The following is a 72089-nucleotide window of genomic DNA, read 5'->3' as shown; positions in this document are numbered from 1 at the left end:
GTTTATGGCAAAGCTTGTCACTTACCAGCTGAGCTGGAGTATAAAGCCATGTGGGCACTTAAGAAGCTAAACTATGATCTCAATGTTGCTAGGGGACAAATAATTTTGGAGATTAATGAACTTGAGAAGCTATGAAACAATGCTTATGAGTGCTCGAATTTACAAGGAAAGAATAAGAGATGGCATGATCAACATATCCTACCAAAACAGTTTCATGTTGGACAACTTGTGCTCTTATTTAATTCTTGACTTAAGCTTTTTTCAAGGAAACTCAAATCACGTTGGTCAAGCCACTTTGAAGTCGTGGAAGCTTATCCTCATGGGGCAACACTCTTAAAGAATCTAAGAGATGGAGCTACATTTAAAGTCAATGGGTAGTGTTTAAAACATTATTTCTAAAAGCAACACCTTGATATCACCTCCATCATATTAAACAAGCCGTCTTTATTTTAAATCTCTTTTATTATGAATAAGTCAATTTCGACATTAGTTAGATATTTAGTTTTTATATTTTAATTAAATTTTGATTTACTTTTATTTTTCTTGTTAACCAGGCTAAATGCTGAAGATTCCTTGTTGGAATGTTTTTTCCTGAATATTGCGTGTGCTATATCCGCTTCCATAGCATATGACAGCTGGACGGGTAAATTTAGGTAAAAATTAATTTATGTGAGTTGTCATCCACTTTTACCCCCTCTATATCCACCGTCCACCTTACTTTATCTTCACCCTCCAATTTTTATCTTTATCCTCATATTTTAATTTTAAATTTTAAACCCCATTTTCCCTTTTAGATACCACCTTTAATATTCCCAACCCTAAACCATTTACTCACACTTATTTCATTTTACCTGCTCCATACATTTTGGTTGTTTCTTTTCATCTTCCCCACACCTTACATTTTCAAAGCTCCAATCTTTTTTTTCTTTTCATACGAATAGATTCAATTGCATCGAAAAAGAAGATGATCGTCAAAAGATCTAGCCATCATCCACTGATTTCAACATTACCAACTTCGCAACCAAAAGCCACTTTCGAGCCCATGATATTTATAGAGGCTGCACAAAAACAACAATACTCTGAATTTGCTAATCTAGAGTTCGTTAACAAGGAAGGCTTTGACCTCTCAACCACCGAGGACTTAACGACATTCACTTATATTACGTCCATTATTGATGCGATAAAATGGGAAACCTTCTGCTCTCATCCCGGTGAAATCAACCACTATTAGGTTTAGGAATTCTACAGTAATCTGTTGCATGAGGAAAAGCCGCTGGTCTTTGTCAGAGAAAAGTTGGTACATTCGTGAGCTACTCAAATCAATGAGTTATTGGGCCTCGAAGATGGCGAATATGAGCACACCAAGTTCGTGAACAACTTAACCACCAAATACTTACAACAAGTTTCCAAAGATGTTTGTTTGTCAAGAAAAACATGGATGAAGTCTTCCTCTAGAGGCTACACCATGAGACGTTTGGACCTTAACCGAGAAATAAGAGTATGCTTTATTTTTCTCTGAACCTGTTTAATTCCTACTATGCATTTTTATACCATAACTATAGACAGGATTTTATTGTTGCATTTCATCTTTCAATGTTGAAATATCAATGTTGGTAAAATTATTTCTATTAAGATTTTTTCTTGTAGCCAAAAGGCTAGTGATTATCTTTATTTTCCTTCACTAATCACTGCACTGCGCCAAAATGCACGAGTGGTTAAATTACCTTTTAAACAGGTATATGAGAACTGGAATTCTATTACCTCCACTATGATCAAGCACAAATTACTGATGGATGGACTTGACCCTGAGTCATCCGTATGAAAGCTGAGTAACCCACACCATGCTCCTGGCCAAACTATTGATCCACAATCGGTGAATACATCGTTTGATCGGCCAGAGGCTATGGCTTATATGGCGGCACAACAGACCAACATCATGCCCATGTTAAGTCACACGATTCAAATTTAGTCTCAGCTACATTCAGCCCAAGTATAGTACTCGCAGTATGCTTGAGCCATGGATGTTATTCTAAAGAAGTTATCCGCCACCTTGATCAACGATGGCAAGTTTGTCATTCTGGAGTTTCCCATTAGTGTTCTTGCCAAATTAGCTAAACCACATGTATTTGATTCCTTGAATAGTTTTGATAGTGTTAAGGAGGTCCCAAAAGCCCATACTGATGTTGGAGCAGACACAGTGGAAGGTAAAACCAAGCCTGAAGAGGGAACTGAAGAAGCTGCAAGAGAAGTTATAAAGGAAGTGGAAGTTGACAAAGAGGTTATCTCAACTTCCTCAACTTATGTCATTGTTACTAGTCTGATAATGATGACTCCATAGAGACCACCAAAGTTGGTAGCTATAACAAAGAGAAAGAAGGACCGACTAGCTAGGAGCAGACGGTTGTGTGATAATTATTGTACCTAAACTTTGATATTACTGCACAGGATGCTACAACAGTAACCCAACAATATTTAGGTGCTTTCCAACTTGTTTCCAGTGTGCTAAAGGATGTGAAGCAACTAGATTACAGCAGTCAACTTGGAGAGATCAACATTGATTCCCTGCTGCGATATTTGATGCATACACTTATCCCAAAGGTGGCTATTTTTGTTGGCTACACCAAAATTTCCAGTCAAATTATGAAGGAGATACAACAAGAAATTGCGAGTTATCCTAAGAGCTCACCTTATATTACTTTGGGCGGTGTTAGGGAAAGTTTGGAGAACCTTGATGCAATCACAGTTGAACCAGTGAAGAAGGTTCCCCTTGTCATTCCCGATGCTGTTGTGGTTTAAACCATGTCAACATCCACAGGTATAAAGAGGAAGAGTTCGATGAAGGACAAAGTCACCTCTAAGAAAGTCTGTCCCACTATTGCTAGCCCTGGCAAAAGCCTGTGAAAACTAAACTAGGGGAGTCTCGTTCCCCTTTTCCTTTTGTTGTTTTTATTTTTTTCGTTGTTTTGCATTAAGAACAATTCCCCACTTAGGTTTGGGGGTGTTGTCCATTGGGTTGTTGCATTTTTCTTTTTGTTAACATTTTGTTTGCATTTGCATGATATTAAGCACTATGTTTAGCATTATGTTTGTATATTGTTGCCTATAACATTGTTTAGTTATGCATGAAAAATACCATGGATTAAACTGTTGAAATCAAGAAACTTTTGGTTCATTTTAATGGTGCCCAATGATGAAATAAGTTAGTGAATTAAATACTATGAAGTTACTTAATAACTTATTCGAATTAGGGTACATAGGAAAAGTCTTTACCTTAGGTGTATGTTCTCAATACTTAGAGACTTTTGAAACTTTTGAATTAAACTCACATATATAATAGATGTGTAGCATTTGTAGAACTAGATGTGCCCGAAATTGGCTCTAGGTAAAAAAAGAATAAGGAAAATTCTCGAGCTGGTAGAGGTGCCTTACACCGGCTCTAGTAATAAAATGGAAATAAAAATGTTAAAGGTGTCTTAAAACTGGCTCTAGAATTAGAAAATGAAAAATACTAGAGGTGTCTAACACTGGATCTAGCATAAATTAGGATGTTGTTGCAGCATTGAAATTTTTTAATTGAGTAGTTTCACATTTTGTAGATTAGTCAAGTAATGATTGGATACACCTAGCTTGCACACTTTGACACTGTGTACCTAATTTGAATGAGCTTTTGATGCAATTCCTACTTGAGATTATTTAGATGTTGTTTACATTCATGTAACATAATTTTGAGGGTTGAAAAATAAACTAAATGTTGAATTGGTTTTTCTAGTCTAAATATATGATATTAAGGTTTAGTTAGATTCATATCACGTTTGTGTTGCTTGAGGACAAGCAAACATCTAGGTTTGGAGGTGTGATAACTCCCAAAAGTGTTAGCAACTTAGCACTTTCTACCTATGTTTGGCTTGTTATTAAGTATTTGTAATAGCATTTTAGGTATAGTTTAGTCTTATTTTTTATATAATTTTGCATTGTTTAAAGTTTCATTAACTTAGGCTAATTTCAGGATTTTTCTGCTTAAAAGTGCAGATGTTGCAGCGAATAAGCAAATGCTACAGCAACTGATGACTCACTAGGCTAGGAAAAACCTTTTGGAATCGGGACAATTGGCTGGGATAGCTGTATCCTCTCTAACCAGTTGTTGCTACATGATGAATACCCATTAGAGACAATTTTGACCTCCTCGCCTATAAATAGGACATCCCTTAGCTTATTTCATCATCAATTATTTATTCTATTATCTTCCACACAAAATCTCTTGTCTCTCTTCCATGGCCGCCTAAGCTACAACGAGTGGGGGAGTGCTGTAGTATATGAGAGTCAACCTTGCTGAGTAGCATCGGTAGTAAACAAGATCACTTAACTACTTAGACTTTGTATGAGATGGGGAAGTTTAGCTAGTTAATTTTAATATTTGGAATTTTGAATGTTTCAAACTTAATCGTTTGGGTGGAACCTTTGGTTATATTAATGTTGTTTAATTTGCTACCTTGTGCCTTATACTTTATGAATAATGAAAGAGATTTCATTATTTAATGTATGCAGTTATTTTGTTTAGAAATAAATTGTATGATTTGCATACTAATTTCATGGAGTTGGTATTGTGAGATGGAAATGCATGATGACATGTTTGCTACCAACATTTAGCATTATTTCTATATGATTGAATGTCTAAGTGAGAGCTATTTCATATTAATCCGTTTATAGCAATTGATGCTAAATAAATTGTAGCTAATTTAATTACATGAATTGAGCAAGGAGTCCTATTTATCATCCATTTTATTTATGACTTTGTGATGTTCCTAATGATATAGCATAAACCCGTGCCTTTATTCCATTATATTTCCTCTTTTGTTATTTGCCTTAATTATATGCCAATTCAATCAATACTTGTTTCCTTAACTTAATTGTAAATTTCTGCTCTCTGTGGGTTCCACATCAGAAATCCCAAAAGGATTTCCACCTTATTACTTTGATATGATAGTGTATGTTTGCACTGTGCTATAGTATTTTCTAGAGCATCAGCTTCTACACCACGTGAGATAGTTCCCCAAAAACTATGAGTCTATCAACTACGTAGGGAATGTCAACCAAGGTAACAACAACAACCCACATTTGAACACTTACAATCTAATATGGTGTCGGTATCCTAATTTCTATTGGGGTAATCAATGAGCAATAATTTATACAACTCAAATCAACAAGAAAATCAAACTGAACCCCAAGTTTTCAACAAAATATGACGTGGCAAAATCACAATAAGGTTTCAACATCCCCTTCGAACTCTAATTCTTTGGAAGCCACTTTACAGGAGTTTATGACAACCACTCAAACCTTATTTCAAGACCATGCAACTTCCATTAAGAGACAATGAGTATTGTTCCAAAGTCATAGCTCATCTTTGAGAGATTTGGAGAGGAAAGTAGGTCTAATCGCATAAGATCTATTTGTTCGACCTGAAGGTAGTATCTGTACTGATATTGAAGTCATCAAACCTTATGGTAAAGAGTAGTATAGTAACTCACTTTGAGGAGTGACACTTAAATCAACAAAGAAAATAAGTTTGGGAGGAAGAAAATAGAAGATCCAAACCCTAATTATATGTAGGAATAATTTAAAATGTAAAAAAAAAATCAACTCTTGAGAAGGAGAAAGATGAGGGTTCAACTGGTGGACACACTGATGACATATAAATATTGCCACATCAAAAGTTAGACCCCCACAACCCTTCCCTCAAAGATTAAAGAAACAAAACAAAGACCTTCAATTTAAGAAATTAATGGACATTCTTTAGTAGTTACATATCAATGTCCCATTTCTAGAGGCCATTAATCAAATTCCTATCTATGCTAAATTTCTCAAGGATATTGTCACCAAGAAAATGAAGGTTGAGAAGTATGAAACTTCTGCTACAACAAAAGAGTGTTATTATGTATTAAACAGCTTCCCACCAAAAAGAAAAGATCTTGGCAGCTTTATTATTCCATGTTCTATTGGAGATAACCATGTGGGAAAAGCCTTATGTGATCTTAGGTCGAGTGTAAATTTGATGCCCAAGTATATGTTCATGAAGTTTGGTATGTTAAATACAAGACCAACCACCATAGTTTGACAATTGGTTGATTGATCCCATGTCTGTCCTGAAAGGAGGATCGAAAATGTTGTAGTGAAGGTGGACAAGTTTGTATTCCCAACTAAATTTCTTATCCTATAGTGTGAAGCCAATGATAATGCACCTATCATTTTGGGGTGACCATTCCTTGTAATTGGCCTAATATTGATTGATTGTGAAAAGGATGAGTTCACTATGCTAGTAGATGATCAAAGGGTAACCATCAATGTCTTCAATACCCTCAAATATATGGATGGTTCAAAGGAAATTCAATATCTTCATGTTGTTGATTTTTTATAGAAGCTGAAGTTGCAAAATTTTGTTGTAGTAATTTTTCACAGATTGAGGACTACATGAAGCTAAATGGAGATGATGTTGAGGAGCTCAAGGAATCTCCACTAGATGTGCAACAGTCTGGCTTCTTAATAGCTAGACCATGTACACATTTTAAATCTCTATTTTTGTGAATTTACTCCTCCTAAACCTTCAATTGAGCATTCACCTTCCTTAGAATTAAAACCATTACCATCACACCTTAAGTATGCTTATTTGGCTAGTAACAATACATTGCATGCGATTATTTCTACTAGTCTAAAACCTGAGCAGTAAAGTAGTTTAATACATGTGTTGACTAAACATAAGAAAGCTCTAGGTTGACCATGGTTGATTTCAAGGGCATTAACCCTACAATTTGTATGCACAAAATTATGCTTGATGAAAGACAAAACAATTCTATTGAACCCCAAAGAAGGCTTAACTCGGTTATAAAGAAGGTGGCGATGAAGGAGATCATCAAGTGGCTCGATGCTGGTGTAATCTACCCTATTTCAAATAGTTCGTGGGTCACCCTGGTGCATTGTGTGCCCAATAAGGGAGGCACGACTGTTGTGAGCAATGAGGATAACGAACTACTCCCCACAAGGACTGTCACGAGTTGGAGGATATGTATGGACTATAAAAGCTCAAAAGTTCACTAAAAAGGATCATTTTCCCCTCCCATTCATCAATCAAATACTGGAACGATTGGCAGACAAACCATTCTATTGCTTCCTTGATGGATATTTGATAAATCTCTAAAAGAGTTATCATTTTAGCACTTTATACCTAGTTTTCGCTTGAAATTGAGAAATTTAAAAGATTTAAGGATTATTTTAGTCTTCATTACTTGTATTTTAGCATTATTAAGAGTTTGGTTAACTTAGGCTAATTTCAGGTTTTTCTGCTGAAAAGGGTGTAAAATACTACAGTACTAGAGTGGATGCTACATCAATTGATGACTCACTGTGCTAGGAAGAACCTTCAGGAATGGGAAAGCTTGCTAGGATAACTGTAATCCTCTCCTATTAGATGTTGGAACGTGGAAAACCCTCATTGGAGAGGATTTGACCTTTCTTACCTATAAATAGGGCCATCCTTGTCTTATTTCATAATCAAATTTTCATCCTCTCTTTTTATACACAAACTTATCATTCTCATTTCATGGTAGCTTAAGCTTTCAGATGGGAAATGCTACAACATCTAAGGAATAGTCTTCATCGAGTAGCATCAATAGTCAGCAAGAGATTTCTTCAACTTACTTACACTTCGCCTAAGACAGGGGAGTTTTAGTTAGTTGAACATGTTATTGTGGATGTTAATTACTCTAATCTTAGCCATTTGATTATCTTTGTTTTTATGAATACTTTTAATTTGCTACAATGTGCCTTGAATGGTGATAGAGATTTCATTATTTAGGTATGTTGTTTATTTTGTTTAGAGAAAAACTTAATGATATGCATGTTAGTTTTGTGGAATTTGTATTGTGAGAAGCAAATGCATGTTGAGATATATGTTGCCAAGTGTTTAGCATAATTACTAAGTGATTGTTTGTTTTAGTTAGTACTAATTCTTAATGATTCATTAATGGTAATCAATGCTGAATACATTGTAGTAAATTTAAATACATGAATTTGGTAAAGAAACCCTTTTATCATCATTCTCCAATTGATAGATGATTATGGGTTGTACTCAATGTTGTAGCATGACCGTGCCTTTCTCTCATTTCATTATATCTTTTAATTTTTGTTTTGATCACATGTTATTTAAACAATCAATTATTTTACTGACTCATTTGTAAATAATCATGCTCTCAGTGGGTTCAACATCCGAAGTCTTAATAAGGCTTCCACTTTATTACTTGGTGATGATACGTATACTTACGTGATTTCTATAGCATTTTTATTAGCATCAAGCTTTTGGCGTCGTTATCAGGGAGCAACTGTTTACTTTTGAGTTTCATTTTAGTTACAAAATTTGTTGTTTTCTTTTTGTAGGTTATTTCTTATATTGTATGTTCGATAGCGAGGAACTTTTTCCACTAGATCCCGAGATTGAGAGAACCTTTAGACGTCGTCGATGAGAAACTAATATAAACCAAATTCAAATGGGTGACCATTCAGAAGGTCACAATGCACTACCGCCGTTGCAACATGCTGCTGAAGGAGAAATACCACATGTCATTAGAGTTGAGCAGCATCATTATTTCAGTATGGATGATCACATGATCGTAACTAACTAGTTATGGAGTATGTTGTCCCTACACTAGATGATTAACACCTTGGAATTGTGCAACCAGCCATCCATGCTGCTAACTTTGAGCTGAAGCTGGTGATGTTTCAAATGATATAGTCTGTGAGGTAGTATATCAACTCATTCATTGAGGATCCAAAAGCACACCTACGAGCATTCATGGAGGTCTGTGATTTTTTTGTACAACAAGGAGTTCCTGAAGAGGCTCTAAAGCTAAATTTGTTTCCTTACTTGCTATAGGACAAGCTAGAGCATGGCTCAATTAACTGCCACTGGGTGCTATAGTAACCTGGAATGAGCTTGTACAAAATTTTTGTTTCACTTTAATCCACCTAACATGAATGCAAAGTTGAGGAATGACCTTACCTCTTCAATCAACTTGAAGATAATCTATATGAAGCTTAGGAGTGTTTAAAGGAGTTACTTTGAATGTGCCCTACGCAAATGGAGCACTGATGGACAAGTTATATAATGAATCATATAGTAAAAAATTACAAAGGTCGGGTGGCATGTATGAGGTAAAAAATATTTCTACCCCTTCTTGTGTTTATTTTGGAGATGCACATAATTATGAAGAATGTCCACAAAATCCCGAGTCTATTTATTTTGTGGGAAATTTCAATAGGGGAGATAATGGCAACACATATAGGAATTCATATAATGCCAACTACCGCAACCACCCCAATTTGTCATGGAGGAGCCAAAATGATACCAATTCGAATATTGTAAAAACCAATTTTGGCAACCAACAACAACATTACAATCAACAGTCGATTATGAACACCCTTAGCAACCATCAAAACCATAGCAAAGACAAAATTACCAAGAGAAGAATTCTAATCAAGCCATTAATTTATTCTCTCTTAAAGCTTTAATGAAAGAATACATGGTGAGCCAATCAACATCATTGAGAGCGTTGGAGAACCAAGTTTTCCAGTTGGCCAATGCTTTAAGCAATAGGCAACAAGGAATACTACCCAGTGATACGGAAGCCCCTAAGGCTCATGGCAAGGCTCATTGTAATTAGCATTACAAAGCCATCACAGCCAGAAGTGGAATCCATATTGGGAGACCTACTACTAAAAACACGAAGATATATGATGAGCAACAAACCAAGGATAAGGAGGTAGCACAAGACACATCTATTCTAGATGATACACCAAACGATGCTGGACAAGTAGCAATTCTGGAGCAACACCTGCAGTATCACCTCAACCAGTGACTCATGTCACACCCATTATTCCATAGCCAACTCAGAATCAAAAAACCCCATGACCTATTTCTCCGTTTCCACAATGATTCAAGAAGACCAAGGAGGATAAACAATTTAACGTGTTCATCGATGTAGTTCACTAATTAAAAATCAACATTGTGTTGATAGATATTTTGGACCAAAACCCGAACTACGTCAAATTTATGCGTGAAATACTATCCAATAAAAAAAGGTTGGACGAGTTCAAATTTGTTACACTTACTGAAGGTTGTAGTGCTATGGCCACAAGTAGACTACTAGAAAAACTCAAGGGTTCAGGGAGCTTTACTATCCCCTATAGCATTGGTGACCAGTTTGTTGCTAAAGCCCTATGCGACTTAGGTGCCAACATTAACTTAAATGCCATTGTCTATTTTTCAGGAAATTTGAAAATAGAGACGCAAGACCCACAACCGTGATGTGCAACATGCTAATGGATCTATCATGCATCTAAGTGGAATCGTGGAGAATATGCTAGTTCGAGTGGATAAATTTATGTTCACTACCAACTTCATTATACTCGACTGTGAAGCTGACAAAGAAGTTTCAATCATTCTTGGGATACCCTTCCTTTCTACAGGGCAAGCGCTAATCGATGTTGAAAAGACAGAACTCATTATGCGTTTAAATGATGAATACATTACTTTCAAAGTCTTAAAAAATGTTATATGGAAGATATTGAGTGCAATAAGATTGATACTTTTGTTGTTTTGTGCATGAACATTAGGATGAAAGCTACAAAATGGAAGTTGATACAACAAATGCTATAGCAAATGAATAAATTGAAGACAATGAGGCAGGAAATTTTATGCAACACTTTGAGTCATTGGACCTTCCTGATCGACCTATTCAAGACTGAAGACGTCCATAGAAGAGCCACCTAAACTTGAGCTCAAACCCTTTCCCGAGCATTTGAAATATGTTTTTCTTGGAGAAAACGATACTCTGCCAGTAATTATTGTAGCACAACTTACAACATCACAAGCTGACAACCTGATTATTGTGCTAAAGCAACATAAGAAAGAAATTACATGGAGCATCGCTGATATCAGGGGATTAGTCCAACATTTTGTATACACAAGATTCTATTAGAGGATCCAAATAGTAGTTCTATTGAGCAGTAAAGACGATTGAACCCAATTATGAAAAAAATTATTCACAAAGAAGTCATTAAATGGCTGGATGTTGAGATTATATATCCCATTTTTCATAGCAATTGGGTGAGCCCCGTGCAATGTGTTCCTAAGAAGGGGCATAAATGTGGTAGTAAATGAGAAGAATGAGTTGGTTTCTACACGCACAACTACTGAATGGAGATTTTCATGGACTACATCAAGTTGAATAAAGCTACAAAGAATGATCACTTTCCGTTGCCATTTATTGATCAAATGCTGGATAGACTTACTGGAAAAGGTTTTTTATTATTTCCTTGATGGGTATTGCAGTTATAATCAGATTGTAACATTTGCTTTTAGAAGACCTTCACTTGCCCTTATGGAACTTTTACTTTTAGAAGAATGTCGTTCGGCCTCTACAATGTTTTAGCAATATTTTAACGTTGTATGAAGATAATATTCTCTGATATGATTGAATATTGCTTTGAGATATTTATGGAATATTTTTCTATTTTTGGAAAGATTTTGAGAAGTGCCTTTCTAACTTGGCTATTATTTCGAGATGTGAAGAAACCAACCTTGTCTTGAATTGGGAAAAATGCCATTTCATAGTGAACAAATGCAGTGTTGGGGCATCGTATTTCTCAACGTGGAATTGAAGTAGATAAGCCAAGGTATAATTTGTTGAGAAGTTGCCTCCTCCCTCAAATGTGAAGGCTGTAAAAAGTTTTATAGGGCATGTCGGTTTTTATCAAAGGTTCATCAAGGATTTCTCGTAAATTGCCAAACCTTTGTAATCATTGTGGAGAAAAACAAGAAATTCATGGTTGATGTTGGAGTTCTTAAATCTTTTGAGGCCATCAAATATAGGATGGTCAATGTCCTATTGTCGTAAAACCATATTGGAGTTTACCTTTTAAATTATTGTGTGATGCTAGTGACTTTACTGTAGGAGCAGTGTTGGGGTAATGCAATGAGCGAGCCTTCATGCTATTCATTATACTAACATGACGTTGAAGATGCTCTGGTAAATCACACCACAACTGAAAAAGAGTTACTTGTTATGTTGTTTGCTTTTGACAAATTTCGACCATACTTGGTTGGAACAAAAATGATAGTTTATACCGACCATTTCACTGTGAAACATTTCTTTTCTAAGAAAGATACTAAGTCGATATAGATTCGTTGGGTGATCTTACTTCAAGAATTTGACATTCAAGTCCAAGATAAGAAGGGGACCGAAAACCAAGTGGCTGACCACTTATCCCGCTTGGAATCCAAAGTGAAAATGGCAAAGCACTTGTTATATCGAATACTTTTCTAGATGAAAGATTGTTGTCCATCGATGCTCTACCATAGTACGTGGACTTTGTGAATTATCTAGTTAGTGGTATGCTACCATCATACCTTAATTACCAAGGTAGAAAGAAGTTCATGTGAGATGTCAAAGCATACTTTTGTGAAGAACATTAACTTTTTAAGCAATGTGATGACTAACTTTTGAGGAGATGTGTTCCTTAGAATGAGTAGCATAATATTTTACAGCATTGACGCAGTGCACCTTATGGTGGACATTTTGGAGCCATGCGTACAATAGAAAAGGTCCTTGAGTGCGTTTATATTGGTCAATGATGTTCAAAGATGTTAATTCTTTTGTACAACGTTTGATCGATACCAACGAACGGATAATATTTCTTAACGTAATGAAATGGCAATACAACCTATTTTGGAGATAGAATTGTTTGAAGTTCAGGGATTGAATTTCATGGGACCTTACCCATTTTATTATGGTAACATTTTTATTCTTGTTGTTGTTGATTATGTGTCCAAGTGGGTTGAGGCTATAACATTACCCTCAAGTGATTCTAAAGTAATTCTTATATTCCTCCACAATAATATTTTTACTTGCTTTGGAACACCAAAAAGTATTCATTAGTGATGAAGGTTCCCAATTCATTAGTATAAAAATATCTAATGCCTTGTAGCGTTATAGAGCCAAACATTGTATTGCTATAGCATATCATCCTCAAACAAATAGTCAAGTCGAGGTGTCCAATCATGAAATCTTGCAAATATTAGAAAAAGCGGTCAATCCCTCCAGGAAAGATCGATCTCTACGACATGAAGAAACACTTTGGGCTTATAGGACATCTTATAAAAATTCTTTGGGAATGTCTCCTTATCGCTTTGTGTATGGAAAAACTTGTCACCACCCATTAAGTTGGAGTATAAAGCCATGTACGCACTTAAGAAGTTGAACTTTTACCTCTATGTTGCTGGATATCAACGTACGCTAGAGATCAATGAACTTAAGGAGCTATGCAACAACGCTTAAGAGAGTGCTCGAATTTACAAGGACAAGAGTAAGAGATGGAATGAACAACATATTTTGCCAAAACAGTTTCATGTTGGAAAGCAAGTGCTATTGTTTAATTCTCATCTTAAGCTTTTTCCAGGCAAACTCAATTTTTATTGGACAGGGCCCTTTGAAGTTGTAGAAGCCTATCCTCATGGGGCATCACTTTGAAGAATTTAAGTGATGGAACCGCATTCAAATTCAATGGGTAAAGTTAGAAGCATTATTACCAACAACAAAGCCTTAAATCACCTAAACCATACTAAGCAATCCCCTTCATTTTTAAATTCTTTTTTCTATAAATAAGTTATTTTATTTCTTTTGGCTTTTTTAGTTTTGATTAGATTTTGATTATTTTTCTTTCTTTTTGTCAGAGTAATGCTAAAGATTCCCTAATGAAATACTTCTCCTGAAGACTATGTGTGCTACACCTGATGCTATAGAATACGCTAGCTGGACGGGTAACTTTTGGTAAAAAGTAATTTGTGTGAGTTGTCACCCACCTTTATCCCAGCCATATCCATTGTCCACTTTATCTTATCCTCGCCATCCAAATTTATTTATCCTTATCATTTAATTTGAATTTTATAAAACCCCTTTTTACACATTTACATGCCACCTTAAATATCCCAACCCTAAAAATTTACTAAAACTTATTTCATTTTACCTTTCTTCTTCTTAGTCGTTTCTCCTCCATCTTCAAATGCTCTTCGTTTTTTCTTCCAAGTTTCTTCTTTTTTTTCCAAGTTTCTTCTTTTTTCTTACCTTCTCCTATTTTACTTCAAGAAACTTTCCCTCTACCATGACACCGAAAATAAAGTGGTTGTTAAGAGCTTCAGCCATCTGTCGGTGTCTTCGCTGCTAATTCACCACAGAAATCTACAGCTGAACCAATATTGTTCCTGGAGGCTGAGCAACAACAATGTTTCTCTGACTTTGCCACCAAGATTTCATCAACGAGCAAGGTTTTGATATATCAATTGTTGATGATTTAACACCTTTTGTTTATATGATTCATATTATAGCCAAGATTAAATAGGGGGTCTTTTGTTCCAATCCCATTGAAATAAACCACCACTGGGTCTGGGAGTTTATAGTACCCTGATGCATGACGATAAGTCATTGGTTTTTTTCCAAGAAAAGATGGTGTATTAGTGGGCTACTCAGATCAGCAACCTGCTTGAGCTTGAGGATGGTGTGTGAACACACCAAGTTCGTGAACAATCTCAACACCAAGGATTTGGAGCAAGTTGAGAAGGATGTATGTTTTTTGGGCAAGACGTGGACCAAATCTTCCTACGTGGGCAATACCATGAGGCATTTAGACCTCAACCGTGAAGCACAGTATGGTTTATTTTTATCTAAACACACTCAATGCTGCCACGTATTTTTCCACCATCACTAAAGATAGGATCTTATCGTTGCATTCAATATTGAAAGGTAGATGTATTGATGTTAACAAATTATCTCTGCTGAAATATCCTCTTGTAGCCAAAAGGCTAGTGGTTATCTTTATTTTCTTTCACTCATAACTGCATTTCCATAAAGCACAATTGTGTAGATGTCTTCTGATTAGGTAACGAAGAATCAAAAAGTTATTACATTCACTGTGATCAATCAAACATTATTGAATGAGGGACCTAACACATAACCTTCCATGCCCCGAGTCAGCCACTCCATGCTGATGGTCAGGCTACAAAACCACAACCTTTGAACCAATCATTTGATCTTCCAGAGCTATGGCATCTACGACAGCACATTAAGCCAACATGATGTCCATACTGATCCACATGGTTTAGATTCAGTCACAGCTGTATTCGACTCAAGTATAGTACTGGCAATATGCTCAAGCTAGGGATTCTGTGTTGAAGAAATTATCTTAACATTGATCAATGATAAGAAGTTTGTCTTTCCAGATTTTCATACAAGTGTTCTGGCTGATCTAGCTCAACCACATGTGTTTGATGTTTGATGCTTCTGATAGCTTTGATAGCATTGAAGAGGTCCCAACAACTAATATTGATGCTGGAGTAGACAATATGGACACGGAGACCAAAACTAAGGATGAAGCCGAAGAAGAAACAGTCGAGGAGGAGGAAGATGAAGAAGAAGAGGAAATTGATTCAGTTACCTCAACCGTTGTCATTGCATCTGGTTTGGATAATGATGATCCTATGGAAAAGCACCGAGATAATTAGCTAAGATAAAGAGAAAGAAGGAACTTCCATTAGGACAAGACTACTTCACATAATTGTTGGACTTGAACACTAATACTCTTGCATAGGATGTTGCAATAGCATATCAAAAGGAGCTAGATCCAGTCCAACTTGTCACTAATATGCTTAAGGATGTGAAGTAATTGGAGGATACTAGCCAGCTTGGAGATATCAATATTGACTCACTACAAAGGACTTTAATGTATATGCCTATTCTGTAAGTGGTCAAAGCTATTAATTTGCAAATATTTCTAGTTAAGTGGTCAAAAAGATCCAACAAGCCACTACAAGTCAACCCAAGGGATCATCCGAAACTATTGTGGTGCTAGGGAGAATTTGGAGAACTTTGAAACTACCAGAACTGAACAAGTCAAAAAGGTTCTCCTTATTATTCCCGATGTTGTTGTGGTGCAGGCCACGTCAACGTCCACCGCATGAAAAGGAAGAGTTTGATGAAGGCCAAAGTCACTTCCAAGTGAGTATGTTCCACCGGTCCATTCAAGAGTCAAGGAAATTGAATTAGGAGAGTCTCGTTCTCCTTTTGTTTATTTGTTTTTATTTCTTGTTTCTTATTTGTTATGCATTGAAGACAATGCCCCTCTTAGGTTTGGGAGTGTTGTCCATTAGTGTTGTGCATATTCTAGCAAGTCATTTTGTTTACATGTCACTTTGTTTTTGTTTGCATTTTGTGCATAGTAGTAATTGAATGTTGTCAAGCATATTGTTTGCATGTTGTTGCATATAGCATTTTTTAGTTTTGCATCAAAAATGACATGGATTAAGTTGATAAAATTAAGGAACTTTTGATTCATTTTGATTATGCCCAATGACGAAACATGTTAGTGAATAAAATTCAATGGAGTTTCTTATAAACTTATTCAAATTAGGGTACATAGGGAAAATCTTTACCTTAAGTGTATGTTCTCACTAATTAGAGAATTTATAAACTTTTGAATTATATTGTAGCATTTTTAGAACTAGAGGTGCCCGAAACTGGCTATAGGTTAAATAAAATATTCCCAATCTGGTAGAGATGCCAAACACTAGCTCTAGCATTAGGCAATAAGAAATACTGAAGGTGCCTAACACTAGCTCCAGTATTAGCATAAATTAGGAGATTGTTGCAACATTGAAAATCTTTAATTGAGTATATTAACATTTTTCTAAATCAACTAAGTATTGATTGGATACACCTAGGCTGCATACTTGCACATTGTGAACTTTGATTTGAATGAGTTATTTATGCAAAACCTACTTGAGATTATATGAATGTTGTTTACATATCTACAACAATGTTCTAAGGGCTGAAAAATGAAGTTAAATGTTGAATTGGTTTATTGGTCTTAATCTATAGTGATGATGTTTTGTTAGCTGCATGTCATATTTGTTGTTGCTTGAGGACAAGCAAACATCTAGGTTTGGGTATGATAACTCTCCAAATGAGTTATCATTTTAGCACTTTAACCTAGGTTTAACTTGAAATTAAGTATGTTTAAAAGCATTTTAGGATTAGTTTTGTTTTAATTACATATATTTTTACATTATTAAGAATTTGGTCAACCTGGGATAATTTTTTGTATTTCTACTGAAAAAGGTGTAAAATATTACAGTACTAGAGTAGATACTATAGCGATTGATGACTCACCGTGCTAGACAAAACTTTTAGAATAGACAGCTGGCTGGGAACACAGTAATCCTCTCACATCAATTGCTGTAACGTGGAAAACCCTCATTGAGAGGATTTGGCCTCCCTTACCTATAAATAGGGCCATCCTTAGCTCATTTCGGAATTAAATTTTCATCATCTCCTTTTCTACACAAACTTCACGTCCTCCTTTTATAGGAGCATAAGACGCTCAGTTGGGAACTGCTACAGCATCTGAGGAATGGTTTCATTGAGTAGCATCGACAGCCAGTAAGAGATCTCTTCAACTTACTTATACTTCGCCTGAGATAGGTGAGTCTCAGTTAGTTGAATTTATATTACTGTGGATGTTAATTGCTCTAAACTTAGATGTTTGGGTGGATACTTTATTTTTGTGAATGCTTTTAATTTGATACAATGTGCCTTGCACTTATGAATGGTGAAAGAGATTTCATTATTTGGGTATGATGTTTATTTTGTTTAAAGATGAACTTAATGATACATTCTAGTTTTCTGGCCTTGGTATTGTGAGATATATGCTGCCTAGTGTTTAACTTAATGACTAAGTGATTGTCTGTTTTAGTTAGCGCTAATTCGTAATGATCCGTTAATTTTAATCAAATCTAAAAACTTTTTAGTAAATTTAAATACATGAATTTGGTAAAGAATCCCTTTTATCATCTTACTTAATTGATAGTTGACTCTGGGCTGTAATCAATGATGTAGCAGGACCCTGCCTTTCACTCATTGCATTCTATCTTTTAATATTTGTTTTGATACATGCTATTTCAATAATCAATTATTTTACTAACTCATTTGTAAATGAACTTGCTCTATGTGGGTTCAATATCCGAAGTCTTAATAAGGCTTCCACTTTATTACTTGGTCACATACATATACTTGTGTGATTGCTATAGCATTTTTATCAAAATCAATATTATGGTTACAACCTGATTGCTATAGCACCGGAGGACCAAGTGTAATACCCCAAATACCAGTCACTGACTTTATTGGAAAGATTTTAAATTTGAGGATTTGTTTGAATAAATGATAAATGGTAAGGAATGGTTGTGAATAGTATTTAAGACCAATTAGTAACAATGGATGAACAAAGAGGGAATTTTGGTCTTTAAAGGGAAATGAATATATAATTCATTTTTATTAGGTATTAAAGTATAGGAAAAAGGGGGAAAGTGAAAACACTAAGTTACCTTTTTTCCTTTTCTCCCATGAAATAGCTCTCCTCTATAGCCAAATATAAGGTTTCATTTTACTAGCTTTTCGTTTTGTTTTTGGTTAGTTTTTGAAACATTGAGTATTATATAGGCTTAAGCAAGGGTTAAATAAATTAAAACTAAGAGATGGATGAATTATTTGAGATTAAAGAAAATGGGGTTTTAACTGATGTGTTGGAATATTATTTTTTACTGATGTTTATTAGTAAATTTGACTTGTCAAAGAAGTAAATAAGAGATTAGAAGCTTTAGGTATGATTAAAAACATGTTAGAAAAGTGGTATGATTCTTGGTTTGAGATGATGTTCGAGATTTTAGATGTTATAAGGAGCTAAATGAAGGGAAGTTAGTTGGGATAAGTAAAGAACATTTTAATAGTATTCTTGGGGGTAAACATAAGAACTTTGACCAAATTTCGGTAAGAATCGGGTCGAAAAATAGAAAATCTTGGTAAGGGTATCGGTACTGTAAGAACATACCGATACTATAGGTTTAAATTTGGAGAAATAAGATGAATGTATCATACGGAAAGGGACTACCGATACCAAGTATAGAAGTATCGGTACTAGAAGAAAGGTATCGATACCATAGATCCAGATTGTAGAAATGGTATCGATACTGAAAGGGAGTATCGATACCACAATATAGAAGTATCAATACCATAGTAGGGGTACCAATACTATTGAGACATAAATTATAGGATAGGTTGAAATTGTTATAGAAATTTAAATAATAGTACTTGTCAGTAATATTAAAGTATAAATGTTAGGGAATATACTAACCTTAGGTATGGTATGTGTCTTTAATGGATGCATGTGTAGATCGTAATCAAGCTCCTGAGTCAAGCAAACCGAAAGGCAAAGATAAAGTTGTTGAGTAGTTGGATTTGCATGTTTTGAATATAATATCGAGGCATGCCATATGAATGAATTTATTATTTGCTTATATGTTATGATAGTCATAGATTCATGTTGTTTAATGTATATATTGTAATTACTGTATGGGCACTGTGTGTGCAACCTAAGAAATTCATAAGAAGTTTATAAATTTCTGTATTGGCACTGGGTGTTCAACCTAAGAAATTCATAATAAGTTTATGAATTTCTATATTGGCACTGTGTGTGCAACCCTATGTTGTTCATAATAAGTGACGAATTATCGTATTGGCACTACGTGTGCAAACTATAGAGTTTATAATGAATTGAAAGAGTTAATTGATATTATGAATAATTATTCAAGTAGAAATTGTTCTAAAATAAAAGACTAAATGCCTAGCTATGCATTCGGTAGAAGGTTGCGAATAATGCCAATTAGATGAATGGTTAAATGCCTTTGAGATAAAAGACTAAATGTCTAGCTTTACATTTGGCAGGAAGGTGCCAATAATGCCAGTTAGATGAAAGATTAATGCCTTTGAGATAAAAGACTAAATGCCTAGTTGTGCAGTTGGTAGAAAGATGCCAATAATTTCAGTTAAATGCCTTTGAGATAAAAGACTAAATGCCTAGCTATGCATTTGGCAGAAAGGTGCCAATAATGCCAGTTAGATGAAGGTTAAATGCATTGAGATAACAGACTAGCCGGGTAAGAGGCACAATAGCAACTATCATCAATATATGGTCGACTCTCATCAGTAAGAGAAGGACAATCATGTTTCTTTTGAAAATTGCTGGCATGTAATCACAATTAAGAAAAATTCTCTGGAATGTATTTAAAGTGATAATTTTGGTAATATGTTTGAACGACTATTTTATTGTTGGACTAAAATGTTTTATTTTAAATTTTGAAACAAAATTTTATGGTTTTGTTTTACAATTGGGTGAAAGTTTTTTTTAAAAAGCAATGTGACACCTATGACTTGTGTACGGAAACACATACGGGAAACGAGTGTTACATTTATTGGTATCAGAGCTACATGTTTAGCCGATTCTCAACTGAAACTAAGTTTAAATTGAATTGAGAAAAAGTATTACATGCCATTAAGATTGTCAAAGTTACTAATATGGTGTCAATTAGAGTGTGATTGATGACACTCCTTATTAATTTGAGTGTTATTATTATGTATGTCGCAATAGATGTTGGAAACTAAGGGCAAAGGTAAGAAAGTAGATAATATTGAAAAGAAAGTCGAGATCAAAATAAACCCAAGAGAAACTGAATTGGAAGAGGATCCAGAGGAGATTTTTGAATTTAGTGATGATTCCGAGGTTTCTTCAGGTAAGCTTAAATAATTGAGAAATATTTAAGAGAAGCATTAAATGGTTTAAAGTAGTGTTAATTTGAATAATAGAAAATGAGTAAGCGGTAAATGCATTGACCGCTAAAAGCTTATAGAAAGATTAGTTATTAGTGGATCAACTTATTATGAGTTTTTGTAAGAATAAATGTTTAGTTTTATGGTCCTAATATAGTTACTTTTATAAGGTAAATTGTGAAAATGGATTTTCTACCCATTTTCTACTTCAATAAGTTATTATTTAAAATTGAGATTAATTCTCGAGAACTTGGAAAAGTGCCAAGTTCGTAATGATATGCAAACGAGTAAAATTTTGGTTACTAGTGTAATATTAACTTTAACTTCTATGAGGTTATTGCTATAGAGTTGTTAAGTATTCTTATTAAATTATTTGGATAATTAGACTTTCATAGTTGAGATAAAAAATGTTTCAATTGCTCGAGAATATTTAAATGGATCCAGAAATTAGACAAGCTACCTTTAGAAGGAAATGAAAGATTTTAAAATAAAAGTATTCTATTCAAATTAATCTCGAGTGAGATGATAGCAGTAAACCCTAGTGGGTCATGGTACAAGTGTGAGTTGGTCAGGTAGTAAACATTTAATAAAGATTCCAGGAGCTATGTTCCCGGTGAATCTAATGGAATTTCCATTTGATGAGTTAAGATCATATTGGGTATAGGTTTTTGTCTTCAGAGACGATTAATTCATAAAGATGCAGAGGGTATGGAAATTATAGTTTTTAGAGAGAAAGTAAAATCATTGTTCAAGGTGACATCGATAATGATTGTGAAGAAATGAATTCAGAAAGATATATATAGCTTTTATGGCTAATGTGATAGATACTCAAATAAGTAAAGCAAAATTGTTTGATAATTTCAAAAAATTAGGAATATATGTCTTTTTAGGTAAATTTATTGAGTACCTCCAGATCGAGAGGTGGAATTCAAGGTTGAAGGTTATTAAGGTATTGAACATTTTTCTATAAATTAGTATCAAATTATTTAAGTGAGTCAAAAGAATTAGGGGCTCAATTATAGGAGTTAATTGATCAAAGTTTATCAGCCCAAGTATTTCATATTGGGAAGTATTTGTATTATTAGCGAAAATAAAGATAAATATATGTGGTTATGCATAGATTTTGACAGTTAAATAAGACTCTTCGAGATAAGAACTTATATGCCAAACTATCCCAATGTGAAATCCGGGTTAGAAGAGATGGCTTCCTTTGGCCATGTTGTTTCGTCATAGGGTATAAGAGTAGATTCTAAGAGAAACTCATGTTGTAGTAAATTGGAAACTCCCAAAGAATGATCCTGAGTTTGGATTTCTTTGGGGCTTGCTGGTTTCTATCGAAGAACGAACAAGGGTCAAGAGAGTTTTGAAATGTTAAAGAGGTTTTTAATAGAGGCATAGGTATTTATACAACTTGAGTCGGATAAGGACTAGGTGGTTTTTACTAATGCATATCTCAATGGCTTAAGAAGTGTGCTTATGCAAAAAGGTTGCCTCGATAAAGTTAAATACTCACAAGAGGAATTACCTACGCATGATTTAGAGTCGGCGTCAGTAGAGGTAGCCTTAAAAGATTTAACGCCATTATTTGTATGGTGAGCAGTGCTATAGTGTGCTAATTACAAAATCCTAAAGTACTTGTGGGATTAAAGAGAGTTGAACCTGATACAGAAAAGATGGACAAACCTTTAAATGATTATGAAATGATCATTGATTATCTTCCAAGAAAGGTCAATGTTGTTGTAGAGATACTTAGTCAGAAACCTTTTGCAGTCTTGAGAGCTATGGACGTGCAATTAGTGTTCAATGAAAATGGTACTGTGGGCTGAATTAAAGATGAGGCCGATGTTTTATTTGATCTGATAAGAGAATTATAAAAAAAGACGAAAAATTCTTGATAAAAATATTTTAAGTAAAAAATGAAGAGAATATGGAATTTTGAGATTTTATTAGTTAGCTTTTGCTTCCCGAAATGGCCAAGACCTATATTTTTTTCATGTTTTGTTTCTTATTAATTACCAATCAGATCCATCACATGTTCTTAAATTAAGGAAAATAAAGAAAAAAAACATATTTGAATTATGAAAAAGAACCAATACGAATCTGGACTCAAGAAATCGCGTAACAAAACGATTTCTCTAGCGAAATGTTATGGTAAAAGTATAAAGTCTTTAAATTCAAGGATTAATTTTCTTAAGGGGTAGAATTGTAATACCCCAAATACCATGTCAGTGACTTTATTGGAAAGATTTAAAATTTGAGGATTTATTTGAATAAATGATAAAAAGTAAGGAATGATTGGGAATAGTGTTTAAGACCAATTAGTAACAATGGATGAATAAAGAATGCATTTTGGTCTTTAAAGGGAAATGAATTTAAAATTTATTTTTATTAGGGTATTAAAGTATAGGAAAAAGGGGGAAAGTGAAAAACACTAAGTTTTCTTCTTTCCTTCTTTCCTGTGAAAGAGCTCTCCTCCATAGCTAAAGGTAAGGTTTCATTTGGCTAGCTATTCCTTTCACTTTTTGGTTGGTTTTTGAAACATTGAGTGTTATAGAGGCTTAAGGAAGGGTTAAATAAGATTAAAACTAAGAGATGCAAAAATTATTTGAGATTAAAGAAAATGAGGTTTTTAATGATATGTTGGAATATGAGATTTTACTGATGTTTATTAGTATATTTAACTTGTCAAATAAGAAAATAAGAGATTAGAAGCTCTAGGTATGATTAAAAACATGTTAGAAAAAGTGGTATGATTCTTGGTTTGAGATGTTCTTGGGAGATTTTAGATGTTATAAGGAGCTAAATAAGGGAAGTTAGTTGGGATAAGTAAAGAAGAGTTTAATAGTATTGTTGGGGGTAAACATAAGGAAATTTAACCAAATTTGGGTAAGAATCGGGTTGAAAAATGAAAAATCTAGGTAAGGGTATCGTACTGTAAGAATAGTATCGATACTATAGGTTTAAATTTAAGGAAAAATGAATGGTATCGATACTGAAAGGGAGTATCAATACCATAGTATAGAAGTATCGTACTAGAAGAAAGTTATAAATAACATGGATCTAGAATATATAAATGGTATTGATACTGAAAGGGAGTATCGATACCAAAATATAGAAGTATCGATACCAAAGTAGGGGTACCGATACTATTGAGACATGAATTATAGGATAGGTTGAAATTGTTATAGAAATTTAAATAATAGTACTTGTGAGTATTATTAAAGTTAAATGTTAGGGAATATACTAACATTGGGTATGACATGTGTCTTTAATGGATGTTTGTGTAGATCGTAATCAAGCTCCCGGGTAAAGCAAACCTAAAAGCAGAGATAAAGTTGCTGAGTAGTTGGATTTGCATGTTTTGAATATAATATCGAGGCAGGCCAGGTGAGTGCCTTTATTATGTGCATATATGTTATGATAATCATAGATTCATATTGTTTAATATATATATTGTAATTATCGTATGGCACTGTTTGTGCAACCTAAGAAATTCGTAAGAAGTTTATGAATTTCTGTATTGACACTGTGTGTGCAACCTAAGAAATTCATAATAAGTTTATAAATTTCTGTATTGGCGTTGTGTGTGCAACCCCACGTAATTCATAATAAGTTTTAAATTACCGTATTGACACTATGTGTGTAAACTATAGAGTTTATAATGAATTAAAAGAGTTAATTGATATTATGAATAATTATTAGAGTAGAAATTGTTCTAAATAAAATACTAAATTCCTAGTTGTGCATTTGGCATAAAGGTGCCAATAATGTCAGTTAGATGAAAGGTTAAATGCCTTCGAGATAAAAGAATAAATGCCTAGCTGTGCATTTGACATAAATGTGCCAATAATGGCAGTTAGACGAAAGGTTAAATGCCTTTGATATAAAAGACTAAATGCCTAGCTGTGCATTTGGCAGAAAGGTGTTAATAATGCCAGTTAGATGAAAGGTTAAATGCCTTTGAGATAAAAGACTAAATGCCTAGTTGTGCATTTGGTAGAAAGGTGCCAATAAAGCCAGTTAGAGGAAAGGTAAAATGCCATTAAGATAGAAAACTAAATGCCTTGTAGTGTATTTCGCAGAAAGGTGCCAATAATGCCAGTTAGATGAAAGGTTAAATGCATTTGAGATAAAAGACAAAATGCCTAGTTGTGCATTTGGCAGAAAGGTGCGAATAATGCAGTTAGATGATAGGTTAAATGCCTTTGAGATAAAAAACTAAATTCTTTAGCTGTGTATTTGGCTTAAAGGTGCCAATAATGCTAATTAGGTTAAATCCTTTGAGATAAAAGACTAAATGTCTAGTTGTGCATTTGGAAGAAAGGTGCCAATAATGCCATTTATGTGAAAGGTTAAATGCCTAGCTGTGCATTCTTTTTTAGAAAGGTGCCATTAATGCAAGTTAGATGCTAATTGTGCTTTTTGGCAGAAAGGTGCCACTAATACATGTTAGATGAGGAATAATGCATAGTTGGCATGAAAGGATGACATAAATGAAAATGTATAACAGTGCATAATTGGCATGAAAGGATGCCACAAATGAAACTATATAACGGTGTATTAACGGGATATAAGGTGTCGTTCATGATAATTATAAAACATAAAGGACTATTTGGCACTTTGGTGCAATACATGTACATTACTTTCTCATTTAACATACATAGATCAAATAAAGAATAATTGGGAACATATACAAAATGATATGTATGCTAGGCCTACTAAGAATAATTTTGATGATTGAATGAAAGAAATATGGTTTAACTGAGAAGGATTTCTCTGATCCTTATGGAGTATGCGATTAAATTCATCTTTAAATAGTCATGAGATACTTATGTGTAAATTACAAATTCATTACAATATTATGTCTCACTAAGTACATAACGTGTATTGATTTCACGTGTAGGTAAAAGCAAAGACTAGCCGGGTAAGGGGTGTAGTAGCAGTTATCATCAATCTAGGGTCGACTCTCATCAGTAACAGAAGGACAATCTTATTTCTTTTGAAATTTGCTGCATGTAATTGCAATTAAGAAAAATGCTCTGAAATGCATTTAAAGTGATAATTTTGGTAATATGTTTCAACGACTTTTTATTGTTGGACTAAAATATTTTATTTTAAATTTTAAAACAAAATTTTATGGGTTTTTACAAATGGGTGAATGTTTTTTAAAGTAATGTGACATCTATGACTTGTGTACAGAAACACATATGAGAAATGGGTGTTACGCTAAGAGAATACAACATTTACATCTCCCTATGGCACATATGCTTTTATGAGGATGCCTTTTGGGCTATGTAATGCACCAACTACATTTCAAATGTGCATTCTAGCCATCTTCTCAGACATGGTGAAAGAATTCTTAAAGATTTTCATGGATGATATATCGGTCTCTAGCGATGATTTCAACTTATGCCTTGATAATTTGGAAAAAGTGCTTAAAATGTTTGAGGAAACTGACTTGGTTATGAACTAGGAGAAGTGACACTTTATGGTGTCAGAAGGAATTGTTTTAGGACACAAAATTTACAAAAGGGCATTGAGGTAGACCGAGATAAAATTCAAGAGATCGAGAACTGCCCCTCCCACCATAGTCAAAGGAATTCGAAACTTTTTAGGGCATGCAGGCTTTTATTGAAGCTTCATCAAGGAATTTTCCAAGATCTCTAAGCCCTTGTACACTATGCTGTAGTAAAATCAACCCTTTGTCTTTGATGATAGTTGCGTTGTAGCATTTCAGAAACTGAAGGAAATACTCATCTAAACACCTATAGTTGTCCCTCCTGATTGGACATCCCCATTTGAGCTAATGTGCGAGCGACTATGTTGTGGGAGCAGTCCTCGACCAACATCGACGTAAAACTTTCCATGTCATTTATTATGCTAGTTGTAATACCCAATTTTTTTTCTAGGTTCGATACTTATCTAAATGCTAGATAACCCATTCACACTAACACCGGAGAAAATGAAACTGACATCATATAAGAGAATATATTGAGGGAATTTTTCCATATCGAGTGTGATCTTTTGTAAAAGGATATGAATATGCAAATTGTTCTGAGTAAATAAAAGTAGATGTTATTTCCTTAGACGGTGAATCTTGTATGATTTGGGCAAATCTTAGCCATGGATGTAAATAATCTAGACAATTAGATGTTTAAAGGCTCAACTATAAATAGAGGCTTTCTCCATCTCTTTAGGGGACAGAGAAAAAAGAGAAAAAAAGAGAGAAATAGAGGGAGGAAAAGAAAAGAAAAGAATCATCCATTGTAACTCGAAGAACAAGAGCAATAAAAGTGAGTTTTTGTTTAAAGTTAATTTCTTTTTATTCGTTTTTTTTGTTGCTTAGATCAACATCAATCTTCTTTTTTTAAAACTCTATCGGATGATAGAAAATCGATGAACAAGGAAAAAACTCTTAAATAGATTTCTCTAAGTCTAACATTCCTTGAGGTTTCTCAATGAAAACCACAATTTTCTTTTATCTTTATTTTTTTATTTTATTTTTACTTTTGTGTCTATTGCTTCAATATTGCTTTTGTTTAAAAATCTCACTCGAAGAGAGAATCAATGAAAAAGGAAAAGGTTTTTAAATAAATCATCACATATTTAGCCTTCCTTAAGATTTCTCGATGAAAATCGATGGTGGATCTTGAACGAGGAATTTTTTTATCTTTTATTTATTTATTTATTTATTTTGATCCAATTTTGATTTTTTTATAGTTTTATATTCCATTAAATGTCCCAATGACCCGATCTGAATCTCTATGAGATCTATGTATTTCCATATGGGTAGGGGATAATTATTTTCATGGACTGTCAAAATTGTTTTTGAAAATTTAAGTTGAATTTCAATTATGTTTTAGTTGATTTTAAATTTTCTTTCTTAAATTTCTTAGTTTTCATGTTAATTTCTTAAATTACGTAATTTCCTTTTTTTCTGATACTTGATTGATTTCTTTTTTCTTTCTTTGGTAAAATGTTTTATCATTTTTTATTCTTCTTTTTAATTTGCGTTTTAATTTAACATTAGTCATGGTCTTTTTTTCCTTCTTTTGTTTCATCGTGATTCATTTTTTTTCATATTTACTTTATTTTTGGATTTTATATAGAATTGTAGTATAAATTGATTTTATTTCATTTTTAAGTTTACATTCAGAAATGTTTTTCCTTTAATTTATTTATCTATTTATTTTACATTAACGATCCATTTTTTTATTAATGGAATATTTTGTATTCATTTATTTTGTATTACCATTAAGTTTTGTCATTCTTATTTATTTAATTTCAATAGTAATTTATCATGTTGTGTATGACTCACATTATTATTTTATTTTGGTACTTGTGACCATTTACTTTACTTTTGCAGATTAGACTCAAATTATTTTTGTTCCAATCTTAGTTTATTTTTTCTTACAGTAACTAGATCTCAAAGGTAAATAGTTTGGATCTTTTATTTTAAATTTTGGCTCTAACTTCAAATTTCACTGTTAAGACAACTTGTAACCATGTTGCTAAAGAAAGGGCAATGCGGGGGTGCTCATCTTTCCCTACAGGTAATCGACTCCCAAACCCTTCCAAGTGAATCTCTGGCAAGATGTAGATACTGTTAAAGGTAAAATTTAGGTTTCTGATCTTACATAATACAAAAAAGTTGGTGGCGACTCCAAAAGTTAAGATTCACTTTAAGTCAAAATATGATCCTGAGACCACTCAGAGGATCGTTGCAACAGCTTGGTGACTCCACTAGTGAAATGAAGAGAGTCAAGCCATAATCGATTATTTGTTGTCTTCTTAAGAGAAAATTGTATGTTTGAGCCTTTCTTTTTAGATCCTTTTTATTTACCTTTGATTATTTTTTTAAATAATTAGTTAAACTAAAAATTTTATAATGATTTCAGTTTTTTAAAGAAAAACAACACTCGTCTCCAGCTCTATAACTGTGCTCCAAACCTTTTTTTAGTGGGGGTAAGCAAACCTTCGTGAGGGTTTATTCTATAGGCCTACCAAGCAACTTTCGGGGTTTATATACCTTATGCCTTCATGAGAATTTATTATTCGTATAGGCATAGAGGAAGGTATCCTCTCGAGTTTAACTCAGTCCACATGAGCCTGTGATTGATTTAGGGCTGACGGTCTAGCAGGCCCAAGGGGTAGAAGCAAGGAGAACTCGAGTCCCTTTTTAGAACCAAACCGTGTTGCTGCAAGAAATTATATCCCACCCCAAACTCACATTCAAAAATTATGATCATTGATTTACTTTCTTGCTTTATATTTATTGTTCAAAGCATGCGAACTAGAAATACATGTAGTTAAGATTTGTTCAGTAAAAATAGCATACATGATAGAAATCATGTTTGGGTAGGAAAAAAAGCATGGTGGGAAGGAATTATTATTTTGATTTTAATTATTAGTTTTCTTTACTTGCTTTTCTCTTGTGTTTTATTTTCTTATCACTTGCATCATTAAATAGAGATGTTAATCCACAAAGGGATTGTTAACTTTGAATAGTTTTCATTAATTGAAATTGGGGTTGTGATGCAAAAGGTTAAAAATGTGGAGGTACGACTATGGTTAGAAAAGACTCGAAAGGAAAAAAGAGACAGTCTGCAAGATAACTATATTTAAGATTTAGCCAACTTTACTTCGACCAGTCTAAAGCAGAAGGATGTCAAGGAGCTGCGAAGCATATGGGGAAACTTGAAGTACAAATGAAGTATAAATTCTATCAGAGCCACATTAGATGACATCATATTTAAAGCTTTGAGGCAAGCGGGCTCCAGATAATCCCCTATGATAGAGGACAACAATGACAATTTCGATGGGAAAAAGCTCAACGAAAATTGAATACAAGAGATGCAGTCATCCAAGAACGTCACTTCTATGATTTGGAAAAAAGAAGCTAGGATAGTGAAACAACGTATTCAGCTGGTGACCAACAAAGTGAGAATCCTTATCAATCTTTTAGAAGCTATTTAGGGTTTAGAAGATTTAGCTCAAGTGTACCTTTAAAATTTTTTAGGCTCATTCTAATAACACCTTTGACCTAGTGAAGGCTATTTGTTGTGACAGAAAGTTTTGGATCAATGCCTCGTAATTTTCATGCAACTATCATTTTGCATTTTAAAATTTTGCATTTTTTGCATTTTGCATTAACATACACTCCTTGTTAAGATAAAATCAACTAATAAAGAATGTTTTGTTGGAAAAGGAACAAACACTGTACTCATCATATCTTCATAACACTCCGTTAAAAATAGGGAAGACAAAAGCAATAATCGCTCAGCTTGAAGAGAACTTGTTGAAATTACAAAATGACCTGGAAAAAAAGATAAGTCAAACTCACCATAACACTTTAAACACCATCACCAAAAATCAAGACTCTCTGGTAGACCAAATCATGGCAAGAATGACAAGGTTGAACTTAACAAATATCCCAGGAGAGGGAACATCTGAAGGAGGGGTTATGTAACCCGCTCCAAAGTTGTCGATCACACCCAAAAATCTACCAGGATACCAAAGGGGATTTATCTTCTACAAAAGTACAAACTTTGATAACGAATCCCCAAAAATAATCCCAAGGATTATCGTACTCCAGACTTTGATGAAGAAGACAATACGAGAAAGATGAAAGAGAAGATCAAACAACTAGAAGACTAGATGAGATCCGTAAAGAGAGAGGATATTTCTTATGGGGTTGATGCTTTGGAGTTAATTATACTTTCAAACTTGATTCTTCCCACCAAGTTCAAAGGTAATAACTTTGAAAAGTTTGACTGAAACAACTCATCTTCATCTCAATATGTTCATCGAAAAATGACAAGGTATGTCTATCAATCCTGATCCATTAAGTCTGATTCATCCCTTGGAAGGATCTCACAAAATCCTTACTGAGATATTAGAAGCACGTGAATGATATGAGACCCGACCGAGTTATACTGTAGAGTATGGAGAAGAAACCTAATTAAAGTTTCAGACAATATACACAATGATGGAAGGATGTATCTGTGCAAGTTCATTCTCTATTGGACGAAAAGGAAACAAAGAATCTTTTCGTATATACTCTGAAGGCTCTTTTCTTTGGGCACCTGGTCGTAATCAATTCCAGAAGTTTTTTCGACATAGTCATAGCCGAAGAGATGGTGGAATCGACCATCAAATAAGGGAATATTGAGAGAAGTGAATCCCATAGGAGGCCAGCCGTAAAGAATTAATTAGGAGATGTCAATAATGTGAACATATATGGTTCTGGAAATGGTGTCACTATATCTCGATCGAAGCCAAATCAAGGGAGCCAACAAGAGAAAGAGAACAATTTGACTCTATTCCTATGATGTATAAAGAATTGTTTCAACAACTCTTTGATACACATGTGGTATATCTATATCCCATGGATCCCTTAAAACCGCCATACCCTAGGTGGTACAATGAAGGTGCTCGATGTGAATACCATGGTGGTGTCCCGGGGCATTTCATCAAAAATTGTCTCGCTTTTAAGAGGATTGTCTAAACGTTGTGGAGTAAAATTTTCATTAATTTTAGCAATTCAAATATGTCGAATGTCGTACAGAATCCTTTAATTAATCACATAGAAGGGGGAATTAGCTGAAGAGGTTGATAGGTCTTGGGTCTATCCATTACCTCCGGTGTTCGCATTTAACAATTAGACTATTGAAGAGTTACCTATGATTTTCAAACCTATTTCAGAGTAATACTCAAACTTCCCCTATTTGTTCATACCCAAGGCAATAGTCGATATTTGTAATATTTTTATTTACTTTAAATAAAAGATGAATTTTGTGTTTTATTTTGTCAAACATCTTTTCCATTCATCTTTGTATATATATATATATATATTATATTTGTTTCTACTTCTTATCTGAGAAAATTTCTCTAGCATGTATATATGTATATATATTTCCCCCGCTTTTCTTACAAGTCTCTAGATATTAATGGTATGGATGATAATTATTTTAATTCGAAGATTGATTTTGATCAGCCCATGTGTTTAGGGAAAATCGATGAGTTTGGAAATGAAGAATGATGTGTCTTACCTTCTGATGATCGACACAATACTTTATGCTTGAAGGATGATAAATTTTTAATAGGTCATGCGTAGATTTGACATAAATGTGTCAGTCTAAAAATTACTAGTTAAGGCAAATTACAAGTTGGTAGAAAATAATTGAGGCAGACGATACCCTAAATGCCTTTAAGAATAAAATAAATCAAGAAACAAGCCTTCTATGAAACATCAGAATCTCACCATTATCTTCTTAAGGAAACTGTCTTCTTCCACAATAAAATCCAAACGATGGCAAACAAGAAGACAAGAAGGGGCATCATTATCAACCTTATGAGGATTGGGGGAAAACAAAAGAAAAGGAAAAAAGGAAAGAAAAATAAAAATTAATGAATCATCATGCATTAATGACTTGTTGTTTAGTGAATAAAATATTAATTCTAAACCACTTTCACGATTAACTTTATGTATGAAATGATGACAACCTTGTTTCACTATCCTATCATAAAAGTAGAAAAATATCCAATGATGTCCCCATTTGAGCTTGAAATACTTTTCTTTGGATTTAAACCTAACCAATGATCACTCCCCACACTAGGGGCAAGGTGAAAGAATATATGCTCATATCTATGAAGACAAACAATAAAAAACACCTCAAGGTTGACCATATATGAGATGTTTCAAGATTTAAATCAAATCAAGGATGATAAGAGATGTTTTAAACATGGGAGTAACTTGTGCTCAAATCAAATTAAGGTCCAACATTCTACAAATAAAGAGGAAAAAAGGGGCACATATAAAGATTTTGCATCTTAAACCATAATGTTCGTAAGCTAAAGTTGATTCAAAAGAACAAATTGTCGCAATGAGAATTTCACGAACTCCAAATACATTGGAAAATAAAGTAACCTCTAGGGTGAAAACGTATGAATGGACAATCTTGAGGGATGCAAAAAGAAGAATCGAAAAAACACAATGAAGTAGATTCAAGCAATGAGGATTGAATGCATTGATCCTTGGTTCAATCACCCATAAACACATGTTAGGGCCTATCTATCCCTTTCTTTCATAACCATGAGCCATGGCCTACGTTACGTGCCTAAAAAGTCCTTTTTAATCATACATGAATTTCTAAGTGCAAGAGACTATCTTCATATTTCATTCTGCACATCAGGGTTAATCTTTTATTTCCAATTTTGTTTTTAAAATTTTAATGCATGATTTGAAAAAAAAATGAAAAAAACTAAATGAGACTTCAAGATGAAAACCCACAAAGGGCGTCTTAAAACCAAAGGAAATCTCAAGTTGAAAACCAGAGGAGGCCGCTTGAGTAATGATGCAGGATTTGCACATGAAAAGGTCTTGAGTCAACATGACATTATTAGTCAAGGAATAATATTGAAGTTGAATGCACGACAAACTTGATTGATTTGGGAGGAATTTTACATCCTTCGTGCATTGTCACAACCTTCGAGATCTCTTCGACATAAACTACGCTCGAGTCGTTCTACGAAGTGCCAATTCAAAGGAGTCCACATCATTGATATTTGGGGCACATATTTGCTTTTACACTTCTTTCCAACATTTTCCATGTACTTGCCAAACTCTCCTTTCACGTGTCTAAATAAAAAGGTACATTTTTCTTTGGGAGCCCAATTTTCTTAGCATCTTGCATTTAATTTAAATACGAATTGTTTATTCACTTTGTAAAAAATCATTGTGTATTAATGTAAAAATATTTTCTATAAAGTACATGTACTCAAAGGATGATAGGAAATCTGGCATGAAACTCAGAGGAATGACTCGGATACCATTTCGAAGCCTTTTTTCAAACTTTTGAAAGAAAAAATGCATTGATTGGAATCAGTCACGAGACGTCAAAAGGTCTGAAGATGGGTGAATATCAACATTGGAAAAAGAATATCGAGACTTATCTTTGAGACAAAAAATCCCAAAACAACATATTTCCATATACATTTTATCCATATGTAAGGACATCACATTCATACCACTACATACATGTGTACAATTTTGCAGAATTCTTAGAGTCAATTTTAACTTCTGAATGAAGGATATTGAACTCGAAGATCACTCGATATTGAATTAACACAGCTTATTTGAGTCAAATTTCAACTTCACGAAGAAGGGCATCATGATAAGAGAACATTCAACCTTAACTTAACTTTATGATGAATGAGTCATCCACAACATAGCTCAACTCAACAATGAAGAGATGTTTTAAAACCAAGGTCCTCAAGTCAAATTTCAACTTTATGACAAATGATATTATACTAGAAGAAGACCTAAAATCAATTACGGTTTAGCTTAACTCAACGACAAGGAGCTACTTTCCAGTTAATATTTTGAGCTAGATTTCAACTTCAAGACGAAAGATATCATGCTCAATTCATCCAATATCAACTCAACTTCACAAAGAAGTAGTCATCCATGATTTCAACTTCACGATGAAGGATATCATACTCAAATCATTCGAGATCTACTCAACTTCATGACGAATGAGTCATCCACAATCTAGCTTAACTCATCAACAAGGAGCTATTTTCAACCAAGGTCGTCAATTCGAATTTAAACTTCAGAACGAAGGATATTGGACTAAAAGAGTACTCAAAGTCAACTGCGATTTAGCTTAACTCAACAACGAGGAGCTATTTCCCAGTCTAGATTTTGAGTTAGATTTGAACTTCACAACGAAGGAGATATCATGTTCAAGTCATCCAAGGTTAACTAAACTTCACGATGAAATAGTTAACCATAATTTAGCTTAACTCAACAACGAGGAGCTATTTTTCATCCAAGATTTTGAGTCAGATTTCAACTTCAAGATGAAGAATATCAAGCTCGAGTAATCTGAGATCGACTCAACTTCACGATGAATGAGTCATTCAGAACATAGCTTAACTCAATAGCGAGGAGATATTTTCATCCAACTTAGCCAGCATAGGGTTTGTACATTTTTCTTGAGTCAAATTTTAACTTCATGATGAAGCATATTGGACTTAAAGATCATCCAAGTTCGACTTAACTTCCAATGGAGAAGTCAACCTCAACTTCACTTCCTCGAGAGGAGAGACCAATCATCAAAATTAACTTTAATATTAACAAACATACTAATAAAACATTATGTTGGCTTTTGTAGATTTAATTACTTTGAGATCGAAATGTGCTAGACAAAAAATTTTCATGTATTTGAAAATGTAGAAGATGTAGACAGAACCTCAAATTGGACTCCAAAAAAGGTTAATCATCCATGAAGATTAACAAAAGAAAGAATCATGTCTCCTTGAAGAAAATATAGGATGGATCAAATCATTAACTTTTCTAGATTGATCTTCAAAAAGTGACAATAAAGAAAATAAACCCAGATCATGTCTACCAAAAGAAAAATCAAAGTGGATCGAATAAATTATGGTGAAATCAACTTTCTAAGTTCATACAAATATATAGCTACCTCAACTGAACAAAAATCAGTTATTTTTTATATTTTCTCTACTCTCATTTCATGCCATTGAATAAAGAGGGACCGCTGTAATACCCAATTTTTGTCTGAGCTCTAAACTTATCTAAATGTTAGAGAACCCATTCACACTAACATTGGAGAAAAGGAAAGTAACATCATATCAGAGAATATCTTGAGGGAACAGTTTTAGATCGAGTGTGATATTTTATAAAAGAAGATGAATATGCTAATTGATTTGAGTAAATAAAAGTGGATGTTATTTCCTTAGATAGGGGGATCTTGTGTGATTTGAAAAAATCTTAGTTGTCGATGTAAATAATCTAGACCATTGGATGTTTGGAGGCTCATCTATAAATAGAGGTCTTCTCCATCTCTTTAGGGGACAGAGAGAAGAGATAAAAAGACGGTGAAAAAGAAGGGAAAATAATCATCCATTGTAACTCGAAGAACAAGAGTAATAAAGTGAGTTTTTTCTTTAAAGTTAATTTATTTTTATTATTTTTTTATTTGTTGTTTCAATCGACATCAATCTTTTATTTTATCTTGAACAAGCATTTTTTATCTTTTATTTTATTTATTTATTTATTCATTTTGACCCAATTTTTATTTTTTACTTTTATATTCGATTAAATGACCCAATTACCCTATCGGAATCTCTATGAGATCCATGTTTTAAGTTGGATTTCAATTATGTTTTAATTGATTTTAATTTTTTTCTTAAATTTCTTAGTTTTCATTTTAATTTCTTAAATTACGTAATTTCCTTTTTTTTTCTTAAATTCGATTGATTTCTTTTTTTTTCTTTCTTTGATAAATATTTTATCGTTTTTTAATTTGAGTTTTAATTTTAACAATGTTTATGATATTTTTTTTCTTTATTTTGTCTCATCGTATTTTTTTTGTTTTATTTACTTTATCTTTGGATTTATTTAGAATTGTAATATAAATTGATTTTATTTCACTTTTAATTATACATTCAAAAAATGTTTTTCCTTTAATTTATTTATCTATTTATTTTGCATTAATGATTCATTTGTTAATTTATGGGATATTTTGTATTCATTTATTTTGTATTACCATTAAATTTTGTTCTTCTTATTTATTTAATTTCAATTTCAATTTTAATGTTTTATATGATTCACATTACTATTTCGTTTTGGTACATGTGACCTTTCACTTTACTTTTGTATATTAGGCTAAAATTATTTTTTTCACAGTCTTAATTTATTTTTTCATACAGTAACCAAATCTCAAAGGTAAATAATTTGAATATTTTCTTTAAATTTTGGCTCTAACTTCAAATTTCACTATTAAGACAACGTGTAACTGTATTGGTACCGAAAAGGCAATGTGGGGATGCTCATCCTTCCTCGTATGTAATTGACTCCCGAACACTTCCAAGAGAATCTATGGTAAGATATAGATCTGGTTAAAGGTAAAATTTAGGTAAACGACCTTACCTAATCCATAATGGTTTGTGGCGACTCTAAAAAGGTAAAATTCACTTTAAATCAAAATGTGATCCCGGGACCACCCAGAGGACCGTTGCAACACTAGTCGTACTCTAAATTATTTATAAATCAATTACAAAACCTCTGAAAAAGAGGTGCTAGCTATAGTATTTGCTTTTGATAAGTTTAGGGCATACTTAATAGGAACTAAAGTCATTGTGCATACTGATCATTTTGTTATCAAGTATTTAGTGACTAAGAAAGATGCCAAACGTATAATTGTTAGGTGGATACTTTTACATCAAGAATTTGACCTCGAGGTTAGGGATAGAAAAGGCATTGAAAACCAAGTAGTTGATCACCTTTCTAGGCTGGAAAATAAGGTCAAAATAGAGCATGAACTACTTATTAATGAAGAATTCTCTGATGAGAAAATATTATATGTTGTGGTAATTATGTGGTATGCTCATATTATTAACTTTCTTGTTAGTGGTGTTTTGCCTTTGATTTAACTAGTCAAGGAAGTAAGAGGTTCAAACATGACGTGTGTTTCTATTATTAGGATGAGCCTTATCTCTTCAAGTAATATGCTGACCAGATGATTCAAATATGCGTCCTTGAGGAGGAACAAAAAGAGATCCTCTATCATTGCCACTCCACATCTTGTGAAGGTCACTTTGGAGGTACAAAAGTCCTCCAATTAGGATTCAACTGGCCTACACTTTTCAAAGATGCTCATGACTATTATAAGCCTTGAAATTGGAGCCAAAGAACTGGTAATATCTATAAGAGACAGGAAATGCCATTGGAAAATATTCTAGAAGTGAAACTCTTTGATGTATGGGCATATATTTCATGGGATCATTTCCTTCGTCATTTAGGAATCTATACATCCAGTCGATTATGTCTCTAAATGGGTCTAGGCAATATCTACACAGAAAAATGATTCAAATATAGTCCTCAAGTTCCTGCACAATAATATATTCACGAGATTTGGAGCTCCATGAGTCATTATAAGCGATGACAAAACTCATTTTTACAACTAGCTTATTGCTAAGGTGCTGCAACATTATGAGGTGAGGCACAAAATTATCACAACATATCATCACCAGACTAATAGAAAAACCAAAATCTCTAATAGAGAAATTAAAAAAATATTAGAGAAAATTGTCAATCCGAGGAGAAAAGACTGGTCACCCAGACTTGATGAAGCCCTTTGGGCTTATTAAACTACTTTTAAGACGCCTCTGGGAATCTATCCATTGAAGATGTTTTATGGAAATACATGTAATCTTCCTATAGAGCTCGAGAACAAAGCATATTGGGAAAAAAAGAAGCTCAATCTAGATACCCAATTAGTTGTATAATGAAGGCTGTTAGAGTTGATCGAATTGGAAGAATTTCATATACAAGCCTATGAGAGTGCAAAACTATACAAAGAAAAGACAAAAAGGTGGCATGAGAAATAGCTTTTGCCACAACATTTTTCTGAAGGCCAACAAGTGTTCTTGTACAACTCAAGGCTGAAGTTATTACCAGGGAAACTATTGCGTTTTGTGAGTACTATAAAATTATAAGCAAATAATGTGCAAGTATACACAATCTCTCAAGTAATAAAGTGATGAGTGTGTATCGTCTCCAAATGGATTGGTATAAATTGCAAAGTTTAACCAAAGCAAAGCACTACACTATCTAAGTATAATTAGTGTTGTTATGTACTCATGGATAATGTCATGGCAATGGAAAGTGTATCTATGTGGATATGGATTGAAAGTCTGATGGGGTAGCACATGAAAATGTAGTGGCAAGAGCAGATAATAATAATTAATGTCAAGACAATGAAAAATAGTAAAACAACAAATAAATGAAAGTTTCATAATCCTCACACAACAAGCTTCCACGAGAATGAATGGTAGGGATTGATTTAAGGATGGTAAAACTTGTCTCTCAGGCAGATTTAATCTATCTAAACTTCACTTGTTCGACAGGGTTTGCTGAAAACGCTCCCACTATCTCTAGTCAAAGGAACTTAATAAAATAGAATGTCACGTCATCTCCTCTCGGTCTCAGCTATTACATCATACACTATTGATAAAAACTACCCTTCTTAGTCATTGAAATCCTATATTATTCTCTCTCAAGCACTAAGGAATTAGGATATAGTATTACTAGACCGGTTCAAAGCTTAAGAAAATACTACACCCCATTGCTTATGTGGATCTTATTTGTTTTTCTCTCGAATACTAAAAGTATTATTAGCTAAGTTTCTCTCGAGCACCTAGTCTTTCTCTAAGTAATAGACACCCTCATGACTCCTACAAACTTAGACGATGAAACATTCATAAGAAAATCAAGTAAATACAAAATATAAATATAAATTTACCATTAAAATAATGTTAAACATCCATAAAAATAACCCCACCAAATAAGGTTAGTTCATGGTCGGGTTCAAATCATCCATGAAACAAGACATGAAATTTATCCATTCCAAACAACCCAATATCAAATGGAAAAATAGCAGCAAAGGGGAAGGGAGAAAAAGCCTTCAACGCGAGTAACTGGAGCTCTACTCAACCACCAAGACTCGCCTTAGTTCGCTAGCTCCTCTAGAACGCCTAGCTCGCCACCCCTTAAAGCTCGTCAATGGAGGAACACCACTAGAGAATGAAAAGGAAGATACGAAGAAGAAGGTAAGAAAATTTAGCTGCATGTTCTTCCATTCTCTCTCATGTGAGGTGTATTAAATAATAAAAATATCTAAGGGTATTAATGGGATTTTGCACTCAAAATACCCATCATACGCCTAGAGTCACTCCTTGGGCATGATTCTTATCCTCCTAGGTGGGAGTGGTCCCCAGTAGTCAGTTATAACCATTAGACACATGCCTTGCCAGTTGTCCTTTCACAAAAATATATTTTTGTTCTTTTCTGAGCCATAAATGCTAATGCATTTCAATCTGCTTCAGCAACGTGTGATGTCACGCCATTCATTCCCAGTGCAACCTTTTTCTTGCTATTTCCTACACACCATAAACAAATGCACCTATCTCTCACACAACAGCTTTAAAAGTTAAATAACAATATCATCACTAATGCAACTATATGCAACTACATTATCTTAAAATTACTAAAATGAGCTTTTAAACAAACAATAACTTAAGTGAAAAAGGCCTTAAAAGTAGACTTTTTAGGAAGTTATCACACCCCCAAACCTAAGGTATTTCTTGTCCTCAAGTAATGGATATTAATTAACACAATCGAAATGTCATGGCAATTTTAAACAATAGGACTGCAGGACAAAAAAATGAATTTCAACCCTCAGAAAAAGTGGCTTCAACATGTTAGACATATCAAGAATTCAATTACTTTTCCCTTGGTCAAGAGACTCTATGGTAGTGTGTGTGTGTGTAATTGTATCTAATCTATACTTAACAAATTTAAACAATTTCTAATTAAGTCCCCTAGTTTTTGCCACGACATTTACTCATTCATTAAGTACATTTATACTCCCTTTTTTCTTAATACAATTTTTTAAAATATAATTGCTTCTACGAAGGGAGTCATCTCATCACACCTACCTTCCCACACTCTAATTGAAATGGATCATACCTTCCACCCCCAAGCTAGTTAAGTAGAGTCGTCCCGTGACTACTTTCAGTCACTCATATGCACGTGGCTACCATTTATTAAAGATAGTTACAGGAAATGCCACGGAAAAGAGGAATGTCCCTCTACAACTATGTCGAAGCATTTATTCACAATCTCGGTTATAAGGGAGTTATTTTTTATTTATATTTCAAGTGCAATACCAAATTTCGATGCGAAGACTAACTAGAGTTCCTTCATAAAATTTTTATAAATTTCCTAAGAATAGAGAACATACAAATCGTGTAAGAATAATTCATAAAGCATCAAATCCTAAAGTCAGATCTATCATTCTCAATAGCCATTTATATTCAATTTCTAGCCTAACAAGTTCATCATCATCATGAATCATCAAGACATTTTATCTAACTATCGTACTAATTACTTATACCATGTCATAATGTTATGCTAATACAATCATGCACATGTTCTACAAAGAACACTACCTCCCCCAAACTTAAGGGATGCATTGTCCTCAATGCTTAAAGAGAACTAAAAGAAATAAAACTATATGTCATGCAATGAAATGCAAAATGAATGCAAATGGAAAAACCTCATGTTTTCTGTGGTGGTGTTGTCGTGGATGTGCTGATAGTTCCTCGTCTTGTACACTTGCGTAGTGCTACAGGGCTAGAATTTAAAGATGTAGAATAGTAATATGAGACGTTGATGCATCTAGCCAATGTTTTTGTACGTCGACTACTGTGTCGTGCAGTAGAGGGTTTAGACACAGGAACTGGACTAAGGGTTTTTCAACTAGAACAACAGGTGATTCCAGGGTCTGGGAACGTTGAGGTTATGGAGTCAGTTCATCAACAAGAGGATCAACATCATCTGGTTCTGGAGATGCCTCAAAATTGAAAGTCGGTAGAATTTCATCCAGAAAACTTGGAAAATTATGTTGCACGTGGGGAAGCATTTCTTGAAACATAGTTTCCACAACATCTCTCTGTTTCACATAACCAAAGAAATTTTTGGTATCACCGTGTAAAGCATGTAAATGAGTATGAGTTTGCATAACAACTTCTTCGAGAGCAAGCATTCTTGCCACAACATTTGATTGTGCATCATCTGCAGACATTGTTTTAACAGGGGCCTTAGATTTTGAGTTTTGAAAACCCAACAATAATGGTAATCGGGCCCTAGTAATACCCGAAACTCTAGATAAAATTTCATCAAAAGAATTCTAACATACCTTTTTCTTGCAACACAAAGCAATAATCAAATTTGGAAAAACTAAAGCACTAGCCTTTTTACCTAAGCATTCATGTACTTATTGAACAATAATCCTACCCACATCAATAGAACGAGTTACCATAATATAATGTAAGAGCATTAATTGGGGAAGAGATATCGTCGTATTATGGGCTATGGGTATTAACTTGTGTTTCAGGAAATGGTTCCATAGTTTGGCATGTGGATGGAGGTGTTCACGGTTAACCAAGTAGCCGCTAGTCTGGTGGTCATTCCAGGAGGTATTTGCAAAGAATAAATCCTCCAAAACTCCATCATAAGTGGCACTGTCAGCGTTATTTTTAAACTTTGCATGTTGGTCTTTAACACCTTCCAAATGAAAGTAACGATTAATGGCAGTTTGTATAAATCGAATATACTTTCCTCGCACGAAATTACATGTTGGTTCGGATTGGAAATATTAGCATAAAATTCTTTCACCAATGACGCATTCACTAAACCAGGGTGCCTTGCAAACTTGTGCCACTTGTGTGGAATGATTATATCCATTACGTCTGGTCCAAAACTGGCATTCTCTTCATCTGTAAAGATGAACACTAACTTAAAGAAAGGCTTCATATTTTTAAAGTTTTGAAACCTTACTTTTACTTCATCATTTTTGAACTGCTGAGTAATAGGAGCTTCTACCTCTGTGGGTCTCGTACGCACTATTTTTTCTCAGTGTTTTGAAGAAAGAAAAATGAAAAATGTGTGAGCTTTGTGTTCTTGGAAAACTTGAGGAGTTTCGGCTATGGAGGAAAATGAGGGAATAAGAAGATATGAGTAAAGAAATGAGTGGATGGGTAAATGGGTAGGTGGGAAAAAGAAAAAGTAAATTGTAAAATTAAATGAGATGTAACAAGACAATGGGGAGAGAAAAGTAAAAATAAGGAAATAAAATAAAAGGATGGAATAAATCAAAATGAATATTTTCCCCTTTTTAATTATTTTGTCCTTTCCTCCCTTGATAATCGCTCCATACATGGCTGTAGTACTGTGGGTCCCCAACAAAACAAACCAGAATTATATACAAAATAAAAATAAAAATAAAGGAAACAATAAATTTATTATTTATGCACAGTCAACGAAATTCAATGTCGTGACTTTGAAATTTGGTTTTCAGTTGGGCACACTTCAGCATCGTTCAGGTACAACACTGTCTTGTTATACAGTGGTGGAACTCTATTATAAGCATTCAGACATTGGCCATTAACTTTGAAAATCCTCCCATCATCTATATTCTTAATGTCAACGGATCCATGGAGATAAACATAATGCACCTCAAATGGTCCTGACCATCGAGATTTAAGCTTCCTAGGAAAAAGTTTAAGTCTTGAATTGTAAAGTAATACTTGCTGGTCAACATGAGCATCTATATTTTTGGTCGTGACACTTCTTGGTTTTTTCCTTGTATATTTGTGCATTTTCATATGCTTGTGTTCTAAACTCTTTCATTTCATTAAGTTCTAGTAATCTCTACTCCCCAGCTAACTGAGCATCAAAATTCAATTGCTTAATGACCCAATACGCCTTATGTTCAAGTTCAACCGGGAGATGACAAGCCTTCCCATATACCAGATTGAATGGTGACATGCCCAGAGGAGTTTTGAACGATGTTTTATACACCTAATGTGCTTCATCTAACTTTAGTGACCAATCCTATCGCCTTGGGTTCACTACTTTTTCTAAAATTTGCTTGATCTCACGATTGGATATCTCTGCTTGACCATTTGTCCGAGCGGATGATATGACGTGGCAATTTTATGACAAACTCATATCTCATTAATGCTTGGCAATCAACTTGTTATCAAAATGGGTTCATTCATCACCAATGATAGCTCGAGGAACTCCAACCTGAGTGAAAATATGCTTGTGCAAAAACTTGAGTACAGTTTGAGAGTCATTCCTTGATGTTGTTATTGCTTCTACCCACTTGGATACATAATCCACAGCAAACAAAATATATAGATCTCCTCCGGAATATGATAATGATCCCATGAAATCCATGCTCCAAACATCAAATAGCTTTATTTCCAAAATATTTTACAGTGGCATTTCATGTGGCCTAGATATGTTTCCAGTGCGTTGGCATCGATCACAAGATTTGTAAAATGCCTGAGCATCTCTGAACAGAGTTGGATAGTAACAACCTGACTGCAGAACCATAGCAACAATCCATGCTCCTCCAAAATGGCCTCCACTTAGGGATGAATGGTAATGGTATAGAATGTCGCGTTCTTCTTCTTCAAGTACATATCATCTAATGAGTTGATCAGCACAATGCTTAAACAAATATGGCTTGTCCCAAAAACAATACATTGCATCGTGCTTGAATTTATTTTTACCCTAGTTGTCCAAATCAAAAGGCAGTCTTCCACTAACAAGAAAATTAACAATGTCAGCGTACCTCGTGATTGTTGTGGCATATAAAATTTTCTCATCCGGAAATTCCTCTTGAATGTCTACAGTGTCATGGTATTCAGAATTATTCTCTAGCCTAGATAAATGATCATCAACTTGGTTTTTAGTACCTTTTCTATCTACAACCTCTAAGTCGAATTCTTGCAAAAGTAAAATCCACCTAATAAGTCTAGGATTTGCATCCTTTTTATTCACTAAGTATTTTATAACTGAATGATCAGTGTGAACAATAACTTTAGTGCCTATTAGGTATGGTGTAAATTTATCAAAAGTAAATACCACAAGAAGTAATTCTTTTTCAGTGGTAGTATAGTTTAATTTTTCTTTTCAATGTACGGCTAGAGTAATATATAACATAAAAAAGTTTACCTAGGTGTTGCCCTAAAATAGCTCATACAACATAATCACTTGCATCACACATCAGCTCGAATGGTGATGTCCAATCAGGAGGAACTACAGTAGGTGCCGAGATGAATCGTTGCTTCAGCTCAGTGAAGGCACCAAGGCATAACTCATTAAACATAAAAGGTTGGTTTTGTTAAAGCAATGTGTACAAGGGCTTAGAAATATTGGAGAATGTCCAAGAAAACTCCTTATACCCTTGACCTGAAGTTGGTGATGGCAATTTTTCAATTACTTCAATATTCGCTTTATCTACCTTAATGCCCTTGTGAGATATTTTGTGGCCTAACACAATGCCTTCAGTCACCGTGAAGTGACATTTTTTACAATTCAAAACCAAATCAGCTTCCTCGTATCTCATGAGAACTTTTTCCAAAGAATCATTCAAAATCGTCTCCAGAAATAGAAAAGTCATCCATGAATATCTGAAGGAAATCCTCAACCATGTCTGATAATATAGCTTACATACAACACTGAAATGTTGTCGGGGTATTACAGAGTCCAAAAGGCATCCTCCGAAAGGCAAAAGTGTCATGGGGATAAGTAAATGTAATATTTTCATGATCCTCTCGTGTGATGGTAATTTGATTGTACCATAAGTACGCATCCAAAAAGCAATAGAATGTTTTGCATGCCAATCGATCCAATATTTGGTTGATGAAAGGTATAGGAAAATGGCCATTCTTTGTAGCTTTGTTGATTTTTCGATAATCCATGCATATCCTCCATCCGGTAACAGTGCGAGTGGGTAATATCTCATTATCCTCGTAGGTAACGATATTTGTGCATCTTTTCTTCAAACACACATTGTACAGGGCTCACCCATGAGCTATTTGATATAGGGTAAATTACTCCAGCATCAAGCCATTTCAAAATTTATTTCATTACCACTTTATTTATAACACGGTTGAGTCTTCTTTGTGGTTTTATCGAATTGTCGTGGCAATCTTCGAGCAGAATCTTATGCATGTAAATCGTGGGACTAATTCCTTTCAAGTCAGCCATAGTCCAACCAAGCGTTTTCTTATGCTGCATCAAAACAATTAACAAATTTTTCTCTTGTTTAGCAGTAAGGTTAGTGGAAATAATCACTGGTAAAGTTTTATCGCTACCCAAGTAAAACATATTTAAGATGCCCTGCAAAGTCTTAAGCTCTAGGGTAGGTGCATACAATAATGATGGCTTAGGAGGAATAAATTCATCAAAATTCAAAGGTTCAAAATTCATACCTGATCTAGATAGTAGTAAGCTAGATTGCTCCTCCAAAATTGGGAAATTTTCGTACTCCACTAAGCTTTCATCATCCATCCAATAGTCATTTTCTACTAGCTGAGTAAAGTTGTTATGGCAAAGTTGTTCAGTTTCTTCTTCAATTATTGAGTTCAATTAATAAATTTCTTGGCATTTTTCAATGTCATCGACATAATTGAGAGTTCGAAACAAATTGACAGTCACACACTGATCAACCACTCTCATGTTGAGTTCACCTTTTTCACAATCTATCAAAATACGACCAGTGGCTAAGAAAGGTCTTCTCAGAATGATGGGTGCCTTGGTGTCAACTTCGTAATCTATAATTAAAAAGTCAACTGAAAACACAAACTTATCCACCCTTACGATGACATCCTCAACTCTCCCTTTAGGTTTAACATGAGATATGTCGGCAAATTGTAAAATAATTGATGTTGGTCTTGCATATCCTATGCCAAGCTTCAAGAATACAGATTTTGGCATTAATTTTACACTTGAACCAAATCACATAGTTTCTTTCCAAAATAATTAGCTCATATAGAACAGGGAATAATAAAGTTGCCCATATCATTTTGCTTTGGTGGCAACTTACTCAATGAAGAACAAAATTTTGTTGACGTGGCAACTGTCTCATAAATCTCTACTTTCCTCTTCTTGATTCAAATTTCCTTAAGAAATTTGGCATACGTCGACATCTGTTCAATAACTTCCAAGAGATTTACATTAATATGGAGTTGATCAAGAATGTCCACAAACTTATTGAACTAAACTTCATCATTATACTTCTTCAATCTTTGCGGGAAAGGTGGTGGGGTCTAGTTTTCTTAACTGTAGGAATAGGAATTGATTTTGCCTTGACATCATAATTTTTTTCCTTGGCAGGCTCATTAGTAGAACCCTCCTCATTTTCCTTTTCATAAATGATATCATCATGTATTTCAGCTTCACCCATTTTAGTAGTGGGAGTAGAACCATCATGTTGTGTCCCACTAACCTTGACTTGTTTATTAATTTGTGTTCCACTCCTAAGAGTTAACACGTTACAATGCTATTTTTCATGCATTTTAGTGACTTCAGTGTCATTTGGCAAACATCCTTACTGACGCTCTTACAATGCCGTACAATCAGACAAACTTGACCTTCCAAAGCTCTCAAAGGTGAGCTATGGCTTTGTAGTAAGGCGCCTTGACTATGAAGTAAAGCTCCTTGATTATTAACTCTTAGGAGTGGAACATTGTCTTCGTAGTAGATATGAAATCTTGAATTGTATCTTCCAATGAACTAATGCTTCCTGAAGATGAAGCTCCTTTGTTGGTATTATGCCATGGCATGGCATTTTGGTAACTTTGAGATTCATTGTGATTCTACTGCTGAGTGTATTGACTAGCATTGTGGGCTCCTTGATTACCCCATGAAAAATTGGGATGCTGACGCCATCCTACATTATAAGTGTTAGAATAAAAATTATTATTGCCTCGATTGAAATTACCTACAAAATTGATGGACTCATGGTTGCTCGGGAATTCACACTCGTGATGATTGCCTTGGCAAAACATACATGCCAAGCTAGTTTCTTTCACTTCCTTCACATCAGTGGAACGTTGTAAGTTTTTCAGTATATTAGTGATAGTTGAGAAGACACTGAATCCTTGGTATCTAACTCAAATTTTCCAGGTGCTTTCCTCCTACTCATAAGCCTTGAGAAAGGAAAATTATAGTCATTATTAGCAATTCTATCCAAAATAGAAAATGCTTCAGTAGGTGATTTATCTAGCAATGTTCCATTTACTGAGGCATCCAGCATCATCCTCATGGGTGCATTGACTCCATTACAAAACATAACTCCTTAAGTCCAATCGTGAAACCCATGATTTGAACACTTTCAAAGCAAACTCTTTTAATGATCCCAACACTCATACATAAATTCATCGTCACCCAGACGAAAGGATACTATGTCATTCCTTAGCTGAATATTCATGTTCAGTGAGTTATACCGCAATAAGAAACTCTTGAAAATATCAGCCCATGATTCCATCGAACCAGATGGAACACCACTCAACCAAGACCTTGCTTGGTCACGAAAAGAACACGGAAATAACTTTAATTTCAGTACAACCTCGTGCACTCCTTCTTGGTGGAAAGAATCATAAACATCCAGAAAATTGCAAATATGTTGCATGTCATCTTCAGTTGGCATGCCCCCAAAATGACCTATAGAATTCAACATATTCAACATTATTGATTTAAGCTCAAAATGTGCAGTTTGAATTTTGGGTGCCGCAATTTTAGGATTCAAATCATCATCAGATTTAAATGATCACGAATAATACGAGGCCTATAAACAGGTCCAACATTTTATAATGCCTTGGCATTCGGAATTCTGTCATCTTAACCAATGCCCTGATTTCCAATTTGATACATATTTCCTTGAGCACGTCTCCTTTGTCTAAAGATTCTTTCAATATTAGGTTCTATCAGTTCCAATGGTTCTTCAGAATGTCTTCTAGGCATACAATAAATAAACCTGAAAAAGAATAAAGTAAACATATCAATAAAATTATACACAAAAAATAAAGATGCAAAAAAAATGCTATGGCAAAACAAATTAACTTCACGTTGCCAATCCCCAGCATTGGTGCCAAAAACTTGTTTACGTTTTGTGAGTAATATAAAATTGTGCGCAAATAATGTGCAAGTATACACAATCGTTCAAGTAATAAAGTGATGAGTGGGTATCGTCTCCACATGGATTGGTGGAAATTACAAATTTTAACACAAGGAAAGCACAACTCTATCTAAGTATAGTTAGTGTTGATATGTACTAATGGATAATGTTACGATAATGGAAAGTGCATGTTGGTGGATATGGATTGAAAGTCTGATGGGGTAACAAATGAAAATGTAGTGGCAAGAGCAGATTATAATAATGAAAATTATGGAAATGTCAAGGAAATGAAAAACAGTAAAACAACAAATAAATTATAGTTTGATAATCCTCACACAACAAGCTTTCACGAGAATGAATGGTAGGGAATGATTCAAGGATACTAAAACTTATATCTTAGGCATATTTAATCTATCTAAACTTCACTTGTTCGACAACGTTTGCTGAAAATGCTCTCGCTATCTCTAGTCAAAGGAACCTAATAGAATAAAATACTACGACATCTCTTCTCAGTCTCAACTATTGCAGCCTACATTATTGATAAAAATTACCCCTCTTAGTCATTGAAATCTTATCTTAGTCTCTCTCAAGCACTAAGGGATTAGGATATAATATTACTAGTCCAGTTCAAAGCTTAAGAAAATACTACACCCCATTGCTTATGTGGATCTTACTTATGTTTTTCTCGAATACTACATGTATTATTAGCTAAGTTTCTGTCGAACACCTAGTCATCATCTAAGTAATGGACACTCTCATGCCTCCTACAAACTTAGGCGATGAATTATTCATAAGCAAAACAAGTAAATACAAAAGATATATATAAATCTACCATTAAAATAATGTTAAATATCCATAAAATAACCCTATAAAATATGGTTAGTTCATGATGGGGTTTGAATCATCCATGAAACAAGACATGAAATTTATCCATTCCAAATAACACAATATCAAATGGAAAATAGTAGCAAAGGAAAAGGGACAAGAAGCCTTTGACGTGCGTAGCTGGAGCTCTCCTCAACCACCCAGACTCACCTTAGCTCGCTAGCTCCTATCGAACGCCTAGCGCACTACTCCTTTGAGCTTGTCAATAGAGGAACACCATTAGAGAATGAAAAGAAGGATACGGAGAAGAAGGTAAGAAAATTTAGCTGTAGGTTCTTCCTTTATCTATAATGTGAGGTGTATTAAATAATAAAAAATATATATGGGTATTAAAGGGATTTTTCACTCAAAATACCCATCATACCCCTAGAGTCACTCCTTGGGGGTGAGTTTTATCCTCCCAGGTGGGAGTGGTTCCCAACAGGCGGTTATAACCATCAGACACGTGCCTTGCCAGCTGTTATTTCACAAAAATATATTTATGTCCTTTTCTGGGCCAGAAATGCTAAGGAATTTCAATCTTCTTCAGCAACGTGTGATGTCACGGCATTCCTTCCCAATGCAACCTTTTTCTTGCTATTTCCTGTACACCATAAACAACTGCACATTTCTCTCACACGGCATCTTTAAAATATAAAATAGCAATACCACCACTAATGCAACTGTATGCAACTACATGATCCTAAAATGACTAAAATGAGCTTTTAAACAAACAATAACTTAAGTGAAAAAGGCCTTAAAAGTAGCTTTTTTAGGAAGTTATCATAAACTTAAATCAAAATGGTTTGGCCCATTCGTGGGACACCACGTCTATCCTTATGGAGTTGTAGACATCAAAAAACCTTTATGATGGAACTATGTTCAAGGTTAATGGCCAAAGACTGAATGCTTACAATGGTGCTCCAATCTTGCAAGACAAGTCAGCCACACTTCTTCGAGACATATGAGAGTTTGCATTTATTTACTCTTTAGTTTTTGCTATAACATATTTTATGCATGTGTAGATAAATAAATATTTTTCTTTCGTATATATGAGTGTGTGTGTGTGTGTTTATGTGTATATGTGTATATGTGTATATGTATGCATGTATGCATGTATGCATGTATGTATATAATATTTTGCCTTTTAGTTCATTAATTAATTCCACTTTTATTTTTCCTTTATTGATTTATTCCTTAATTAATTTTTGTTCTTTGGGTGCAGAAGATGGCGTGAGAAAGCTTGTTTAAAGAATGAATTTTTTTGTCCTTTTTTTCTTAGGGTTCTTTGGCTATATTTAATTTTGGGGAAGTTAAAAAAGCTATAATATATCCCAAATCTTTTGGGCGGCACTATCAAGACATAAAGGGGCTTACTTTTCCTTTTTAAATTTTGAAACCCTACATCTAATCATGACTCATTAAAATCCTCTCTCAACATTTTTCACTTTTGCATTAACTTCCATCAAATCACCCCACTCCCAAAGCCTTTGATCGTCAGCCGCCTTCACATCCCTATCTACCTTTTCAATTAATTTTTCTTCATTTCTTATTCAAAACTCCACAATTCCCATTTTCTTCATCTTTTTTACCGCACTTCCAATAACCCCGCCCATTTTTTTCTTTCCCTTACCACACATTAGCCACTGAAAACCTTACCCAACTAAAGCTTGTTGTCCCTTATCACACAAACATCATATCAAGATACAAGAACACTATAGAAAAACCGAGCAGTTCAAGGACCCCACCACCGATAAGGATTGAAATTTTTCTCAATGAGGCGGTGAAGGTAAAGTTCCAAAAAATGAAAGAGATGAAGGTATACTTTGAACAAGTACTCATCTTTCTTGAGCAAGTATAGGAAAGCTTCAATAAAGAAGTAATGTAGGTAATGATGAAGCAGAGCTAGAGGAAGTTTGTCGAGTGTCCTGGCCTTGTCTTGGTAACCTTAGTGAGGGAATTCTATACTCAGCTCACGAGCTCCACACAATCCAATATCTGTGTGAGAGGTGAAAATATCAAGTTCACTGTCGCAACCTACAAGTTCTTTGGGCTAAATGATGTTGTTGATCAACATACTCCCTTCATTGAGAGTGAAGACACACAAACCTATCAAGAGGTTCTCCAGTACCTTTGCCTTAAAAGCTCCAAGTGGGATGAATCTTTCAAGGCAAGATGATCGTTGAGAGAAAAGAACTCAAACCCCATGCAAAGGTTTGGAATCATTTTCTGAAAACTCATCTAATGCCTACCTCTCACCACACCACACCACTGTCTCATTGAATAGGATGTTGCTATTACATTTGGTTGTAATGGGGAGACCTATTGATATTGGAAAAATCATTGCGGAAGAAATATATGCTTGTGTGAAAAGGAAGTCAAACCCACTAAAGTTTCCAAATATTATTATTGCTTTCTGTCGGATGAAAAAAGTCTTTGAAGACTCCTTTGATGAAGTTGTCCCCAGGAAACAAGGCCTCACACCAAAAAAATCCCTGTGTTAAAGGGATTTGATGAAGATGATCCAGAGGAAACTATTGATGGAGGAGCCAAAACAATTGTTGTGGCAAGGTTGCCATCGATATTCAACTACACCAAGTTCATCAACGGGGAACTCGAAGAATGGAAGCACAAGCTGGATACCTTATTCACCTATGTGAAGTAGGTGATGAAGTAATCTCCTCCCATTTTAATGAGATGTTACCGTAGAATTCAGTCGACTTCCTACCATTCTCAAATTCATTGATCACAGCACCTAGAAAGGCCAAACCTAGTACGCTACTGCCACTGAGTAGCCTACTCGTACTGAACCAGCCCATGCTAAGGCAAGTGTCAGCGATCTGACCTCTCAAGCTAATAAGGGTAAGGCTCTAATGGATGACTTCCATGCTGCAACCCAAGAAGATGACCCTGTCACTATTGAAAGTGATGTTGATGAATTTGCTGATGATGATGATAAGCCCACTCTTGCACCATTGCCTCTCCCAGTTTCCACGCCACCTATAAGAAGTCACCTTAAGCACACGGCTGGGCGGATTTGGAATCCCCAATCGAGAAGACTGGGGATGATGCACTAACGCCCACTGCCGATATTGACCAGCCTATTGTAACCCTTCGCAAGAAGCATTTGAAACACATCACCACCAAGTCCACCCCACCATGCAAATATACCCCAACCAAGGTACCTTTCATTGTATTTGGAATAGTTTCATTTACTTTAGATTAGTTTAGTCTCTATCTTCATGCATTAAGGACAATGCTTCTCTCAAGTTTGGGGAGGTATTGTGCATAGTTTAGTTTGTATTTGCATTTGTGGTATTGAAAATAATTTTTCTATGGAATAGTTTTGCTTGATTGAAGATTATTTTTTTTGGAATAAGTTGATGATGTTTGATGATGATAATTTTTAAGGCTATTTAGAATTGAATTTAAATGACAAGTTGAGATTGGTAGAATTTAATCAAGGATGTGATTCTCTATGCTTGAATGTTTACACGATTGTATGTTTTCTAAGCTTAAGGGCCTTTGATTTTTTATGAAGAACTCTTGTCTTCCTTAGTATAAATAGGAAATGAAATGAATGTAATGCTCAATGTTAGCATTTAAGAAAAACTCTCTTGCGCATATTGAAAATTCTTGAATGTGAATAAATACCAAAGGAATAAAACTGTTTGGAACACTCCTCTTTTCATTTCATTACCTAGAAACACTCTTAAATAAATGGTAGCAAATGCATATGAGTGAATGAAAGTCTTCACATGATGACTTTACTCAAATGGCTAGGGGATGAGGTGTTTACTCCACTATATCTTCAAGTATGTGAGAGATATTGTGATGAGTTCAAGACACTCTAAAAACAATGTATTTTGTTAAAGAAATGGGAGTAGTCATGTGCTTAATGTGTGAAACAAATACTAAGGTAGAATAGGGAACTTACTTAAATTTTTTCTAGTTTTGTTAAGCATATATTGGATGCAATTATGAACACACTGAGAGGGAACTAATCTTAGAGAAAAATGCATGATGTCTTGATTTTTCCTAACATATTGCAGCCTATATATATTATAATGACTGAAATTTTTTCCATAACACTGATTTGAGCTTTGCTATAGCATTTCTTTTGTTGATTACCACTCATTGCATAGGGACAAGTAATGGCTCAAGTTTGGGGGTGTTATAACCCTGTAAAAAGGATACATTTTAGGCCATTTAGTTGCATATTAGTAGCATATAGATGCATATTTCATGTATGTGGTGGATTGGGCTGAATGGTCTTTATTTTATTGATTAATGGTGATTTTAATGCGTGGAAGGTAGTGTTCCAGTGTTCCGCGTGTGCAAGTTTAGAAACTGGGTGAAGATTAACTTTTGCTGCAACATTTCCTGCATTATTCATGGACGCACTAAAGGATAAAAGTTTAAGATAATTTCCACACTTGCACGTGAATCCCATGACAGATGTTCCCTACACGTGAAGGAATTTTTCCCTAAGGTACAAGAAATTAAAGGGAACAAAACCCTAGGATCCCCCACTATATGAAGCTAAGGATTCCCCACATTAAATGGAAGCTGGAATTTATGTGCTAAGAGAAAGAGAAAATACGGCTACTCTACCTTTCTCTTCTCATTCTTCATGGGTGTTCTCTATTGTTGAAGGCTCCAAGGAAACAACAAGTTTGACCTTGCGAGAGGTAGCTTTGCTCAGGTAGTTCCTGGCAACTCATAAGTTTTCTTCATCTTTAGTTTACTTGTACATTTTTTAGCATTTCTATTGGGTTGTTTATTATAATGATTTACAATGGATGTTATTAACCCAACCATGAACTAACTTAGCTTGGTTTGGGTTTATTATGGATGATTATATTTTTTAATGGATATTGAAACATTTATAGATTTATTCTTGTTGCGTTCATTGTTTTTAATATTTAGATTCGTAAGAGCTTTCGAGAGATAGCCTTAATCTTATTTGATAGCTAATTATTCGAGAGTTAAGCTTAGATCCACGTCTACAATGGGGTTGTGCTGAGAGGTAGACTTTAACTCACCTTAGATATAAGGATAGAGTTTTAACGACTAAAAAGAGTAGAGCTTCGTGGATGGTAAACTGCCAGGGTTCACGCTGAGAGGTATTATAGCATTTTCATTGTCAAATTCTTGATATAGATAGTGTAGAACACCTTCAAATACTCTATCAAGCATGTTATTTAGGGAAGATGTTAGACATCCATGAAGACAATATATGAGATTCCATTGTAGACCCAACCATTTGTCTTACTTGAGTTTTTTCGCACGTGTGACATTCATTTCGTCATCTTATCTCATAAACCAGTTCTCAACAATCTTTTTTCATGGCATTTATTTACTTTTTTCATATCACACTTCACATACAATACCTTTTTTTATATTTTGTGTGCTTAATCTATACTCGAAATACCTCCAATCCCTGTAGAGATGATACTCACTCATCACTTTATTTCTTGTTCGATGTGTTTACCTGCACCGTTTGTGTATCAATTTATAGTACATCAATACACGCAACAAAACATCACTAATGTTATCATTTTGTAGTGTTTGTATTTAAAAACACCACTAATGCACTGATCTATTGTGGCATTTGTTTAAAAATGCCGCTACAAACCTGTTTTGTTGTAGTGGAACCTATACAATTCAATAATTTAGGAATTCCACTAAGGATTTAGGGTTTGAATGAAATTGAAGTATTTAAGTTGTTTTTCACCACCTCCGCTACATTTTGATGGTAAAATTATTATATTTGGAGTTGATGTGTGAAACCCCTAATTTAGCCCATAAAACTCTATGAGATACAAATTAGGATTTTAGTGGAATCATGAAATTGAAGGTTAATTTGAAATGTATGAAGCTTGTATACTTCAAATTAACACTCATTAAATTTTCAATATATATATATATATATATATATATATATATATATATATATACATATATGGTTCATGGAGATGGTTAGTAGTATTCTAACTTGAGAATTTTGTTGTATTTATTATGTCATTGATGAATGTGAAGCATTCAAGCAATCTCAAGTTGAAGGAAGCTCCGGAAAAAAAGGAAAGAATCAAGGTTGAAGCTAGAACTCATACTACAATTCGGTTGGTAAGGTGTAGTCAAGGTGAGTGGTTACATGCATTCTTGATATATGTGTCTTTGATTATGAAAGATTGTTATAAGTCTACCTTAATGTCATTACTAAATTGAAGTATGATAAGTTACGATTTATTTTTTCTTAGATGCATATGAATTGTTGATGTTTATAATTAGGTATGATTACTGATGATATGTGAATGAATGGATATTTATGATATTTTCATAGGTACTAAATAATATATATGTAATGTTTAAGTATTTTTTTAGAGTCACAACTATAATTGGCATGTCATGAGTCTAAAAGCTACAATATTAACACTTCGATGCATATGACTTTTATGCTCATAGGGTAATTATGCTCTTAGGGTCATTTGACTTGTAATACAATATATGTTGGTTAAGGTTTTGTTCTCTCTATAGTTTTAAGTTCATTGACTCACGTACCGTGTTCTTTTATTATGATACTTGGGTTATACTAAATTTAAGGCATAAATATTAAAAAAATCCCAAAAGTTTGACAAAATAGTCATTTTGGCTAATATTCTCTTTCTTTGGAGCACAATAACCCCCTAAAGTTTCATTTTGGGTCAAAAGAACCCCTATGTAGATGGAAATCGTTAATTGACTAAAGGTCTATGCATATTGATGACTAAGTAGAGTTATGTGGATAAAGATGCTGATGTGACATGTCTATGTAATTTAAAAGTGTTGATGTGACAAGTTGCCACGTCATTAAAAAATAAAAAATATATTAATCATAACCAATCAAATGGTGACACATCTTCTTTTGAGGAAGAAAATTAAGCAAAGATAAATAATGGCCAATTTTGTTCAATCACACTGTAATCCTTCTTCAACCCTTCATTGATACATTCCTCCATCACTCTGTATTTTCAGAGAGATAAGACTGAAGTTCTTCTCACTTAGCCTGTCCTGACCCCTATCAATTGGACCTAAAAACTCATGATTACCATTGGTTAGCACATTTGAGGATTTATTTTTTCATTTTTCTATGTGATTGAATCTATCTTTTAAGGAAACCAAATATGAAAATGACACTATTTTTCATGATGAGGGCATCTAACTGTATTTCAATGATTCTCTCCTTATTTTGAGGATGTCAAGTTTGTTAACGATATTGTTCCTTCATATTAACTATGTCATTCATGTTTGGATGATTTTTTTTGTTTACTATAGAGAACGTCAAATTTAACGAAAATATTTCTCCTTCATGTTGAAGATATCTAGTTGTCTTTTTTCGTTTTAAGATCATACCCTAAAGTCTTAATCATCATACTCGAAAGACTTACTAATGACCAGAAGGTCTTGGCATCATACTTGAAAGACATGCTAATAGCCTGCATGACTTACCAAACGAGAAATTGTTTGAAAATTAATTTCTCTTTTCTCTGTAAATGTTTGAGAAATCCTCAAAAATTAATTTCTCTTTTCATTTGATAAAATCTTTTAAAAATCCTAAAAAATCATTTTTTATATTTTCTAAAATTATTGAAGACATCATGTCCAAAGGTCTTATAGATAATCCAGAAATCTTAATCATCATGCTCGAAGAATTAGTAATGGCCTAATGGACTTATCAATCGAGAAATCTTCTAAAATTATTTTCTCATTCTTGTTGGATATCATGGCCCTTCATCAAAAATATGACTCATCTATCGATTGGGCTCCATCATCTTTGAAGTTCATCTCCATCTGAATATGATTTCCTGCCTTTTGAGGTTTAACTTTTGGCTCTCTTCTCAGATCTCGCCATCACAATTTTTTTTTCTTTTAAAGATCTATAAAAAAATGTGCATCTATGTATGAATACAATGTTCTTGCTATCAATAAAATGCACTTGTTTCATGAAACTGATGTTTTCATGTATGTAAAAGTGTCGATCTTCAATCTTCTTCGATATTTGAAGAGGAGACCTCAGTCTTCCTCTATTAATTATTTAGGAACCTGCCCTAGTTTCAACGTGGTAGCTAGTCAATTCAAGCTTGTATTTTTCAAAGAACAATCTTGTCATCTTGCATACAATCATGTATTTTCCATCTTCTATTCTTGTATCTTTATTCAAAGCTCCAAAAGAAGTGTTTGCCTTTTTGATGAATACTTGCCTTGTATTCTCGTTGCATTCAGGTCTATGGTCTTGATGCCACATCTATTTTTAAGTTCGATTTCTTTATCGATGTAGTTGCTTTGAGTTTGTTACAAAAACATGTGAAGTTTTTTTCTCAAATCTTTCGTACTCTCAGACTTCATTATTTATAAAACTAGAGGATGTTTTCTTGCTTTTGCGTCGCTTCTTCTTCTTGCTCTTGCCTTTTTCTCCTTGACTCACTTCTTTATTCTAGGCTTTTAAGATAGAGTAGGTATTGTCAATTTCAAGGACCTTATTTTCTTCTCGAAAGATTGTCATGTGTGAAAATATTTTCCTTTTTCTTTTGCTGTTTAAAATTCAAAAAAACTAAAGAGATTTAAGAAAATGGTTCCCCTTATTTTAGACTCACAATTAAAACAAAATAATCGATTCAATGAATATCAAAAAAATAAATCACTTTTTCGTTTTCAAAAATTATAGTCCTTTGACAAATATCGAGATCGATGAGTAAGTTTTGGGTTTGCTTAAGGTTTCATAATCATTAAGATGTCATTCATTGTGACATGCCCTTTATCTCGACCAAACCTTCAAATAGGTTGCAAACAAAATGATGCAACTAGCATATTCAATTGCTAGACCTTTTAGAGTGTTTCTATTTTGGTTTTCTTAAATCTTCCATTTGTTCAAGTTTCATAGACTCTTTTAGCAGAGGTAGTGCATATATATCGATCTAAAAAATAGAATTCTCGAGTACTTATGTGCAATCGATTATAATAAGCTTCATAGACCTTTTAGGTGTTGTTCTCTCTAGAGATTTTGAGTTCGAGCAACTACATCTGCAAGGTGTGTGCATTGTCAATTAGTTAAAAAAATTCTAAATATATACTACCTTATAATCACTGCATTATTCAAAAAATTAAAATAATTAATAATCTAGCAACAAATTAAAATTTTGAAAAATTAAAACTTGCCTCTAAAAGCTATAGGAGTAGCGTAGGTGACTAGCGTTTTGCAGAAAACTTAGAGCTGAATTAAGTATTGGGATTAAAATGATTTTATGTTAAGATTTCAATAAAATGACGTAAAAAACATGGCTCAAAATGAATGCAATGTATCACGTATTTTCATAAAGGGTAAAGTGCACAAATGGTCCTCTTATTATAAAGAGTTGCTTTGTATAGTCTCCCGAATATTAAAAGTTATAAAATGATCATTCGATTATTCATATGTTCTAAACTCGTCATTTTCTGTTAAAAAATTGGCGGTCGTCTAAGCTGGACATTAACCTGCTAACTATGATATGATAAAATCTGATCCCATAACTGTTTGAGTTGTATTTTGTGGATCGAATTTTCGTTTACATTATGTCATCGAGCCAGTGCTTGAAAGAAACGACGGTGCCAATAGAAATTATTAAAATATAATTTTATCTTATCTTAGTAAACATATTAACATCCAACTTAGACGACTGTCGATTTTTTAATGAACAATGACGAGTTTGAAACATATGAATAGTCAGGTGACTATTTTGTAAGTTTAAATAGTTTGAGGACTTAACAAAGCAACGTCTTAGAATCAGAGACTTATTTTGTAACTTTCAATAGTCATATGACTTAACAAAATAACATTATATGGTCGGAGAACCATTTGTATATTTTATTCTTCATTTAAACATGTTTAATTTAAAAAATTAAAATGTAAACGAAAAAGGGAAACATGATTTCTTGAAATAGTGAGGTGTTCAACGTTTTTGTTTGTTCCCCAAATAAAACTGAAAACTAGGTAAACCAAATGGTTGATTTCCCATAAATTTCTCTTGTTCACCTATCTATTTAACCCTACGCTTGATGCTTCTTTCAAATCATTCATCAGCATTGCAGTTCTTTTCTCTATTATATCTCTAGAGAATCTGCTGCGATTCTCTTGAATCAAAATTAAATAAAGCAAAAGCAGACAAAACACCATCAAAATGGCTCGCCAAGTTATTGTGGTTGCCCTTATTTTCATGGCTGTTGTCGGAGCATTCGCTGCTGATGCAAACTCCCCGGCTTCTTCACCTTCCTTGTCCCCATCTTCGTCCCCTGCCGGCACCCCTTCCAATGCCCCCGATTCTTCCATTGGTATCGAGGTCCCAAATGAGGACCCAACCGAGGAACCGGTGGCCGAAGGACCATCCGATGAAGTAACCGCTGACTCTGGTGCTGGGCATGCCCCTGCTCCTGGCCCAGGGCCACCAGAAGGCTTAGCACCTCCAGCCGACACCGCTACATAAACTGCTATTTATTTGTTTAAATTTTATGTAATCCGAAAAAATAATGTTTCGTACTACAATTGATTATGGATTTGAGCTATTTCTAAACAACCTATGTTTTGCTATTTATTACGTTATCAATGAGATTAATGTTGGTTTTTGGATCCAAACATGTTTTTTCTGTTTTCTATTATTTGGGTAACTAACTTTAGATACTAGTAATTTTAGTCTTCATATCAAATTTATCACTAAACTTTAATTTTATATTCGATTATACTATTAAATTGTTAAGCGATAAACGGTCTGTTGACGTGGACTCCATTTTCCATCACGAAGATGACGTAGACAACAGTTTAACTAAATAGAAAGAAAAAAAATCAAATTTGGTGTTTTAATTTATTTGGTAATGTTGATGGACAATGTGAGATGAAGGTTGAAAGAATTAACTGGTTGAGTGGAGTGGAGATATTGAGACCATGCAGCCCACCGAAGCTAAAGATATAGGACGGCGATCAGTGATATCTCTATTCGTGGATAACTTACCGATAGAAGAGGTTATGTAAGATATTCGAAAGACATGGAGAAGTTAGTAATGTGTTTTATCGCAAGCAAACGAAATAGAGGTGAGACAAGATTTGCTTTTGTACGAGTTAGTAACAGGTCGGATGCGTCCAGAGTGATTGAAAGTCTGAATGGGTTGAAGATTTATGGTAATAAGTGATGGTAAAATAGAAACTTCAAAATAAAAATCATTAGCATTGATAGGAAATTTATAAAAATAAATAAATATTAGAATAAATAATTGTGTTGTGGTATTAATCAATGTCTTAGAAAAGAATTTATCTCGATGTGTAAAATTACTGCAATAGGCAGTTGTTTCCCGAAATTAACATGATCTCTCCACGAATTCGTATATCGAAGACCAGAGTGGACTATCATTGGTACTGCCCTTCTCTTAGCATCGAAAAACAACGAAATGTATTTGGAAGACTTTGTTTAGAGGAAAGAGAGGAAATATAAGAAAAGAAGAATACTTGGATGGATTTAACGCTGAGAATGATCTACTATTTATAGGCTTGACATCAGGTTAAAATCATCCATAAAAAACATTATAAATACTTATTTTAATTTCCGAAATAACAACTGATAAATTACTATAGCTGGCTAAGCCTGGCCTGAAACTTATCCAGATTCTTTCCAAAATATAGCTGTTATAACAGTAGGACAACGGTTGTAATTAAGTCATGCATAATCTCAGATATAATTCTAGGTTTTAAGCTGTTGTTTATTTCTATAAACAATCCCTAGAAATGTCTAGATACAATCTGTAGAATACCATCAGTCAACCTTCAGAAATAAACAGCTACAAAGCTGCAACAACTATTATGTTGCAGCAAATAAATGCAGAGAATTCACAGCGGAAAATTATCTGTATTAGAACCATTTGAAAAATTAATTAGCCTATAAATACCATTCAAAGGTTTTATTCTAATTTTCCAAAAAAACAATTCTAAAGAAAATCATCTAGATTTTCTCTAAAAAGAAAAAACGCACGCAGATATATATCGAAGACATGTATTATCACGAGCAAGAGCATGAGCCGAGTTAATTCGGCCGGACGGACAACGTTAATAGTGGTGCACTTGTGCAAGGGTCTTGTCATCTATCACTCAACAAGTAAAGGATAAATACCCTTCCGAAAGGCTTTCCTTCCCAATGTGGGACTTACATGCTCTTACACCCTTGACCAGTACCAATATTCTCCCACTAATGTGAAAGAATTCTGTCGACACTCATTTTCGTCCCATCACTATTATTATTATTATTATTATTATTATTATGTTATTATTATTATTATTATTATTATTATTTATTTATTTATTTATTTATTTATTTATTTATTGTGCAGGCCAATACAACCAGCCCAAAATCGGGTCCCAAATTACAACAGGCCCAATTGGACGAAAAAAGGATATATAACAGAACCCATTACACCCAAGGCCCAGAAGCAACCCGGGCCCAGCTACCAAGTCACCCAATCGGCCCAACAGACCCCAAGCCTAACTAGGGTTTGAAACCCTAGTGTTTCAATCATCTGCAGCCATCGCCGCTCGCACTAATCCCTTGTCGTCGTTCTTGTTGTCCACTGCCAGCACTCCACGTCACCACTAATTTCTTCTACAGTAACGCTCCACGCCACCTTCATTGTGCCACCGAATCACATCTCAGCCAATAGGGACGAAAAAAGGATATAAGAACCATTCACCCAAGGCCCAGAAGCAACCGGGCCCAGCTACCAAGTCACCCAATCGGCCCAACAGACCCCAAGCCTAACTAGGGTTTGAAAACCTAGTGTTTCAATCATCTGCAGCCATCGCCGCTCGCACTAATCCCTTGTCGTCGTTCTTGTTGTCCACTGCCAGCACTCCACGTCACCACTAATTTCTTCTACAGTAACGCTCCACGCCACCTTCATTGTGCCACCGAATCACATCTCAGCCAATAGAGCCACAACAACAAGCAAGAATCAAATCAGTGATTTTATTTTTTACTTTATATATGTAATGGGTGTAAACACACATTTTCGTCCAATTTTTATTTTATTTTATTTTATATATACACATATATATATATATGTATATACATATATAGTTTGAAAAAATTTTTAATATATATATATATAATATATAATTTGAAAACATGTTTGAAAAACATTATATATATAGTTTTTAAAACATTTGAAATATATATAGTTTTTAAAAACATTTTGAAAACATATATATATTATATAGTTTAGAAATCATTTTGAAAGCATATATAATATATAGTTTTAAAAACATTTTTGAAAACTATATAATTTTGAAAACATTTTTTATAAAAATACATAATATATAAATTTAAAATACTTTTGAAAATATAAATTATAGGTTTTGGAAAATATTTATATATAATAATAATATAATATATTATTATCGTTGTTATTTATTTTATTATTTTTATCTTTATTAATTTTATTTTCATTTTATTGTCTAGGTACATTTGAGTCCAATAAGTCCCGGTTTGGAGATAGTTGGGCCTGACCCAGCCCATAATCGAAATCCAAACAATTTAGGGTTTCACATTAGCACTGGCGCTGTAAAGAAGGTTTTCAAGGGGCACGTGAGAATCACGCACCAACAACCAACAGAATCAGTCCTCGAAACGACTGGTCGAGATCCCAGGACTGAACTACCCCGGGATTTCCAGCCCAACGACGACCTCAATGTGAGCAAATCGGGGTAACCCCGAGAACATCGGAGTCTAAAAACAGCTGATTCGAAGGCTATAAAAGGAATGATAAAACATCACCAGACCACAATAGAGTATCAATGACAACAAGCCAACACCAACAGTACACAAAAATCAGCCAACTTCGCACACAATAGGCGGAGAACAACACAGTAAACAGGAGCACGAGAAGCCGAAAACCTCAACCGAGCCGAAACCCAAGAGCCAACACAAAAAACCATATACACGACACACACAAGTAAAAACACAAAAAGGCCAAAGGCAACGTACGAAGCCATAAGCCTCGCGCCGTGAGAACCCACTGGGAAACCAAACGTCACCAACAAAAGGGGTAAAGGTCGAAGCTTTAAGGGTAGATCTAATATGTTTGGAGTTTCTTTAGCTGATTTGGGGTTTAGTTTTGGGTTTACGAGCTCGAGGGGAGTGTTTCGGGCTAAGTGATTTTTTTCGGCCACCGTCAACGGTGGCCGGCACGGAGGAGTGGCCACCGGGAGGTGGCCAACGTTTGACAAGAGGATGGGCTAGTTGAGAGATTCTCTCATGTGGGGGGAGGAAGTTTTAGAATGAATGGTGAAAATGAGTTGAGAGTGATATTTTTGGGTTTATATCGAGGACTAATGTGCAAATAAAGGATTTTTAAATCCTTTCCATCGTCCCTGTAAGTTTGAATCACAATTCAATTTTGTTACCATTAGCAAATTTGCCTCAAGATTTCCAATTTAATCAATCTAGTCATGTTTATTTTTATATTTTGTGAATTGGCCCTAACTTTTATTTTACTTTTGCAGTTCATTTCTTAATTCGATTTAAGCCATTAATTTCAATTGATCTCAATTTGATCCTTTAAGTTGTTACGTTTTTTTTAATTATATTTTTTATATTTTTCTTTTTTTTTGTTTTCTTTGATATATATTTTTTATTTTTATTTATTCTATTTTTATTTATTTTTCTTTCCTTTGACATTTCTTTCTTTCATTTTTCTTATTTTTCGATTATTAATTTATTAATTTTTTTGATTTTTTGTTTTATATTTATATATATATATATATATATATATTCTCTTAATATCATTTATTTATTTTATTCTTTATTTATTTTTTTATGTTTTTTATTAACATTTTGACTTTTTTTTATAGAAGAATTCCAATCTATCAAATGTAATTAATTCGAATAGAATGTTTAAAATTTTAATTTAAATTCTTAATTTTTGCAATTAAAGACAACCGATAAATTAATTGGTACCGAAAGGGCGTTTCAAGGGTGCTAATCCTTCCTTGACCGTAACCGACTCCTGAACCCGACACGTTTCTGGTACAACGCAGATCAGGTAAGATGGTGCCCGACCCACCTGAAAGGGCGACTCTAACACATTTTACAAGTCAAAGCCCAATTTTCGGGCCCACCCAAAAGACGGCCGCGACAGCTTAGTGACTCCACTGGGGATCAGGTAAGTGAGTCAGGCGGAAATTAATTGTCGGTTATCTTTTTAAGCGAAAATGGTAAATTTAAATTTAAATTTATTTATTCGATTCCAATTATTTACTTTTGATCATTTTTCAAATAAATAGTTGTACTGACGTTTTTTTTCAATGATTTCAAAATTTTCAAAATTTTCATCTCAGGCTATATACCCGAGCTTCGAACCCAGTTTAAGTGTGGGTGAAAGCGACGCCTCTCGAGTTTAACTTAGTCCACATGAGCTTGTAATGGGCTTAGGACTAAGGGTCTGGCAAGCCCAAGGGGGCACCGACAAGGAGAACTCGGTGTCGTAACCGTCTTTCGGTTGGGCCCCAGAATTGAGCTTCGACTTGAAAAATGTGGATTGGAGTTGCCACCGATCATTATTTAAAAATAAATGGGTTGATCGGATACCATTTCTTACCTGATCTGCGTCTTACCATAAATATGTCGGGCTCAGGAGGGTTACGGTCAAAGAAGGATTAGCACCCTTGAGCCGCCCATTCGGTACTACGTAATTTTCATTGTCTTAATTAAGAAAATGTAATTTTAAATTAAAATGTAAAATTTGATCATGAATTACTTACCTCTGATTAATTGACGAAAATACCCTTAAAACATAAGATGTGTTAGAGGGAAAAAATGAATAAATGAAAAAAATGAAGAATAAAAATAAGTAAAAATAAATAAAAATAAAAGGTAATATAAATAAATAAATAAATGAAATATTAAATATATATATATATATATTATATATATATATATATGAGTAAAATAGAAAAATAATAATCTAACAATAATGATAGTAATATGAAAATAATATAATATAACAAATAAAAAAACCAAAACAAAAATAAATAAATATATAAATCAAATATAAAAGTATACATATAATGATAATTGGCTTATAAATAAACTATTAAAACATACATATACGTATAATGATAAAGTAAAAAAACTAAATAAAGTAATTACATATATATATATATGGTAATATACGCTTATAAGTAAAATTAAAAAGATATATATATATATATATATATATAATATATAATAATATTAAAAAATAACCAAATGAATATAAATAAATAAAAAATATATGTATATAATAATAATATATAGTGTAAAAAATCAATTGAAAATCATTTAAAAAAACATACGTATATATATTTATATAATGACAATAATGTAAATAATAAATAAATAAAATATCCATACATAAATAAAAGGACTAATATAAAGAAAAATAAAGATTGGGGCCAAATTTGAAAGACAATTAACGTTGATATTGCGAATTAGGTGGACAAAAAATGAACACGCTCCAGGGTAGATCTAGGTTCGAAACTTTGAAACCCCGCGCAACCCACGTTTTGGGTTATTCGAACCAAATCTCAAGAAAAAAAATGCACATGCGAGAAATGAACGAATCAAAAAATGCTACATTTATTTCCTTTTCGAATCGTTTACAATAGCTTTGCCTTTGTATTTTCCGTACTTTCCTCTGTATTTTGTCTGTAAGTGTGTTACATAGTGAGTTACAATGACTATTTATAGTGTTTGTGGATCCTATCTTAGGAGTTTAAATCATAGTAGAACTCTATCCTATTTTTAGGAGTTTGAATCCTAGCAAAATTCTATCCTATTTTTAGGAGTTTGAATCCTAGTAGGACGAAAAGGTGTGTTGACACTCGGGTACCCTCTTTGCCCATAGTCGTGTAACGGGGATAGGGAAAAGATTAAAAGACACACTTTTCTTTCGGTGGAGTTGAAAATTGACTCTGATGTTTCAATAACTCCCTGTCGAATTGAGTTACGGATGACTCCTCCGTCGTGAAGCCGAGTTCATCTTGAAATGATATGAAATTAAATCCGTAGTTCAGAATAATCAGCACGTGGCTTCTCGTTGCCCTTCGGTCTTCTTCTCGATTTAAAGACCTTGGATCGGAATCGAACTCAGAAATCTTCATTGATAGATAGCTTTTGCTTGAAAATGGTTGCTTGTCACTAAAGCACGGTTAACACATGTCATTTTCTCGACTTGAAAACCTCGACTGCAACCGAAAAGTAGTGCGATTGATGTGTCATCAAGCTGAATGGAATCGAACTCGAAAATTTTGATGGCAGATAACCCTTTTAGCCTTGATTTATGCTATAATGATGTGCCTTGGAGCTGAGCGTAGTCGAACTCGAAGGTCTTTGTTGACAGATACTCCTTCTTTGAGTTGGATATCCTTCGTCATGAAGTTGAAATCCAATCTAAAGATGGATGATGCTTGTGTGCACGATTCTCTTCGTCGTGAAGTTGAAACCGCGGGTGCCCTTCGTCGTGAAGTTGAGCCTGAAATTGGATATCCTTCATCGTGAAGTTGAAATCTAAGTAAGTAGCATTGTTCTGAGTCCAATATCCTCCGTCGTGAAGTTGAAATTGGCTCTGGAACCGGGAAATTATTTGTTGACAACCAGCCGTCCCTTCGTTGTGAAGTTGAACTTGTGTTGTCTCGAGTCCAATATCCTTTGCTGTGAAGTTGAAATTGACTCTGAATAAAATTTTGTTGACAATCTACCGCACCTTCGTCGTGAAGTTGAGCTTGTGTTGTCTTGGGTCCAAGATCCTTCGCTGAGAAGTTGAAATTGGCTCTGAAATTGGGAAGTTGTTTATTGACAACCATCGGTCCCTTCGTCGTGAAGTTGAACTTGCGTTGTCTTGAGTCTAATATCCTACGCTGTGAAGTTGAAATTGCTCTGAAATTTGGAAATTGTTTATTGACAACCAACGGTCCCTTCGTCGTGAAGTTGAACTTGCGTTGTCTGGAGTCCAATATCCTTCGTTGTGAAGTTGAAATTGGATCTAAAATTGAGAAGTTGTTTGTTGACAACCAGCGGTCCCTTTGTCATGAAGTTGAACTTGCGTTGTCTGGAGTCCAATATCCTTCGCTGTGAAGTTGAAATTGAGAAGTTGTTTATTGACAACCAGCGGTCCCTTCGTCGTGAAGTTGAACTTGCGTTGTCTTGAGTCCAATATCCTTCGATGTGAAGTTGAAATTGGCTCTGAAATTGGGAATTGTTTGTTGACAACCAGCGGTCCCTTGTCGTGAAGTTGAACTTGCGTTGTCTGAGTCTAATCCTTCGTTGTAATTGAAATTGGCTCTGAAATTGAGAAGTTGTTTGTTGACAACCAGCGGTCCCTTCGTCGTTAAGTTGAACTTGCGTTGTCTGGAGTCCAATATCCTTCGCTGTGAAGTTGAAATTGGCTCTGAAATTGGGAAGTTGTTTATTGACAACCAGCGGTCCCTTCGTCGTGAAGTTGAACTTGCGTTGTCTTGAGTCCAATATCCTTCACTGTGAAGTTGAAATTGGCTCTAAATTGGGAAATTTTTATTGACAACCAGTGGTCCCTTCATCGTGAAGTTGAACTTGCGTTGTCTGGAGTCCAATATCTTCCGTTGTGAAGTTAAAATTGGTTTTGAAATTGAGAAGTTGTTTGTTGACAACCAGCGGTCCCTTCGTTGTGAAGTTGAACTTGCGTTGTCTGGAGTCCAATATCCTTCGCTGTGAAGTTGAAATTGGCTCTAAAATTGGGAAATTGATTATGGACAACCAACGGTCCCTTCATCGTGAAGTTGAACTTGCATTGTCTGGAGTCCAATATCATTTGTTGTGAAGTTGAAATTGGCTCTGAAATTGAGAAGTTGTTTGTTGACAACCAGCGGTCCCTTCATTGTGAAGTTGAACTTGTGTTGTCTTGAGTGGCACGATATCCTCCGTCGTGGATTTGAAATCATGGATGTTTGGCTTCGAGCTAGATATCCTTCGTTGTGAAGTTGAAATCTACTCTCGAGCAAATTGTGAGTTCGAGAGAAACTTTCAATCTGTCGAGTTGGTCAAAGTGTAGCTTCTACTGATTTAAGCAACCAACATGAATCTTTAAAGGTGCTTTGAATCGAGTATCCTTCGTCTTGAAGTTGAAACTTGACTCAAAAAGCTGCAAAAAATTATGTATGTGGAAATGATAAATATGATGCTCTAAAATGTATAAGATGTATGTAACATGAATTGGTTATATTTATTCCTGAAAAAGGTCTGATAATTTGCATTAGGATGTTGAATCCCTAAATGATGCCCCAATATCCAAAAATACCCAATATTTGAGTTGAATCTTCAAAGATGCCCCAAATGTTCCTCATTTCTTGCTTCAGCATTGATTCTGAGCATAGGTTTTGTGTCTAAGAGTCACATGTCATTTACCAAGATCCATCTAGAGAGCTATTGTTTAAAAAAATGTTTTCTTTCTCTTTATTTTCAAAGTTATCAATTAAAAGAGTTTTGAAAGATGTTTGATCCAAATTTTGAAAATATTGTCACTTTCAGTTTTACATTGAGACGAATCATAAAACTAGAGTTCATCGGATATCAGAGAATTAATTACAATGTTAATCTTTCAATAAATTATAGCTATTTGACAAGTGCCAAGATCAAAGCTACACTCGGATTGTGCGATGCCTTATCAAGGAATTTGCGTGATCGCCTCAATTTGCACAATTTTTATATTCGAGCCACCTTTTTAGGTTTTCAACTCGAACCCTTATTTGGTTTCAAGACGTTATTCAGGATTTACGTCTTGAACCCCCCTTTGTTATTTTTCTATACCATTCATTAATTACATTTTTTTTGCAAATAAAGATTAATCCTGATGGGCGGGATGAAATCTGCAGATAGTCTCTTCTGTTTAGAAATTCATGTATGATTAGAAGAGACTTTTAAGGTACGTAATGTAGGCCAGGGTTCATGGTTATGAAAGAAAAAGGATAAATAGGCTCAAACAAGTGTTTCAGGGTGTTGAACCAATGATCAATTCATTCTGATGTCTTCAATCCTGCTCAAAATGTTTCTCTCTCTTGATGCTCTATGATCTTCGAGTGAAGTGATTCAGTGATTTGGGAATGATTGTGCTTGATCAATCTCATAGTTTGAAGCTTGAAGTGCCATTTCAAACAAGTGTTTCAGGGTGTTGAACCAAGGATCAATTCATTATGATGTCTTCAATCCTGCTCAAAAATGTTTCTCTCTCTTGATGCTCTATGATCTTCGAGTGAAGTGATTCAGTGATTCGGGAATGATTGTACTTGATCAATCTCATAGTTTGAAGCTTGATGTGCCATTTTTCTTTAGGGAATCTTTGCATGTGTTTTCTGTCCCTTTTACTTTTTTCTTTTTGTTCTTGTTTCTCTTTTTTCTTTGTTTTTTTTGTTTTTTTGCTTCTTTTCTTTTTTGTTCTTGATTGGATCTTCGCACTTGCCATTTGGTCCACCTTTTGGTATCTCATCTGAATCAATGTCTTCGCTCATGTGAGCATATTTCTTCCACCTTGCCCCCCAGTGTGGAGGGTGATCCTTTGTTAGGGTTGAATCAGAAGAAAAATACTACAGGCTCAAAAGGGGACACAAGGGATATATTTTTTTCTCCAGTTGTGAATGGATAAATAAAGAAAGCCGTTCATCATTTCATACATGTAAATCTTCATAGAATAGGTATCCCCAGGGTGATAGATTTTCAAGATTAATTCTATTCACATGAAAACAATATAATTAATGCATGATAGAATTATTTCGAATGAATTTTTCTTTTTTTCCCCAGATGTCTCAATGTTCAGGCTCCCCGCGAGATGCCCCAAGTTGGTTCTTTAGAAGAATGCTCATGTTAAAATGAACAACTCAATGCCTTGGGTTTTATTGGTAAGAAAGGTTATTTTTGAGTCTAAAAAAAGACAGTGGTGTGATCTTATTGACTCAAAGAAAGGAGTGGGTGTATCAAAAAGATAAAGGTAATGTTCAAGAATTTCAAAGGGAGGTAATGTCAAAATTTGGTCTTTTTGGTAATGACCATGAGTTATTTTGGGTAAAGATTCAATGTATTTTATTTTGGGGTTTGAGACAGGATAAGAAAGGTCTAACCTTGTCATATGTCAAAAATCTATAATTCTTAAAGAATTAAAAGAATCCTTAATTCATTTAATATTCGAAGAACTAAAGATTAGAATTTGTTCAATTGCTCCACCTTAGAAAGTAACATAAATTAAATCCTTTAAAAGATTAAGAAAATGATGAAATATTAGAGACGTGTTTAAATAAAACAATCCTCTAAGTGCAAATGGTATATGCCATGCCCCCTTCTTCGGCCGTTTATGCCCCTGAATCCATCAGGTTTTGGATCTTGTGCTTCAGCGCCTTATAGTTCTCAGAGGAATGTTTGGGTGTTCTTATGTGGTAACACCTAACAACTTCAACATCGTAGTCCTTAGGATATGGGGATTCTTTTCTTAGATCATCCTGGTCAGCTTTGTCCTATCATCAGCTGATCAGGCTCTTTAATGTTACAATCAGGCAAAAATGCAAGAATGCATGAAATGTTTGAGGCATTGATCCAGAAAGTGTCCATTATTATAAATAATCTTTACTTAGACAAAAATGTTTTATCTTGTAAGAGACATAAAATCGATCAAAGGTACATTCGGACTAAATCCTCTAGACCCCGAACAGCTTCTAGTAGATTGACAAGTCTTCTGTCTTTATCTGTCACTGGTTGTTTGCATTGTCGGACCATTCCTCCCTTGCCAGGCCGTGTAGATGACGAGCTGCCTTTTGTACTTGATCCAGGAAGTCTCGGATGACTGCATCTCTGGCCTTCACCCTTTGTTATGTTTGCTCCCAACGGAAACACCACTGTAAAATTCTGTCGAAGAGCACTATATGAAGCTCGCTCACTTTCTTCTTGAACCCATCTACAATAGCTTCTAACTCAGCTATTGTTTTTCCATATCTCTCATGTTGTTTCTCCAGATCAGCCATCTGGATTCTCAAGCATTGGTTTTGATACTGACTGTCTGCTAAGCTCCTCTGAGCAGTCTTCATCTGTTCCTTCCAAGCTCTCTCATCAGGCCCTTCCAACTTTCTTTTCAGGCTATGAGCTTCGTCTTTCCAGTATTCAGAAGCCACTTTTAACTTGGAGTTATCCTTGACTTTATCTTGATACCCATTTCTCAAGTCTTCGAGCTCAAAACAAACTTTTTTCTGTTCTTTTTCAAGTTTATCTGCTCGATCTTTCTGAGAGTCGACATCTAGCTTCCACTGATAGCGCTCAGCTTCAAGCTCCTTTACCCTCTGCTTCAGCTCATTATTCACAGCTTCAAACTCTGTCTTGGCTATCTCAAGTTCAGAAAAAACGGGCCAGAGATGTTCTTCCAGGGTTCGGGTGTCCTCATAGTCTGGCACCGGGATATTGTCATTTTTTCTCAATCTTCACCACTCCACATAGTCTGGAGTAAGCATGTTTCTGGCAGCTACAACATCCATCAGGAATACTTTCTTCCATGAATCGACTGCTTCCTTGATCATCTTCTTATAGTTGTCACCGTGATACTCAAACTCTAATCTGGCTAGTCCGCATGTTGTTGGGACAAACTGACGTGCCCCATACTGTCTAAGTGCTAACAACGGAGCATACCCAACTGCACCCCAAAGTCCAAGTAAGGTCATAGTGTCGGAGTCCCCACATCAAAAAAGAACGTCACTGAGGTACAACCAGGGGGCTCTCCAGGTAATATCCTGATCTTGGAGATGAGTGAAGACTTTCATCCACTTCTCTTTTGAAGCGCCTTCATGCCATTTCATGGTGATGAACTCTCT

General features: G+C 34.4%; 1 protein-coding gene across 1 annotated transcript; it reads left to right on the top strand.

Moving 5' to 3' along the window:
• The first annotated feature begins 59253 nt into the window (after window positions 1-59253).
• LOC120158939 (classical arabinogalactan protein 11-like) lies at window positions 59254-59766 on the top strand. The gene has a single exon (XM_039169657.1). The coding sequence runs from the start codon at window positions 59380-59382 to the stop codon at window positions 59680-59682; it is 303 nt and encodes a 100-aa protein (XP_039025588.1). The 5' UTR covers window positions 59254-59379; the 3' UTR covers window positions 59683-59766.
• Window positions 59767-72089: the final 12323 nt, after the last annotated feature.

The sequence above is a fragment of the Hibiscus syriacus genome, unplaced genomic scaffold (genome assembly GCF_006381635.1).
Source record: "Hibiscus syriacus cultivar Baekdansim isolate YM2019G1 unplaced genomic scaffold, ASM638163v2 tig00111334_pilon, whole genome shotgun sequence".
Classification (NCBI taxonomy): Eukaryota; Viridiplantae; Streptophyta; class Magnoliopsida; order Malvales; family Malvaceae; genus Hibiscus; species Hibiscus syriacus.
This window is presented reverse-complemented; position numbering and strand designations above follow the sequence as displayed.

What these genes read in the sequence shown, in the direction of transcription:
- LOC120158939 (XM_039169657.1), top strand. Translation starts at nt 59,380, where the DNA reads ATGGCTCGCCAAGTTATTGTGGTTGCCCTTATTTTCATGGCTGTTGTC.